At 41.5% G+C, this 72,089-nt stretch overlaps 1 pseudogene; it reads right to left on the reverse strand.

The window, feature by feature from the left end:
* Window positions 1-14,065: 14,065 nt before the first annotated feature.
* On the reverse strand, window positions 14,066-39,005 carry LOC124849803 (annotated as a pseudogene).
* Window positions 39,006-72,089: the final 33,084 nt, after the last annotated feature.

Here is a 72,089-nt window from a genome sequence, read left to right on the forward strand (position 1 = left end):
CCTCCCACTCCATCTGTTGTATCGTCCAGAGGATGTCAGTGTTGCAACCGCCTACACGGCGCACCAATACCTGACAGATCTGCACGACCACCTTCGGGTTACATTCGCCTGGGCCCAAGAGAACCTGGAGGCCAGTGTCAAAGGATCCAAGGCCTACTATGGCAGGAAAGCGTCCAATCGTGAGTACCAAGTTGGGGACAAGGTCTTCTACTTCAGATTCGCCACACCAGTAGGAATTTCCAAGAAATTCTTCCCCCGCTGGTCAGGTCCATTTGAAGTAGTGGGACAAACTCTCTTCGGTAGCCTGCCGGATTTGGACCTCCAAACCCACCCAGACACCGGCCTACAAATGGGTCCACGCAAACCAGATTAAGGCGTTTGTACCCTTCTCTCCGCCTGAGAGGTCAGCAACCCCTAACACTAGTTACCCCCGGTCACCTAGTAACCAAACTCTGGTCTAATTACAGATGAGACCCCTTTGGATCTTCGGCATCCTCCTGAGCCTTCGTATCACCCTGTCCCTGGATATGGTCGAGTCCGGCCCACCGTCAGATATCGTCCTACAAGGAATACCCGGACTTTTGATTACACATTGTGACCTGTAGACCCCAAGAATCTATGTACGACTGGATCCCTGGGCCGTATATCGCAGACACCTTCGCCGGCCCCCACAGTTAACTGAGGGTAGGCCAAGCGGAACACGAACACAGGACACCGTGGAACATGCCAGACAAACAACCATCCATACTCTCGAGCAGTTGAAAGTTTCTGGTCACTGAGGAAGACCTCAGTGGAAAGAAGCGTCCGAAACGGTTCTTGGGTGGCTTGCTCGTCGCGGCATCCGCCATTGGGTCCCTGTTCTCCATTGACTTCTCAGCAGCCAACTCCGTGAGCATCAAAATGCTCCAAAGACACATGGGTAAACTCGATGAGGAGATGCCAGAAATCCAAAGGAGCATTCAAACCCAACAAAAGTATTTACAGGGGATGGGTAAAACCCTTCAGGGGACCATAGTTGCTGTAAACTTACATTCAGCTCTCCTCAATAACACTTTGCATGCGCTAGGAACTTTGTCTCAAATAGTCAAGGATGATATAACATACGTGCAAATAGTTAGATATCTGATGCAGGATCTCCTCGGGGAACTCAGTTCCTCAGTTAACAGCCTGAGCAGCGGACAGATTCAAGCATACCTGGTTTCCTTAGAACTGGTGGAGCAAATCCTAAGGTCTGCTACTACCACAGTTGTACAAATTCCCCAAGTCCACTTTGCATATAGTCTTGGCAGTGCAATCCCGATTTCGGTAGACCCTCAGAACCTAGAAATAGGATTCATTCTCAACCTACCAATAATAGAGAGACAAAACATATATAGATTAAAATCTGTATTGAATGTTGGCTTTTGGAAAGGAAACACATGTACACCTCAAAACTCCACCCTCACTTGCATATCATAACGACCACCCCTCACTCTACCTCATTCCCAATTTAAGTATTTGCACCAAAAATAAAGACATCCACTGGGTTTGCCCCAGTAACCCCTTCGTAAGTGATCAAGTGTCAACAATTACCTCTGCGGCTTCAGAGCCGACTCGCAACAAAGGTGCCAAGGTAATATGTCCATCAAAGATGATGAGACGGGGACTAAGGTAGACCGGATGGGAAATCGATGGCTTGTTAACACACCAGCCACCGATATTTTAGTGTCTTACGACCGCCATGGCACAGCCGCAAATGTGACCCTTCCAAACTAAACAGTGTTCCTAACGGCCCCTCAGGAAGCCACTTTGCATATTGATGACGTTGTCCTCCATCATCTCGGCCCCGACAGATACGACTCAGAGATTGAGATTATGGACGCATTTCAGGGTCACAACCTCACTATTGATGACACCCTTCAGCAGCTTCTAGTTGAAGGGATGAAATTGGTTAAGTTCAGCCACAAACCAACTGGACTCACAACCACATTCACTAGTCGCCTAGTCAAATCGTCGTCGTACCAGGAACACCCCGTAAGTCTGGTTGCCCTTGGGCTCCTCCTTAGTGGCTGGGTAATCACGGTAATTATCGCACATTTCATGTACCAATACATTGAAACACTGCAGACAAGGCTGGATAACCTCTGCCTCATTCAGCCACGTTTCACACACCAGTCTGCGTCCATTCCACTGGCTAGCTCTGACCCCCTCCAACAGCAAAGCCACTAACATTAACACCTTTATCCTCTTTTCCCTCCGTCTCTCTTCTTTTGTTTCATGTGTTGTCAAGAGTGACCAAACACGATATGGTGAAGGTTAGTGTGGACCATGATTTTGTGTGAAATTTTGAATGTATAACAAGGTAGCTAGAAATCATCTGCCCAGATGTGCCTCAGGTAGCTACCCAGATGCTAATGCCCATGTGTATTCATGAACTGAACTGTATGGACTGTCAAACCTTTTGTCTGGTTTTCAAGGATATATGGACTGTGTAAACCAGATAACGCTTCGACAAGAGAACTGTTCGGCCCTTGGTTGCCCTAAAGACTGCGACCAGCATCTCACTCTTCAGAGCAAATGGGGGATTGTTGCGCCTCACCATACAGACTCTGACCAGAGAAAGCCTCTTCTCTGACAAAGCACAGAACATTGTCCGAAATCAGAGGCAAAGACTGCATTACCCATAATGCCCGGCACAGCCGGACTACCGTAAACCCCCAGCTCACCGGTGGGCAGGGTCCTCTAAGGCCAACCCACGCACCATATAAACGAAGAACGGACTTTCATTCAGCCCTTTCGAACCATGAGAAGACTGTTAGTAGTCGGACCATTGTAGACAGAAGGACCCGTAACTTCTTTGCAGAGTTACCACTTGCACGGTAAATTTGGCCTTAAAGGATCTCCACTCACTGGCCGAGCTGAAATCCTCACTTTGTGTATCACCAAGAATACACACAAGAACCCCGGTATACCGGTTGAAGCCCGCTGAGACCCACCCGGTCTTTCTTCACCCGATGCCTGCAGAAGCGAGACAAAGGAACCCCCTCGTGGCTCATTGATCGTCGACTGACAGCCCCGCCGTTAACGACTGTGCGCACAGTCCCGGCCATCGTCTCTCACCGCAGCCCGCCACACGCGCCCAAGGAGGATGACTTTTTCTTCACACTCAAACTCTTCCCCATGAATCACAGTAAGAGGCATCTTAGATCTGGGCAGATATTTGTTTGATTTTTAAGTGTGTGTTTATTGTTGCTTGTGATTTAAGGACCGTCGATGCCTTTTTGCTGCTACACCGCAGGTATTACTGTTTAGTGTTTTTGTACTTCTTTTTGTTACCTCGCAGTGTTCATTTTATTGTTGTCTGAGGCGATCAGACTTGGTGAGTGTTGCTCCGCTGTCCTGGTTGAATTCAGAACGCCATCTGTTGATTGGGAACTCAGAGACGCAGCATCCCCTCTTTTTCTCTCTGATATTAACACACACACTCTCAGGGCCGTAGATATTTGGGCACTCGGTCCTTTCAGGTTGGAATTCAAACCTCCCTCCTGAAACGACCCCTTTGTAAACACACGTATTTGATTCTTTTCTTTTTTTTTCGCCCAAGAACGTCCGCCATCATCATAGCGCGACGTCACCGATGCGGTCACGTCCGCCATTTTGTGTCTAGCCCCTCATGTCATAACGTCAGAGAGCACGCACATAGTCTATTTACGCACATATCTACCTCCACAGATCCACTAGAAGCAGATTGTTGTTATTTGTGTTGATTGTTTGTGTAGTAGCATATAATAGAGGTTTATTATCATAAGTTCGTTGGTTGTAAATTGATTTCACTGTTGTTAATAAATTCTGTTATACTTTTAAGAGAAGTTTCTTAGTGTTGTTTGCAAGTATATTGTGACGAAGGCTTGTTGACAGTCAGTGCTTGAATTCACCGACTTTCCCTGTTCAGTCTGAAATATCATTATCATAAATATTGCTATTTCAGGTGAAAACCCTTTCGAGACTGAGATCACAGGTTTGGATAATTAGTCCCTGTTCACAGGGTGGTGCCCCGATTACTGATTTCAGTAATTATTTTATGAATATTAATATTTATCATTGATAATTATGAATAACTTGCTAATTGCCAAAACTGCTCCTATCAATGCACAACACTGCTTAATCCATCTTTTATGACATATGCACATATTTAATAATGCAAACAACCGGGAAACATCACTGATAGACGTTTCACTGATTTATGGGTTTAATAAAATTCATACTCACCAAATAATTACACAGATGGGGATAGATGAAGCAAACAATGGATCCCAGCTCCACATGTACTGGTGAATTTTCTCTTCCCAGAATGCAATAAATACTGTATGACACTGTTCTGTAAGTTACTATGCAGTAAAGTGCTGTAAAAACACATTAATATAGTGTTATTTTACAGGTTGTCATTTGTATTAACAGAAAATCAATTTTATTCTGTTTCCTTCAAAAGATAAAAAGTATTTTTTCTTTTCTCCAGGAGCCTCAGACTTTTTCCTGAGTTGGCTGCATGTGTTTTCCATTGGAATAATTAGCTAATAAGAATGATTCTTGTTCTGTAGTTTTGATTGGCTTGGTCTGTATGAGAAAATGTCTAACTGTTACATGTGTTTAACACTCATTAATATAATCTATAATCACAAGTCTATTTGCTCCCTGGGAAACTAATGATAATTATAGTCCAACTGTCCAGTTAAATCAAATCTCTTATGTGGCATTCAATGGTATGCTTTTTAATGATATAACACATAATTATCCACATTAACATTCAAGGAAGACAATTTACCCACATTTCATTTGATGGGGGTCGGTAAAGGACTTGGATAATGAATAAGCGGGAACTGGCCCCAAAATGTTGAGAACTACTGGTCTTGAGGAGCTAATCACAAACATTTTTAAATTAATAATCCGTTTCAGCACATTTTATGTAAGTTATTTTTACTGAGGTGGGTGCACATATAGGTAAGGTAATCGCAGTTTACTCAAGTGACTCAAGATAACAAATCTACCCATATCCACCAGCCATATTCATTCTTTAGAGTATTTCAGATGAATTGTATATAGTGACCCCCTTATTCATAGACGTACAGTCCTTGTACGGAAAATTAGAGGTAATAATATGTTGCATTACGCAGTATCGATTAGATATTTAGGAACTATAGCATGTAACAGTTTTGTGTACCAAAAACAGTCTCCAGTAATTGATTGGTCATGTTTAGATGTTTGATCTGTCCACAGGTGGATTAACACTGAAGTTCTGGCTTGTAGTTGCTTGTTTTCTTGTCTGTGTCTGCAAACTTTTCTTACTTATTCACAGTCATTTTAGTAAGTTAACCTGTTCCCTATGAAATAATGGAATAGGTATTGCTCAAATAACAGACCATCAATTATCTGTTACACACATCCAAATTGTTCCTGCAAAGCTATTTGGTTAAGTTACATTGTAATACTTAAATATTAATAAATATCATTCAGCTTTTGTCTTTAGGGGATATTGAGCCACATAACCACACGCCCAAACACACATGCAGACACACAAGAAAATGCCACAACACCATGGGATCAATAGCCTTCTCTCTATTAGCTGCTTAATTAAGCCTCTGACTGATTACATTTCAGATCAATAGAGGATTTGGTAGAAAAAGACCCCTTGCCTCAATTAACATGGAAATGATCAATAATCATAAACTGGTCCCCGAATGATAAATTAAGGGAATATGTGTGTGGTGGGGTGCATGCTAGGTAATTTAGCTAAAGTATTTTAGTCGGGGGAGGTTGTTTGTGGAGCAATGGGAATGCAGGAATGACAAAATCCCCGATTTTGTCATTCGGCGTTAACCTGAAACAAAGTAAGGACCTAGCTTGGAAGTAGGTAAGAGGCTAAGCCACTAATGCAGCATTAGCCTCGCAGATGAAAGGAAGTATCTCTGCTTTCACATATACACACAAATGCATAAGACAAGGCATGTTCACACAGCACACACACGTTACGCAGTTGGTATGCCGCTTCTCATTAAGAAATATGAAAAGCTTGCATGATCTCATTGGGGAATTCCATTAGTACACAGGACTAAAACACATTAAAAGCTAGCAGAGTGAAGCCTGGTGGGTGGGGAGTAAGGCGACGACTTATACCTGTGCAACGATGCTATTATATGAATGAAGAGCAGAAGTAATCAAGACCAGTAAAATTAGTCTTATACTTTGATTGAAATACAATTCTGCTTATTAAAGAACAGGTAAGCCACTTATATATGTGTAATCACCTGCAACAAAGAACCAATGTTTTCTTGTCCACATAAACTAGTTAAATTTAGTTACATGAGGTGGACCCGACCTCCGTGTAAGTTGCCATGTTTTCTACGTCACGTTAAATTCGGTTGTTGCACATAAGGCTCCAGAATACGTCACATTCACGTAGAATTTTCAGCGCTGTCGGAAACCGGAAATTGAATTAACTGTGCGCCACCATAGTGTCCCCTGTCGGGTGCTCAATTGGTTGCGGTTTGCAACTATAACACCAGATGCCACCAGAAATTTACAAAAATTACACACTGGGGCTTTAAGTTTGCCAATTTTTATTCCGCATTAGGATGAAACTTTTAGCAACACGAATTGCAGCTTTCATATATTTTTTCTTTTTTTTGGTGGTTTGATTTGACAAAATGAGTAATAAGTGGGCTTTTTTTTTCCCCCACAAGCATTTCATTCCTAGAGTATGGAACAATAAAATATTAATAACTTTCATAATGCTCTTCCAGCTTCTCTAATTTCAGTTAATTAGTTGTGTTTTTGCTGCTTTCCAAGCTTAATGCACTGTTCAGAATAATAGAAGGCAGGCACATTAAAAATAGTGAACTATAAAATAGATAATTATTTCCATTTTTTATGATCGGATATGCAATCTGGGCTAATGTTCTTCTAATCGGAAAAATATGCCCATGTTATGCCAAATGTACGGAACAGGATATGGCCCAAGCCTACATTTCAATATTTTAATAACTTCATTGACTGCCTTCCAGGACAGTTTTCCATATAGATGTGCCCAGTGCTGTATCAGAACCTCCTCCGGTCTGACAATTGGAGAATTATCCTTTTTCTCTCAGATAGTATTGGCATCCATCTTTAAAAATCCTATTAACTCACCATTAATTCATGCCATGTTGCTTCTTATAAAGCAGACTAAAGTGACTGTGGTTTTCTCCCATGAGAGACCTGCACTGATGAGAGCCATAATAGTGAGTTGCCTAACCCACTGATCTCAAGGAGCTGCTCTGTCTGCTCTCTGCAGGCCCGGACTGTAATGGAACAATTGTTACAGAGTGAAGATTTTTGAAATGAGAACAAAAGTCCAAATTACAGTTCAATTGCTGTCAGAACTAAGCACGTGGACACATGTTTGACGTTGCACTTGTGTCTGCGTGTTAGCCTTAGTGACTGCTATAATCCAAACCAGTGAGAGGCACAGTAGAAATGCCAGATTTTAAAAGCAGTTGTTTTATACGCGTCTCTCAAGTGGAACTGCCGCAGGCAATAATAGGACAAAAAGCAGTGCTGTCATCATTTTATTCCCAAACTCCCGGATCCTTTGCCCTAAACTGTTCACTGTTAACCTCTTTTATTTAACAACCGCCATGACAGAACAAAGGACAAAACAAGACGGAAAACAATTGATGAAAGGTGTGTGTGTTTGTGTATAGATGGCAGAACAATAAGGAAGAGCAGGCAGGCAGAGAAGCTCAGACTGGGAGAATAGGACACAAGAGTCAATTAGGAAAGGATTGTAATCAGTGTGAGAAGACAAATGAGGATACCATACATGTTTTATTTAAAAAAAACGAAAACACAATGTATTTCACTTTGGCGGGTTCCAGATATGACAGTTCAAAGAGAAGCTCCTACCTAAAACATTTGTTCTAATGGTTTTATCACTTAAGAAGAATTGTTTGTGCGACATTGGGAGCAAGGTGCTTAAGGCCTGAACTCCATTATGGCGAGAAAACTAAAAAACTGGAGAGACTTTGGCTCATTCATCTCTACTGGGAAGAGGTGGATGGAAAATTGAATCATAATTCATTAGCAAGTGAGGCTTTGAGCATTTCCTTAATATAAGTAAGAAAATAATGTGGCCTCAGATGAGCTGTCTGCTCCTGAAAATGACATGGGTGTGAGGTATTCACACTTCACTGCAACGCTCGTTGCTTGTCGACATTACACAAGACTTATCCTTTAAGATCCACACGTTAATTACAGAGCGATTGAAGGTTCTTGCTTAATATTTCATGTTTCTTCGTCCGAATATTACATGAATGTTCTCCCACCACGCAAATAAATCAACGTATGACTGAACATACTTAATTGTTTTATGGTTTTGCATCACAAAAGAAGCTTTTCAAGGGATATGATTTGAATTGTTTTTTGGATTGTTAACATGCATTGGTCCAAACTGAAGTCGCACTGTCAAAATTCTTCACACAGTCAGTAAAACAGAAGTCTGAGTGAACCAAACTGTGGACCATTTTCACACAAAATGCATTCAATGACAAGATTCTCCAAAATCCATGAACTCTGTTCCTCATTCATCCTCCTCCAACTGCAAAACACAACATATTTGCGGCACATTTTTCAAATGCTAACACACTCTTTTCAAAACTGTTAAAAACACATTCAAAACAAAATGATGGCAGATTCCATGCATTCAACCTTTTATTTAGCAAAAGTAAATTAGTGAAAATAAATTAAGGGTATTGACGCAATTTCTGATTCATTCTTCTTACATAAACTTTAGTAGAGTCATGAAGTAAAGGATTTATGTGAAAAATCAGTTCATCATATAGGTGTTGCTCCCTGTTGTGAGTGTTTTTTTTTAAGTCAGTGTGATGGTGACTGACAGTGTTTGATTTCTGAGTGAGAATTGTTGTCAGTGTTCTGGTCAAACAAGCTTATTTTGAGACATATACGTAGTGTTGTGGTGATTTGAGTGAGTTTTGGAGGTGAGATAAATTGTTTGGTCCAGATGCATGTTGGTTATGCAGACTGTATGAAGAGTTTTGAAAAAGTGGCTCCAGTACAGAACAATGCTTGTTAGCAATTGAAGAAAAAAATGTAAACTTTGCCAAACTATATAAATATTTATATGAACATTAAGGTCAGTTGTTCACATGACTATCATTTATAGTTGCTTTGCAGATCAAAATAGTTTGCATTCATTGCTATTGAATCATAATTCTCTCGGCTAAAACCCATGCTTTGAGCATGACTGTAAATCCATCAGAGAAATCATATATTATTTCTTTGTTTCTTTTGATTTAACACAAATCTATTTGTTTTATACAGTCAAACATTTTATGATTTTATTTGAGTTGTATTTTTCCATGTCCTATGTCACTGACATAGACTTGCTATGGGAAAAGTTAAGGGTTAGTGGCTTAAAAACTGTAAAAGAGGTTAGAGACTGAGCTTACTGCAGTGTTGCCTATTGATTTTACCTGACCATGTGAGCAGCTGGAGCTGCAGCAGGGGCTGTGACACTGAGCTCATGGGGAAAGTTAAGTTACTATACACCCTTAATGCCTGAATGCCACAATTTACATTAAATATTTTAATCCTTCATGCAGTCATAACTCAGTCAACTCAGGTTTGCACTCCTGGAGGACAACATTATCAACATTTAAAGGGCCCACATTATGCCCCTTTTTCCACAAGTTTAATTGGTTTTCAGGTGTCTGAACTAAATGTCTTTGACATTCTTTGTCAAAATACCTCAAGGATCAAGCAACACAGCGTGAGACAACTGTCGATTTCAGTGCCTTTCCTGCTCACTCCTCACCCCTCCCTTCTTGCTTCGCCTCGCTCCTCCCCAGGTCTGCTATGCAACTACGACGTTGCGCTGCCATCACAACAGTTGCAAGTATCGTGGAAAAAACATGGCTGCAGGTGCCAGTGAAAACACAGGTCTGCAGCCATATATGTTCACACCAGAGTCTGACCCGGAGCATGAAGACTCTCCCGAACAAGTCCGACAACCAAAGCTGCAACAGGACGTTACTGAATGGTTAGCAATGAACTTTATCACGGTTCTTTTTGTTTGTACGCCGGTGATGCTCATCGATGTGCATGCCCCCACCTCTCTCCCCCTGTTGCTCTGCCACCCCTCCCCCACAGAGAGACACGGAGAGAGGCACACACACACACAACGCTCTCCCTTCCAGATGGGAGAAACGGCACTCCTATAACACTGGTTTAGTGGCCCAGGAAACTCAGATGATTGCATGAAGTGTGAGATAATAGTTATCTCAGTGTTCTGTTTTCTCCTCCCATGTTTTGTGTTCTAATGGTTGTTAAAATGTACATTTTCAAAGCTGTATGTTTTGTCGTTATTTTACTTGAAGTGAGAAGAGAACATTATTACAGTACTTGTTATTAATAATTCCTCCAGTTCAATATGAAAACTTACAATTAACATTGTTAAAATGTAATTTGTATTACAGGGCTTTTTCTTTATTGCATTTGACACTCAGTTGTTGATAATCAGGCACCCAGCATACTTCAATATGGCACTAAATCATACACAAGTTAGACATTATGAGGTTGCGGACTTTTGCTTCAGGAGAATTTCTATAACTGGACCTCCTTGAATTTTAATAGAACAGCACTGATGTTGTTGATGATAATCTTCCAGCCTAGTTTAAAAATGATGTACCTATGAACACCAATTAGGTTATGAAATCTTGCATTTGGTGACTTGTGCTCTTATTTGCATCTGCAATGTTGTCACGTATTCATTCTTTCTTGGCACAGGTGTACATTTGGGAATTGTGCAACAATGCCTACAGAGGAGGAGAATGTCTGGTGCAGGAAGATACCCCAGGTAAAAGTAAATGCTTGTTGTAAATTAAAATTGTGCAGTCATTTTTCTCTGTAATTAAATACTTACCTTTAAAATGTACTAGGTTACAAGAAGACTAGAACAGCTCCAGCAGAACATCCCAACTTGCATGGTGGATCATCCTGGCCTTGAACCTGTGTGTTCGAATGTGTTCTCACTACAGAATACATTCAACGTATCTAGAGCGGACTATAGCCATTTACATCTAAGGTGTAGCAGAAAGGAAGTTATGCAGGAAGTACGTTCTACCTGGACAGGAAATGAAGGTTAGGAAGGAGGGGTAAGGGAGATGATAAATCAGGCACACCTGTGAGCGAAAAAAGGCAGGAAAAGTCTAAACAAAGAAACAATGGAGGAGGACAGACTGAAAGAGGAGTGAGAGTACCGAAAGGAGACATTAGCAGTTTATAGCTTTGAAACAAATAAAGAGTAAAAGATAAGAAAACAGATGAATCATAGTTAACCGAACTGTGACGGCGACTAACACCCGGCCATAAAGGGACCTTGCTGAACTTAAAAGTGGGTTGTGAAGATAAACCCTCGCAACTTCTGTGGACCTGCTGGAACAGTGGTGGAAGAAAAGAAAGCGAAGCTAAGTCGAGTCTCCGTTCCTTGGACCCCCCCCAAACAATTAAACATTCCTCCCTTTTCACACACACCTTCATAATTCCATGAACTGAAAACACACACACACACACACACAATTTGAGGTCCTTATTTACCTTTGTTATTTGTTAAAGTTAAGAGACATTGATTTGGACTCTGAATTTAATTTGTATTATTAATGTGTTGGAAAATCTTAGTGATTTACCTCTTTGATTATATTGTTATCTAGTTGAATATACTGTATTTGGTGAATCTTCTTTGATGTTTTGACTTATGTTTTGTAGGTAAAATATTTAAAATAGTGACAGGGAAATAACTTCTTATTTCTCCTGTCTGGCGCTCAACGAGCAATTTGGTAATTTATAGTTTACCTACGCTACAAAGGGCAATAGAGCAGTACGTTGTTTCTATACAAAAACTGCCTGATAGTGTAATACATTTATGAAGTAAAATAATTAATAATAAATACATTAAAAAAGACGTGACTGTTCACTCTTTTACATTGCTTACTGGTCATATTTCAGCTTTGGCCCTTGACATGTAAAATATCAAACACTGAAAGCACAAACCTTTATAGCAGAATACTGTTTTATTATAGAAAAAAGATAAATGTCACAAAACATTCACAAATGTACAATATAAACAAACAACATTTTGTTGTCAAAATAAACTTTGACTAAATATGTCCAGCTGTTATAGATACCTGGCCTACAAAAGTTTTGTATGGTGGGTTTGGGGCTTTTTGGGCCGGAGAATCCTTGTAGTACTGCCTGCCTGTGTGGTGCTTCAGATACGCACAAAGTTCCCCGACGCAGAGGGAAGATACGTGCTGTTCAGACCTGTGCTTGGTTAAACCTCGACACAAAGCTGGCCACCATGTCCTGCTTCTCTGGTCTGTCAAACTGGGATGACAGATCTGGTGGGATTGGGATCCTCAGCACCTCATCCACAAATATATATATGTGTGATAGAGTTCAATAAGACACTGACCCTGCTGCATTGTTGCACATTTCTTTTTCTTTTCAATCAGGTTTACTCATTATAAAGGTGTTTTTAAAGCGAACTGCTACTTTTTAATTATTTTATTTTTTTTCACTCAATGTTTAATTGCTGTTTGCACATTATTTATTTAATTTGACAAATTATTCAATAAAAGTTTTTAAAACTTACGGAAGGTTGCTGCAATTTTCCCTGGTTTTGCTGTGACTTCTCCCTTCTTGGCCTTTGGGAAGAACATCCTAAATAAGCCTCACCAGCTGATGTTCTTGCTTGGGGACACCCAGCATACTCGTTGAAGTGCAGGGCTGTCAAGTAGAGTCTTGGGAGGAGAAATAACACTTTAGAAATATGATCAACAGTGCATTTGTATAAATGTGTTGAGACAATGGCGCCTTATTTACCTGCATAACATTCCAAGAAAGGGGAAGACCACATTCTTAAGTGTAAAGCGCATAATTACACTGTGAAATGACTCCAGTGATGAGGTCTGATGGTGTGGACTCATTTTTCAGAATCCTCTTATTTGTCATGCCTTTTCCAGTTTGCAGAAGGCAGGGGTTCCTGGAAAAAAAAGCCAAATAATAAATAAATCTTTACAAAAAAGTAAAAAAGAAACTACGTGCTCTAGATTTCATGGGGAAAGTTGTTGATGAACGTGCTGTCAACCATTTTCTCCTGTCCCTTGAAGTGTGTTGTGGATGTAAACACTGGGGGAAGACAGGGTCTCCATGTGTGTGGATGTCCTGCACATGATTGAGGAGGGAGGTCCACTTTGCCACTCTCTCTGGCCCTGATGAAGACGAGACTGCTGTCCAGTAGAGGTGATTTTTTATACTGCAAAAAGCCACTTCTTCAGTTTCTCATAGTCCTTGTTCTGGGAGATCTTAACAAGTTTCTTTGATAGTCCTAACAAAATGAAAATCATTGAAATTCATACAGTACATATGTAATTTAACCCATGGTCGATTTAGCTCTAACTTCTACAATCATAACCACATGCTTTCACTGTACTGCCAAATTTATATTTTCAATTTAAATTTGGTCAAAAATGTCAGGAAAACAATAGTCTGTGTTAAACTTGTGGAACACATCATTGATTATGATAATGGATCAAAATATTGTTTGGACAAAGCCTTCTAAAAAATATTGTCTCTACACTGGTGTCATCAATCCATATAGACTGTTCACATCAACAGATAAAACAGATGCAAAATGTTCCTGATGCATTTTCCCTCTGACACACAACAGACAGTAAAAAATACCTTTCTCCATGTGCCACACATCATAGTAGTGGGTGATGTTGGACTCCCTCAGGAATTTCTGGATCTGAGGGTGACGGTCTGTGACAATGCTGTCCATTGTCACACCACGCGGCTCCAAGAGAGCAAGGCTCCTCTTCAGACCCTCCTTCTCCATATGATAACTTCCACCAGCTTCATTGCTCTGATTATAAAAGTAAATGGATAGATAACCTACAATATTTAGTAACATTAATGTAATTTCTGTTTTACCATTTCCTAGACATAGTGTAGTTCAATTCAATACATATCTTCTCACTCACTTGAACCAGCTGCGATCAATGATGGTGTTGCTCTTCAGGTCCATCATGGAGTAAGACCCAAACTTGGCTGACCTTCAAAAATAAAAGTGGAATTATACATCATTGAATATTCAATTTTATTTATATAGTGCCTATTCATAATAGAAGTTGTCTCAAGACACCTTACAGACAGCAGGTGTAGACCAAACAATTTCTAATAACAATAATAATAACAGTACTTGCAGTGGGGGTCCCGCAGACACATACACAGACTTTGCAGCTCCGCTCCAGAAGCACCAGTAGGAGCGAGAGCCCTGAGGTCACCACCAAGGATGACATTCTGCTGCTCACTAAGCTGCTCCAGCATGCCATCCTGTGCTTTCTTCCATTTGTGCATGATCACAGGTTCTATGTAATTCCGGGCATGTCTTCTGAAGGTGTCATATTGAAACATCTTCAGCTGCATTGCCCGGAAGATCTGAGGTCAGAAGAAGATCCAGTATGAGAACTTTGCTATTCTCTTTTTTCTGTAATCCCTGGGGGTATAAATTTTCCTCTCAAAATTCTAAATAACTTTAAGCAACATGATATGCTATGGTCTATTACTTTATATATGATTGAGTCCTTATCCCCTACCTTTTCAAGCTTAAAGAAGGATACCCCAGTGGCTTACACGGCAGCAGAAAGTTGGAGGTTGCCAGCTGTACTTACATTCCAGACACTTCTGTTCTATGGTGAGGAATGTGCCCACTCTTCTCGTACGCACATCTGAAACCCACTTACCATAAGGGCATATATGAAACAACTCCAGTAGGCAGCTTTCATAGACAATATAAGTTGACGTCTTATGAACTGGGCCGGTGGATTCCCTTTGTTGTGCACGAGCACAATGGGTATAGGACAACTTCGGCCTACATGTTATCTCAGAAGCCTGACCTCATGGTCTTCTGAAGAAAGGGAACGCCAAGACCCCTGGTCCCCCGCGGCGACCTGCGGAGACCCCGCATCTCCCACCTGAAGGCGTGGTTTGGACATAGCCCAACTCGCATCCCTCATTGGCAGAGACCCGCACGGCACCGCGAGGGGTCGCACGACGTCACAGACTCTATAAAACATTTTGATGCCCACCGTTCATCACTCTCCAGAAAAGAAACCCACTGTGATCAGGTGGGTTCCTCTGACCTACAAAGGAGGCAACCACTTCTAAATTTAGACTTTGTCCACCGCGACGATCACTCTAGAACCCAGAAGTGACCGTGCATGCAGCTGAACCAGGCCCCAGGATTCCCGACTTCGCCGGACGAATCGGAATCCGTTTATTTTTTTTCCTTTTCCTTGTGCGCGTTTGGAAACGCACACCGCGCTGGTACCGAGACAAGAGCCGCCAAGACGGAACACTCTGTCTATTGATTCCTGCAGAAGGAAAGATCTGAACCCACAGTCTTTCAACCGAATCGACTGCCGGTCCGATCCGAAACCCGGAGGACCGCGCACCCTGCCGCCAGTCGCTAGGAAGCGCCGCGGCTCCCGCCTCGTGCATCGCCTTATCCGAGGACGGACCACACACGCTTGTTCCCCGCAAGGAGTACAGTAATATGCTTTAGCTCTGGGCAGAACGTAGATTGTTTATGTGTGTTTCAGTAAGTTAACTTACTGTGTATTGTTGTGAAGTTTGTACCGGACCTCCATGTCCCATATATTGCTGCTATAATAACCGCGTTATTATCAGTGTTGCTTGACTGTGATTTGTGTCCGACCACGTCGGACTATTGTGTGTTGCTCTGCCATCGTGTCTGGACACAGCACGCTTCGTCTGTTTAAAGACCAGAGACGCGCCGGCTCACAAGCTGAGCCGCTGCGCCCCTGCGTCCCAGACCAGGTGCTGGACCTCAGTCATCATCGCACGAGCCTTACTGCTGCTTTCGCTTTCCCTTTGCTTTCCTACTAACAAACATTTACACACACTCGTGGGTGCTGGAGAGATTCTGGTCCGAAGTTAACTTCGTCCCGATCTCTCCTTCGTTAGAGTCACATGTTTAAAGGTAGCCGCCGTTTAACTTGAGGTCTCACGCCCCACCTTTCTTTGGCGCCACGTTACTTCCCAGGTCACGTCCGCCATCTTGTTCCTCCTCCCCCTTTCACGGGCACACGCCTGTGCACACACTCGCTCACACACGCACACACACACACACACGCTAACACACACACACACGGACACACACTCGCTTGTTGTTATCTTTTCATATGATGAGCATATGATATATGATTGGTAGCTTAGCTTATAATAGATATTTATTGATAAAAAGTAGTATTGATTGTAAATTGATATTGCTAAAATTAATAAATGCTGTTATACTTTAAAGAGAAGTTGTTTTGTGTTATTTGCATGTACATTGTGATAGTAGCTGGTTGACAGAGTCAGTGCTCAAATTCACACCTTCAGTTCACTCCATAAATGTTCATATCTACCAGATATGAACATTTTGAGTGAACACCTTTAATTCTTGAGACTGAATTAACGATTTGGTTATTGGTCCCGGTTTCCGGGTGGTGCCCCGTTGCTATTAACATTGATTAATAAGCTCTATTGATTTTCATAATTCATGATTATCTTTGATAATTATAAATTATTGCTGATAACCAAATTAGCCCAAACCGATGCAACACCTTCTATTCAAACAATAAATATTGGAAACAAACAAATACATAATTCAGTAAAGCTAATGCTAGAATAATTGGAGGAATCTTAAAATGTCATACGTAGAGTCTTTTGGATCAGGAATTTTCATGGATGAGCTGCCCTCTAAAGGATTGTCCTCCTCCTCCTCCAATTCCAAGCGTGGTCTCTTACATGTCATAAATGGTTGCGACATGGAGTAAAGGCAAGCAAATGTCATGACAAAGATAAATGCTTTGACTGATGTAACACAACTGTTGATATTCATGTGAGCACATCAGTAAGAAAGCCACGCAAACACTGTTGAATGAAAGAAAGGCAGACTGGAGTGCCGACAGCAAAACTACACAAAATGGTTGTGCTAACTGGGGCTAAAGCTAGTATCCAAACTCATCGTTCACGTTTTGCCGAGCCCTCGCCTTCTTCAACCGGTCACGATATAAATAACAACCGGCTGCACACACACAGCGACAGTAGTGATCATACATATTCATGTCTGACGAAGCGCAGCCCGCTGGAGGAGACGCCTCCCAAGCCCACTAAAGCCGGCAATAATGACACATGTATAGTTTACCTGAGCATTAGCGGCTAAACGAACAAGGCACGAACACTACAACACAGGGCACAGAGCACGCACGGTTTTAAAAACTTAATTTCTCACCTCTGTAGCTTCACCACGGATTGGTAGGAATTGTTCCATCTTTCAAAAAAGTATTTCTGTCAGTCTGGCATTGTACTGAGCCAGGTTGGAAAAACAGTCCCACAAAGAGTGTTTGGCGCAAACTCGCAGGTTTTTGCCGACTGTGGCTGGAACGTTTCCATCAAATATGAAGTAAGTCCACTTAGCTCTTGTGTCCTCTGAGGCTGGGAGGCATAATGCTAGCGTTCCATCTGTCGCTTGCCGAGAATTAAAAGCGCTCTGGAGTCGCGGAGTTCAAGGATGGAGTTTCTCAGGTTTGGGGCGTGGTTACCACAGGAGCAGCTTCATGTTTTGTAATAGGACTCCAGGGTTGTGAATGGCTCGTTCAGAGCCTGTCTGAAGGGTTTAGCCAATCCACTAAATAATGACTTAGTGTTCTTTTTCCACGTTTTGTGGGCCGGCAGGCACCCCAGATACCCAAATATATGTGCAAAAAGGCTGAAAAAGTGATTTTAGCATAATATGTCACCTTTAAACAAAAACATCCTTAAGTCTTCTTAGAAACCATTTAAAATTACTTGAAAATCATCATATATTTTGTGATCCAGTGATAGTTTGCTGTCCATCCATGGGTATACTGAGAATGAGAAGTGCTAATAGCAATTTGCCGTACTTTTAACGGTCCATTTTTTCCAAAATTTAACCAAATATAGGCCCAAAAAATGACTTGAGTTTTAGCACATAGCTAAATAACTGAGTTGTCTCATATTTGTGAGCCCACAGTCTCACACCTTTACATAAACCAGTGGTATCAAATTATGCATAAGGAAACCTAAATCTAATGAAATCTCTCTGCATGTGCTTCCAGCAGGTTAGGGTACAGCTAATGCGCACACTTTTTTTTGACACCTGATTGAACATAAGCTTTACAGTTTTTCTCAATCGATTTGACACATTTACTGAAAAAAACGTACAATTGTCAAAACTCAAAGTACAATCCTCACACCACGTGGTTCATTCAGCACACCACTCTATTTGACCTGCAAATTGATTACTCAATCAAAATAATTAACTCATTTTTCATATGTAAATAAATCCATCAATGAATAAATCTTTGTTATCAAAACAAAAGGTTAATTTATCATTGCCTAGACCAAGACAGTCAAAATGCAAAGACATCTTGTCAAATGACAGTGCACTCTGAAAGTGTGATAGTTACCCACTGTAATATTGTCCAATTGCTAACAATGTATATTTAGGCAGCTGAATAATATTGATGTCAGCCATGGCACACACTATACTTTCAACAAAACATTTATTTCTCACATACCAGCTAACTGCAAATATATAAAGAAAGCTTGTACAGAAAAAAAGATACACAGCAGCAAAATTATTAGGAACTACTGTATAATATGTGCAAGAAAAAAGAAAATATGCTGAAAATGTTTCAACCTCATGGGTCATCCAATCTCTCCTCTCTGTCATGCCACGTCATTTCATCCACATCACACCTGATATCCTCCATTGCAATGCAACGAGGGAAACATCTTTTGGCATGACGCAGTCACACCCCCCTACAACAATCTGCTGTGATATCCTCACAAACAGCATCCATTGCACAAAATTGCAGTAAGGACATATATCTTTCATCTCCGTGTAGAAAAGCACTCCTCAATGGGATTTAGGAATGGGGAGATTGTGGGAGAAATCATCAAATATGTGGAATGGCAACAAACCATTCCCCCACTGTATTTGAACGATGGAAACTTACGTAAATTTGAGTTGCCTTCTATTGTGGCCAGCATAACGCACACCTGTGCAATAATCATGCTGTTTAATCAGCATCTTGATATGCCACACCTGTGAGGTGGATGGATTATCTCGGCAAAGGAGAAGTGCTCACTAACACAGATTTAGATAGATTTGTGAACAATATTTGAGAGAAATAAGCCTTGTGTACATAGAAAAAGTCTTAGATCTTTGAGTTCAGCTCATGAAAAATGGGGGCAAAAACAGAAGTGTTGCGTTTATAATTTTGTTTAGTGTATTTTGATCTGCAAGGCTAACTCAGTGCATTTTGTGCCAAAGCAAATATAAATGACTATAGTCATGTGAACAACTGACCTAATGTTCACATGAATAGTCATATAGTTTGACAAAGTTTTATAGTCATTCTACGATTATGCCAAAGCGATTGAGAAAAACTGTAAAGAATTCAGCCATCTATAATGCTGACCTCTTTGCGAACCCTGCAGGGTGTCAGCTCATAAATACACAGCTTAGAGCCACACAGCATAATATGCCTCCAGCAAAAGAGGCACATCCACTTCACCAGCCTTGCACAGCACATATTGAGCCATCCACTCAGTCCATTCACTGTGGGTGAAGTGGCAGCTCATATCTCACAGGGTCTCTGATATTGTTCGAGAAGCGGCGTCACAATTGAGCAATGATTTATTACTGTAAACATTGTTTATTTTCTGTATCTGCCCACTAATTACTCACCTTGCAGCTGCCGACTTTGGTTAAAAGGGACAACTCTGGAGTGTGCACAGTGGCTGCAAACTAGTCTGCCCTGTATTCACAGTAGAACTCAATGAGTCTAAACAATACCTCTCTGTTTAGGAAAATAACCTGCTATTTTCTGACAGAGAAAACTCTTTCTTTTAATGAATAGTTTTGTGTGGCCGTTTTTTAAAACAGTTTGCTTTATTCATTATAGCAAGCATCTATTATTCAAGCTTTTCTATGATGTTTGTATTATTACCTATGTGGCCCATTACTCTGACAGGGAATGTATAACATCAGAGCAATGGAAATGCAAACAATTATAAAGCTTTTGCAGAGTCAAATTAATCCTTATAAAATACTTTGTTTAGGTTGGTTACACTTTCCTCTGCTCCTCTCCAGGGCTGGCTGTATTACAAGGATATATAACACTCGCAATATGTAGGAATTGTTTAAGATACAATATTTAATTAGTATTAGTCCAGAATTATTCTCTTGGGTTTTCCAAAAGTTGCTGTGGCACAGAAGAGTCTGTATGGAAAACAAAATATCTTAAACTAGTATTTTATACTGTCATATATTTAAGGCTCATCGATTTTACCTCCCTTAAATATTATGTTTCCCAAGGAGTCAATTTTCACAATACAGAAGTTCTTGTGATGAAGAGAACTCAGTGTTACTTATGCACTGCAATATAAAGTGGAGAGAACAATAAATGATTAGATTACACTGCATTGGATTTTTTTTTAAAACAGCTTTTCCAATCAGATGTTTTGATTTGTGAAACAGGCACAGGTTTGAGGATTCACAAGATAATTATGTATTGACTTAAAAGATAATGATTCATCCTCAAATAACTTTTTTGTGCTACATGAATATGCTCCCTGCTCTTATGATTAAGGGAGCTTGGAACATTGCCCATGTACACACAACAAAGACAAGAGACAGTGCAGTTACATTGAAGCCATGTCAGTGGAATTAGTCAGTGAATGCAATGAATTCCAATAACATTTTGTATGGAAGCCATTTAATTAAAATGATAATGGAAATGCAAAAATAAAAATGTTATTCCACGATAGCATTATAATTTTCCACAAAAATGTCTTTGAAAATGCAATAATCCAATTTAAATTTTCACATCCTTGTATGGGCATTATGACTATATTAAAATTATTATGCCATTTAAGGTACATCTCCAAATATGAATTATGAATGTTTGTGAAAAAAAACACGAAAGTGTTCCATATTATGAATATATTGAATTTAAGTCTTATATTGAATACTATGTTATTCAAACTTCAAGACCACATTTTCTCTATCTCTAAATCCCTTCCTTTTTGACACCCATCCTATCTTTTTACTTTTAATTTTTTAACTACGTGAAACTAATGTTTTCTCCCTGTTGTAGTCCACCATGGCATTGGCAGGGGTGTTTTATCAACACCTGTCCCTACACCTACTTTAGATATAAAGACCATCTGCCCATCAACGAATTAACCGAAGAGGAGCGAGCCAACAAATCATTTCATAACAATATGAAAATTTAAATGAAAACTACATTTGACTTTTCATTTTCAAACACTTAACCTGCTCTTCAGTGGACAATATTCAAATGTAAATACAATATAAACAATGCAGCCTAATTTTCCATTTAAGCAAGCAATATGTAGGTCACAATTAAAATGCATGTCTAACCATTTGAAAAATAAATTGCAAACTACATTTGACTTTTCATTTTTAAAGACTGAACCTTCACTTCAGTGGACAATATTTAAATGCAAGAGGTGAAACAGCGCCCCCAGTCATTGCATTTGAATATACATGTTAATACGCTTGTCACGATTATGCAGGAAGCAGGACCCAAATGCAGAGAACGCAAGGTAAACTCTATTTTAATTATCCAAAACAGAAAGAGACATACAGTCTTTTAAGTAGAAATAACAAAATCAATCACAAGCGATCAAACTGTAAACCAAACCAGAGTACCAAGGGACAGGAGACATCAGGAGCAGGCTGGAGCAATATCAACAACAGGGAAAACAGCAGACGATCCAACACAGACAAAGGGAAGCACAGAGACTAAATACACAAGAGGGCAAACAGAACCCAGGTAAGACACATTAGGAACAGGTGCAGACAATCACAGGGGCAGGAGACAGGGAAAAAAAGACAGGAAGTGAAGCAACACAAGGAAAGGGACTTCAAAATAAAACAGGAAAACAAACAAAACCTGAACTACGAGCAGGAACTGGATGTGACAGTACCCCCCTCTTAAAGGCCGAATTCCAGATGGCCAAACAAAATAAAGAAGCTACACTGAGCAGGGTGGGTGGGGGGTACCTGGAGGAGGGATCCGGAAAAAAAGTCTCTGGGGGGTTCCAGCAGGCGTAGGAGCAGGCAGGAGAGGCCGAGCAGGCAGGTGTAGCAGCTCTGGGGGACGGCCCGGAGGACGGGCAGGCAGGCGTAGCAGCTCTGGGGGACGGCCAGGAGGACGGGCAGGCAGGCGTAGCAGTTCTGGGGGAAGGCCCGGAGGGCGGGCATGACAGTTCTTGGGGAAGGCGTGGAGGCCTCGCAGGCAGGCATAACAGTTCTAGGAACGGACCACCGACGAGGAACGTGTCGATCGGCTCACCGACTGGCGACGTGGAGCAGGCATCTGCCGGACCACCGACGGGGAACGTGTCGATCGGCCCACCGATAGGCGACGAGGAACAGGCGTCGGCCGGATCACAGACGAGGAACGTGTTGATTGGCCTACCGACTGGAGACGAGGAGGGGGGATTGGCTGGACCACCGACGAGGAACGTGTCGATCGGCCCACCGACTGGCGAGGAGGAGGAATCGGCCGGACCACCGACGAGGAACGTGTCGGTGGTCGCATTAGCAGTGGTTAATATTCTTAAAAGACTCATTGGACTTGTTGTGCTATGCAATGGCTACATACATACCTAATTGGCTAACGTGCATTCATTGCCCAATGTTTATGAATCTACATGCAACCATAGCATAACAGTTTAGCGCACTCAACACAAGCAATTAGATCACTGATATAAATAACCAGTAGTAATGGGAACAAACTGATCATTTTATTTTGGAAGTGACCAAATTGTAACTTCAGTAATACTCACCACCATGTCCCTGTCCCAACCACTTACTTAAAGGGATTTCCCAGCTTGGAATCAATAAAGTATCCATCTATCTATCTATCTATCTATCTATCCATTCATCCATCCATCATCCATCCATCCATCTATTTTTCTATGTTTCTGTTGTCAAAAAGTGTGGTAAACAAATCTATAACCCTGGTGACTGATTTGGTTAGTCAGCCCAGACGGGCTTGTGTAACATCCCATTACCACCACTGTAGAAGGGAGTAGTCCAAAAATAGACATCCATAACAAAGTCACACACAGGCGCTGGAACAAACATGTATTAATTTAGAATGAAAGCATAAAATAATTAAGAACAGATTTCGTTTGTGTGTTGGCGTGAGACAAAAAAAACGCGTAGAGAATGCATCCGTCGATATCCGTGCCGTAGCGGTAAGGGGAGCAGTAGACGATTCTCTCAAACAGACATCTGTGTGCGCGTATTTGTTAGTGTGTGCCTCGGCATATGAGCATAATTATGCATGTGTCTAGACATGCATAATTATGTGTTTCATTCTGAAACAAATTGTTCTGATTGACAGCACTTACAAAAAATATCAAACAGAGACCTGACTCTAGAGGCAGGACACACAAGACCTGTTCTCTGTCCTTGGAGAAAGAAAGAAAGAAACACACACACACACATTGGACTGGTTTACAGTACCTAAAGGATATTAGCGTAATGAACAGCCACTTTGGTGGTTAGCAATTCAATCCAGTGTTTGCAGTTTGGGAATTTTAGGTACATCCCCAAGTATGATTTATGAATGTATGTAAACGAAACACAAAAGTGTGCCATATTATGAATATATTGAATTTAAGTCATATATTGAATACCATGTTATTCAAACGGCAAGACCACATTTTCTTTATCTCTAAATTACTTCCTTTTTGACTCCCATCCTATTTTTTAACTTTTAATTTTTTAACTATGTGACACTAATGTGTTCTCCCTGTTGTAGGCCACCATGGCATTGACAGGGATGTGCTTTCAACACCTTTCCCTACACCTACTTTAGATATAAAGACCATCTGCCCATCAACTCTAATTAACTGAATAGAAGCGAGCCAGATAGCAGCAAAACAAATCCCAAATCATGCTGCAGTGCGGTTGCGTGTCCCTAAATATGAATACAAGTCAGCACTGCAGAGCGATTGAACAGCGCATCTGATGTCTGTAACTCACCAAGGGGTATGCGTGTGCAGTAGGAAGATTTTTCCATGCGGTCAGGTACTTCTTCCTCTAGGACCACTTCAGAGAACTAACATCTCTGAAGCAACATGTAAACGGCTTTATTGTCTTTCCAATATATTTGTGCAATTCCTACAGAAGAATTGTCTCTCCGCTCTAGCCATGCCACATCACATTATCCATGGAGATCGAAACCCCGGCTCCTCCTGCTTTGGATAAATTCCGTATCATTGCCTTCTCTTTCACCTTGGCACTGGAGCCTGGATTGGTAAAGGCTACATGGAAACATCCACTTATTTTTCTCTCGGAGGGGGAAAATAAAAAAAAAAATTGCACTTGGGGCTGGAAAACAACATGTTTGCTATGTGTGGGATTGCCACATACGCAATGCACTGTCTTAATGTAACTGTCAAGGTCGGGAAGGGGACAGGGTTGGCTTTTCAGCAACTCTCAGCTATAACAGAGTTAAATAATCCATAAAGTTCCATTAATTGCTGCTGACTGCAACAGTGAGATGTAATTTAAGTGCTGTTAGAAGTACAATAAAAGATAGCAGAGCATACTGAGTTACACTTGGACCCTCATCCCATCGGCCATTGCATAGAGAATTTGTGATACCGTGTGATTCATCAGACCAAGTCCATTGTACAGATAATGCTTTTTATTACAGGACCCTTACTTCTCTTCTGTGATCACAGGTGACATTATTTGTTATTACTTGACCTGAATGATACTAACTTCATCCAACATTATACTCTATGAACACATGACTAGTCTAACTCTAACTTTAACTCTCTGCTCTTGAAAATGTACAAACTCCTGCTTAAATTTTCCTTAACCAGAATAACAGTTTTTTATTCTTAAAATTGACATAATGTATCAGCCGATTTATCGGCATCAGATAATTATCAGAATCTGCATTGGCCCCCAAATATCCATATCACTCCAGGTCTATAATCGTTAAGAAGGAAAAAAATTGCTTTGTCCTGTTTTTTGCCCTGGACACAGCTTTAGCATGATACCATATTTATTGCATCATGTGCATATCTAATACTTACAGAGTTGCTGCTTTCAACCGAGTCAACTGGAAATTCAGGGGGACATAAGTTGCCAGAATCAGCACATTCTGGAAATGAAAAGCCTGTCTTTGTTTGTGTGAAATTGAAGGTCCATTGTACAAAAAAAATATGTATTTTGAGCAGTTAATCTGCAGCTGTTAAAGAGAATTGCAAATATTGTGTGCAAGAACAGAAAGCTAGACGGGCACAACAACTGCATCTAAGTTGCTGAATATCCCAAATGCCTCAGGATCACATTTGAATGGCTCTAAGTTTGTGGAGCCCTTTACTCACTTCACTTAGGGCCAATCATTCTTTAAATGTATGCATTTGCTGAAATGTAAAAAACTTTGAATAAAAGCATCTGCCAAGTCACACATGTAATTAATTTAACCATAATAATCACTGTGGTATTTATCAAAATGTCAAACTCAGTGCCTTGTGGCCAATAAGAATGCGTACAGAAAATAAAATGGGGCTTGGCTTTTTAAATTCCATGCACACCAGTCTGATTCAGTTTTCATAGCATTAGAGATGGGGCTTGAAAGGACAACTTTCAGTGAGGGACTTACACCTCACAAGAATGGAGGTTGTTAAACGGCCACCAACTGCATCTGCCGGATCTTATGCACAAAGTTTTTGTTCTGTGTTTCTAATGGTGGCAAGAAGTGAACATGCACAGTTTTCTTGTGCACACCAGAAATAAATGGTTGTGTACAGTTCAGATATAAACCCTTCTTTAACCCTCCTTCAACCTTGCTGTCACAGGAAACCAATTATGACTGATGCTGCTTTTGCATCTCTGCTGTTTGTGTGTTAAGGTTCACTAGCGTGTGTACAATGGTTTGGCGTTATGTAGTATGCACGGCAGCCTTCATTTTTTCTACACACATGAAATCACTTCAACTCCGTATTTTTGGTGTTTGATATTTCTGTGTTCACAAAAATGTGTTAAGACTGGGGAGCATGTGTTTCCCAAGAGACTTCCACAGGCCCTAATTGCAATAGCATGGTCCTCGCTGTGGTTACCATCGGTTAAAATCTGTCAGAGCCCGCGTTTGCATTAGGTTATGTTGACATCAAACCACATACGCTCTACGGCAAGTTGAAGCTCACCGTATCTGATTCAACAGCAATTCACAACCACTAAGACAATCTCACTAAAGACCTGACTATGGCTCATTTGTTGTTTGATCCGTATTTAAAGATTCATGTTTTTACCTGCATGTGAAGACATTCTCAACACGCGGAATGCATCTCGATCAATATTCCTCTCTAAGGGTGAAACTGCTTCCACTTCTGTAACTTAAACTGCTGCAGCACACTACTCTGCCACCCTGCTCTCTGCCTTGGATGATCAAAGATGAGGATGGGATTTAGATATGGTTACAGCTCTCTTTTCAAAGCGACCCGGTGCATACAAAAAGATGCATCAGAGACGAACAATCCAAAAAGCATTGTTTCTCCTCTCCAGAATGCAGAGGAATCTTGTTCACCTCTGACCACAACCACAGAGTAGATTTGTAAATCACTGAATTTTTCTTTCGAAATTAGAAATGAGATTTCAAGTCTGTGTTTAGTTGGTCTGATATTCAACAATGTTAACTAACCTGCAGTCATTTTCTTCACTTAATTTTTTGACACATTGCTACTGTCTTTGCCTGCAACACCAGTGGGATAGCTTGACACCGAGAGCAGTAAAGTGTAATCCTGTATGTGCGCCAGAGTCCTGGCCCGGGATTCTGGTACACATACAGTAAAGTTATGTAACGGATAAAAAATATTTTCAGAAAAACAGACAGGGGCATAAATGAAGTAAATGCAACAAAAGTGGGTTTTTTTCTGAAGATGATTTTGCAGCAGACTGTGAGTTTAATCTGCAGTGAGGAGTCCTGTCACTGGCCTTATGTTAACAGGTCGGGTCCAGAATTGACCTGGCAATAATTGCAGGCAATGGGTCTGTTCGGGTTGGGAGCCTTGTGGGTGCAGGTTTGCAAGAATGGACCCGTGCAGGACACTGATGCTGTGCATCCTCGTGCGCATGCAAAATGCAGACGGCATGGGGACCCACTCATAAAAACATCGACAGTGCTTCTAATGGTCACAAACTCAACAGGGTACCTTTAAATAGATCCTGTACGCCTCTCTTATTTTTGACTTTTGTTCCATTTTCAGGGTTAAACTTCAACAAACAACAAACAGACAATTGATAAAGATTAAATATTTGTGATATTAAAATGACTAGCCCAAAATGTGTATATGACAAGGCAGTTGCAGACGGCGTACAATACAGTTCTGCGTGGTGAATAGCAATTCTGTGCATTCTATGGATTTTCAATTAAACTTTAAGCTTTATTTAGAGTAAGTTTTAAATTGTTAAATGTGATCTAGCAGAAATTGATTGCAAACATAATTCACATAATGTCATCTATATTGTTGGCCATGGACATAAATACAATATATGTTGTTGTTATATTTTGTATGTATTTTATGTCTGTAGGACAACCCCAAAAATGTCCTGTACAGTACAAAAGGGTCCAAAATGTGAAAATAATACAAGGGTTAATCAATTTCAATTCAATTCAATTCAATTTTATTTGTATAGCGCCATATCACAACATACATTGTCTCAAGGCACTTTACATAGTGAGCTCAATATTACAATATTACAGGGAAAACCCAACAAATCCCACAATGAGCAAAGCACTTGGCGACGGTGGAGAGAAAAAACTCCCTTTTAACAGGAAGAAATCTCTGACAGAACCAGACTCAGTTGTGGGCGGTCATCTGTCTCGACCGGTTGGGGTGAGGAGAGAGAGGAGGAAGAGAGGAGAGGTGGGCAGAAAGAGGGTGGGAGGCGAGACAGTAGGAGAGAAGAGAGAGAGAGGACAGTTGTACAACCGCCGCTGTAATCTCTACCAGACTGATACTTATAATTAAAAAATACAATTATGTTGTTGTTATTATTAGTGATGATATTAATATTAATATTAATAATTACAATAATAATGACGGGTTTGGGTCCTGCAGCTCTGGGGTCAGAGATACACTAGGAGAGATAGAAAACACAAACAGGGTTAGTGACATGTACTGTAAACATATCGGGGGATGGGGGGGTAGTATAACAGTTGCTTTAATTTCTACCAGACTGATACTTATAATTAGTGAAAACTGATACTTATAAATACAATGATGTTATTAATAATAATAATGATAGTAATAATAATAATTACGGGTTTGGATCCTGCAGCTCTGGGGTCAGATCTACTAGGGGAGAGAGAAAACAGAGTTAGTGACATGTAATGTAGATACATGGGGGCAGAGAGAGAGAGAGAGAGAGAGAGATTGAAAAAGGTGGGAGAAGGAGAGAGATATAAAGAGAGAGAAAGAGGGAGAAGGAGAGAACGGGAGAGGGAGAAAGATGCTCATGATATAAGTTCCCCCAGCAGTCTAGGCCTATAACAGCATAATAAAGAAATGGTTTATTAAACACCTGAGCAGTTCTAACTATAAGCTTTATCAAAAAGGAAGGTTTTAAGTTTAACTTTAAATGTAGACAGGGTATCTGCATCCCTGATACAAACTGGGAGCTGGTTCCAGAGGAGAGGAGCCTGGTGGCTGAGGGCTCTGCCTCCCATTCTACTTTACAGACTCTGGGAACCACAAGTAATCCTGCATTTACAGAGCGAAGTGATTTATTGGGATAATATGAAACTAGGAGCTCTGTAAGATATGATGGAGCTTGATTATTAAGGGCTTTGTAGGTTAGGAGCAGTATTTTGAATTCTATTCTGAATTTTACAGGAAGCCAATGCAGAGATTCTAACACTAGAGAAATATGATCTCTTTTTCTAGTTCCTGTCAGAACTCGTGCTGCGGCATTTTAGATTAGCTGGAGGCTTTTCACAGACTTATTTGGGCATCCTAGCAGCAATGAATTACAGTAGTCCAGTCTAGAAGTAACAAAAGAATGGACTAGTTTTTCAGCATCCTTTTGAGAGAGGATGTTTCTAATGTTCTTGATATTGCGCAGGTGAAAGAAGGCCGTCCTAGAGACTCGTTTTATGTGTGAGTCAAAGGACATGTCCTGGTCAAAGGTAACTCCAAGGTGTCTCACAGTAGAGCTGGAGGCCAAGGTAATGCCATCCAAAGTAACTATATGATCAGATAATGTTTCTCTGAGGTGTTTAGGGCCGAGTATAATGACCTCAGTTTTTTCTGAATTTAGAAGTAAAAAATGATAAGTCATCCAGGCCTTTATGTCTTTAAGACAATCCAGAAGTTTGTCTACCTGATTAGTTTCATCTGGCTTTATAGATAAATACAGCTGGGTATCATCAGCGTAGAAATGGAAATTGATGTGGCGTTTTCTTATAATATTGCCTAAAGGAAGCATCTATAGAGTGAAAAGTATCGGTCCCAGTACAGAACCTTGTGGTACTCCATGTCTCACTTTTGTATGAATGGAAGATTTGTTATTAACATTAACAAACTGAAATCTATCAGATAAGTAGGACTTAAACCATTCTAGTGCTGTTCCTTTAATCCCAATGTGTTCTAGTCTCTGTAACAGAATTTTGTGATCGATGGTATCAAATGCAGCACTAAGATCTAAAAGGACGAGAATAGAAACATATCCACTGTCTGAGGCCATGAGAAGGTCGTTGGTAACCTTCAGTAGTGCTGTTTCTGTACTATGATGTTTTCTAAAACCTGACTGAAAGTCTTCAAGCAGACTATTCCTGTGTAAATAGTCACATAACTGGTTAGCAACAGTTTTTTCAAGGATTTTAGAGATAAAGGGGAGGTTTGATATGGGTCTATAGTTAGCTAAGATATCTGGGTCCAGAGTCGGTTTTTTGAGCAGGGGTTTAACTACTGCCACCTTAAAGGCTTTTGGTACATAGCCTGTCAATATAGATTAATTGATCTGATCTAATATGGAATTATTAATTAAAGGTAATACATCCTTAAATAGCCTTGATGGAATAGGATCTAAAAGACAGGTTGATGACTTGGATGAAGTGACAAGTGAAGTCAGCTCAGCCAGATCTATAGGGGAGAAGCATTCTAAATATAAATTAGGCGATACTATTGGTTCAGAACCTACTGTACTGGACAGTGTGTCTGTGCCATTAGTGGGAAGAAGCTGGTAAATTTTTTCTCTGATGGTAATAATCTTATTAGTAAAGAAACTCATGAAATCATTGCTACTTAGAGTTGGAGGAATAGACTGTTCAGTAGAGCTTTTACTCTCTGTCAGCCTGGCTACAGTGCTGAAGTGGAACCTGGGGTTGTTTTTATTTTCCTCTATTAGTGAAGAAAAATAATTCTCAGATGGCCATTTTAACACATAATGCTCAAACTTTAGAGGTTCAAAAGTCACACATGGCGTCAAATACAATAATCATATTTCATATTTTGTGGAAAATCCTTTGCAATCAATGACACAAACATTAGCAGACATGTTGTATCTTTCCTGGTGATGTTCTTCCAGTCCTTCCATGCAACTTCCTTCAGCCCCTCAGCTTGTTGTGAGTCAAATGCTATTGTGCCTGTTCTAGCAGCTGTTCAACAAGCCAAAGTCACAAAAGAACCACCACTATATTTGACAGATGAGGTGGTGGCTTTGGGTCATACGTTGTTTCCTCTTCCCAGAGTAGATTTTTAAAATTAGTCTATTAACTTTTTCCCAGAACTCTACCCGTTTCTCTCTGTGTGTTTTGTGAACTGCAGTCTAGACTTTCTGTTTGTCGTGTTTACCAGGGGTTTGGATCTCAGCAGTGAATCTTCTGCCTTTACAAGACTTGTCTCTTGAATGTTGACAGGAAAACCTGTTTGCCTACTTCCTGAGGACTTTAAAGACTGAAGTTAGTTTATTCACGTTCAAACAGTCAAGTACTGTACATGTAATGTGGAAATGAGCACAGAAGCACAAAAACATATACATATAGGTTGCACCATTGGTTACCTAACTGTGTTGATCATGCTCAGCCCTTTGAGTAAAAACAGCATATTTGGTAGATGACAGAGCAAATTAGGTCATCTTCTCTTGTCTTGTACTTGGACATGCGGAACTTGCTGTTTGTTAAGACACAGATAAGTAATAGTGGTGCCTCAGTTTCTTCTTGCCCAGTCATAATGATTAGACAATGGTTTTAGAGCTACGTTACATGTCATTGGAGGAACATGCATACTGTAAGATATGGAAATTTCCATTTGGGTGGCTGTGGCTCTGTTTAAAGGACAAATCTAACACACAGATCTTTTCTACTGTATATTGATACAAACATGGCCAAATTCAAGCTGAGACTGAGGCTTGGTGTACCTTATTTTATTTAAAATTGAGTGTGCTGTAACACAGAGCTTGAAGAACTACAAAAAAAAGTGTAACTTCACATGCTTCCAAACAGAAAGTTTTCCCATGAATGAACAAGCTCAACAACCCTATTGTTTTGTTGGAGCTGTCCATGATATACAAAGCAGCAATGGCTCTTTTTGACGCAGGCTAATTCTCATGGTGAAGGACACTTGGCAATTCTCTACCATGGGCATGCCCCGGGCAATATAATGTGTATGCCAGTAGGCAACAACTCCCCCAGCTGCCCCTGAGGTTCTGCCCACCCCAGGGACAGGCTGCATCAAATGGCCCCATTTGAACAGATGGAAGGAAATGGGCAAGTGGATAATGCTTGCACTGCAATTTTAACAAATGCATGAGTCATTGCTATGAAAGGAAATTGCAAAGAAAGGGGGAAATAGGAACAGAGAAGAGTAAAGAGGGAAACGAGAACGCACGTCAGTGAGATAGTCAGAAGAGCAGTGTGGTCAGATGTGTCATCTGTCCCCACATTTTTTGGCTGTCTGTTTTTGGCATGTATCGAGGCGTGGGTGCTGATCATGACCGGATGGGCACTCAAACGGAGCATCATTCCAAGGATGTAGAGGCCTCTCGTCCAATCTCTTCCCCTCGCCCACCAATGTTCTTTCATCCGTGATAATTCTGAATTGTCTCCTAACCAAAAAGCGTGCAGCTCATTTTTCAACGCCGCTGTCCTTTTACCTCAAAGTTTCAAGGGAACCCTCTCAAGCTTGTTCCATATTAGATGACACTCTTAATCCAGTTTGGGTGGAAGTACGTCTCTTCGCTTCACAAGATCTCCTTCTGTTAATAGTGTGTGTGTGTGTGTGTGTGTGTGTGTGTGTGTGTGTGTGCTTACAAGCAGGACAGCATTTTCATGTGCAAATTTGTGTGGGCGAGGGCAGATGTGTGGGTGTGTCATGTCTTTGCAGTGATTAGCTTTAGCTGCTGGGCCTCTCAGGACTTGTGCTACGCAGTGTTCTGCTTGCCAAGCACGGTTAAGACGCTCAAACTCCCAGCACTGTGCCACGGTGGTAAAAAAATTGTTTTTCTCTGCTGACTAGTTGTGAAAGGGGAGCAAACACACACTGGTATAGTTCAACAGCAGTCAAGGTATATCGCCTTAGGGTGTAGGTTTCTCCGTGCAGGGCAAAACCAAACTTTTTCCCAAGGTCAGTTTGGGATGATTTACAGAAAGTGGATGAGATCAAAATGGAAAAATCAGCTAGATCAAGATAGAAGACCTTATATACCATAAATGTTGATACTGACATATTGACAATGAAGCCTCCAGTTCCATTTTCTTTAGGGCATAAAAGACATATTGTAGCCAAAAAGTACAAAAGTATAGAAATAATAACAGTCTGGATCATTTGACAATGTTTCACTCATAGAGGTTTGTCTACAGGGGAAAAATAAGGAAGATAGTGCTTGGGAATGTTACACCCTGACTAAATTGATTTTGGTTTGGGCTGAAGGTGTTATCAAAGCTTTTAATCCTCAGAGGAAAGGATAAATCTAATCAGACTGTTTTTCTGTTGGGATTAGTGGCTGCGAGCTGCTCCTTTCCCTCCTCTTTCTCTTAGCCGGCTGGCTCATGTACAGGTTTTCTCCTTTTCTCTCACTGCAGTGCATTTGCCTCCTTTGATCTCCTTTATTTAAAATGTAGTTCTTTTGACTGTTTTGCCTTGCTCACAAAATGATATTGGAGTGTCTCTTCATCTTGGTTTGATATAATTATGTTTGCTGACTTCATTTTAATTTTTAATCTCTGAATTGCCTTGAGATTCTTTTCATATTTAAACCGTGTCTGCTTTTATCCCATGTCGGCTCATCCTTTGTTCTTGCCCTGTCTCACCCTGTCCACCCACTTTCTTGGTCTGAGTATAGATAATTCATCCATTATCCAATGCAGTTTTCCCATTTTTCCATTACACCTGCTCTTATGTATCTTATTATGCACCCTCTGTACTCCTGGTTTCTAACCGTCTCTAGAAAGAGCTTGTGTAGTCTGTATGGCCACTGATCATTTAGATGTAATGTCTTTCTAACAAGCTGGGAAAAAGCTCTTTATGGAGCCAGATAATAAGATCATGGTGTCCAAGTCACTAAGGGGAACCCATAATCTATCATTTTAAAAGGCTAGATGCTGTGGATGCTGCCATGGCTTGACAGGAGTCTGCAACAGATGGTTAATAAAGAGCCATGGAAGTGGCCACATGTAACTTCAAGAGATGTTTCTCAACATGAGAACATGAGCTGAAATAGAATGAGACCATAAAAGGGATTTCTCTTTGTCTCCCTGGCTGTGAAATGTGCAAAGACTGGCATAATTTAGTTGTGTACATCTCTCCAGCTCACACTGATTTTATAGGCCAGTGATGCAATGAGCATGCATCTTTAAGCAGCAATAATGATATGACCTGACCTTCTGCCCTGTTGCAACTATGCAACTATCATACTGCGTGGCAACCATAGTTGCCACACAGTATGATGCAGTTTAATAGGATTATTCAACCCAATGTGCTGATATAAAATAAACACTTTCCTTGTAATCACAGAATGCCTGGAAATTCCAATTATCTTTAATTTACTCACACGTGGAAGATGTAATGACAGATGGTGCTTCTCCACTTTTTCAAATCAGGTTGTTTTGTTGTAAAACATGCAAAATCTACAAAAACTAAATAAGATTTAAAACAGACCACTGATTAAAAAACAACAACAAACAAACAAAAGAGTTCGGGTAACCACACTCTGTCTTCATTGTTATATTATATACTTTCTACGGCATACAGAACATCCACTCTGTGGCTAAAACTGCTGAAGTTAATGAGGCCAGGCTTTCCTAATACATTCTTTCTCTGTGGAGGCCTAAAATAAATATTGTAAACATTGTCAGGACAGGCAGTGTGAAAGTATCATATTAATAACACCTGCTCCTCAGTAGTATAATGTAGGGGCAACAAAGACACATATGAACAGTAACCTGACCACGTTAAATTCATAATCATCCTATCCTGAGTAAAGTTAAAACCAGGACAACATATAACAGGCGCTAGTGTGCAAAGGTATAGGTAAATGTAACTGACAGATGATGTTGATGACACAGGAGAGAAAGTTAATGAATTAACAATTGTGATTAAGTATTATCAAACAATTACGTTTGTCATAAAATTTTCAAATGTCCAGAGACAGCTTCAAGTCCAATCTTCACATATACGCCATATGCAGTACATTTCATATGTCTTGCCCATTTTGGTCACAGAAGAACATTAAATAAAACATACATAGTAGCTCTGCCAAATGGTTATAGGCAGAGCAATAAAACATATCTACATCAAGTTTGTCTGTTGCTGACAGAAAGTTTGTTCATATGAATACCTGTTCACTGGGGGTTGAGCAGTTTTCAGATCATTGGTTCTGAAAAGATTTGTTTACACCATGATTACAACCATCTGAGGTTTTCAATCGTCTCTGCACTGTCAAAGAATAAAGAATGATAAAATTGGATTAGTAGTGTTAACTATTTTCTGCTTTGATGTTTTTTTTATTTTTTATGAAGCTTCAAAGAAAACTTTTCATGCTGAGTAATGAAGCAGTGACATGTCAATTACGGTGAAGCATTGTGCTGTTATGATCATGTAGTCAAAAAAAAAACATCTCACAAATCATATTTATCAGGCAAGATAGTGCCAAAGCTTTCCATTCCTGTCCCTCCATCACCCCTTTAGTGTGGCATAATCCAGAAAATCACTTGAGCGGATTATTATGCAATCCAATTATGGTTCATAATTTGAGCCTAGAAAGAGTTTCTTTGCCTCTGTGCTGTCTGACACCGAGCTGGTTTAGTTATCTAAGCTGCGTGTTGATTTGGATGTATATGTGATTGTACAAAACTAGAGTAGGGGGGATGGAAAAATCCCTCAAATAGTTTATGTTTCAAAGATTCCACCTGATGGGATTTGAATGATAATCATAGTCATTTACAAAAAAATGTCCATACAGTACAAGATATTGTCTCCATGTGTAATCCTCACAATTCAATATGAAATACCTGTCTAGTTTAAAATTATACTATGACACACCTTTTTTAAACCTTTGTTACAGATAATAAGTAGTTAGATGGTTGACATCATCTATTCATTACTTATACCATAGATCTATCTATCCCACTTGATATTGGGCAATGGGCGGGGTACACCCTGGATAGGTCACCAGTCCATCACAAAGTCGACAAACAACCATTTGGAGTATGGTAAAATTAAAGTTAACATTTCACAAAATGTCCTTTCTTGCTAAGATTTAGATCAAAGGATCAACACCACACTGATATGTTTCCATTAAATATGAAACTTCTACCTGCAGACTATTAACTTATCTTAGCATAAAGACTGGAGGCAGGGAAACAGTTAACTTAAAGTTTTTATGTAGATTTTTATCTGCATATTTCTACAATCATCAAAAAAACATTTTACGTAATTTAAGATCGTGGTAGATTAAATATTTGTCGTCAATTCCGTCAGATTATCAGGCTAAAATAGCAATGAAAATTAAACCTCACATTATGCACTTAAGACTCCCAGAGCAGGCTGGTATTCTTGACCGCATCAAAAAGCTTTGTCTCCATCACAGACACAACATACCAATCGCCTCTAAAACCCTTCACTTCAACACACACAGGCAGGAGATAAAAACACGTCTGCATATCTGGACACATGTTCAGTCATCTTCTTCTTATTTAGTTAAAAAAAAAAACATGTCAAAATCCATCCATGTTTTCTTGTCTATTAAAGATTTATACTACATGATGCAGTCATGCTAACACTGCAGCAAGCGTTTTTGAAGTCTCAAAGTGAATAACCCAACCTCTTATTTTCCTCAGAGGCTTTCTCACAAGTCAGATTTGGCATATACATTTTTTCTGCTGTACTATCTCAGGGCTTAATTAGTAACAGAAATATTGAAACTTTGCAACGTGCATCCACCACTATGGCAGCCAATGCAGCCTGAAATAAGTGCAGAATGTTTTTTTGTTCACTTGCTGTATATCAAGAGCAGGGACTCCCAGGAGATCTCGGCCTCTCTGAGACTCGGAGTGCCCCCACTGGCCTTTGATGGATTCCCAGCAGAGAGGTCTTTGCCTCATGTCATCTTCATTACTCCACTTCGGAAAACACCAGGAAACGAAACTACATGTTTCAGGGGAAATTTGTCAAACATGTCAACAATGAATATCTAAGGCAGCATATCTTGTGAAGAATTAGGCCATTTGTCTTGCTTGCAAGCAGCTTATAATGACAACTAGTTATGTTTCCACATTTTATTGTTAGGCGCCGAGTCAGGTGATGTGGGTGGCTGTGGCTCAGGAGGTAGAGAGGGTTGTCCATGAATCAGATGGTTGGTGGTTTGATCCCAATCAATCCCAGCTGACAATGGGAGACAGGCTGAGTACACCCTGGACAGGTTGCCAACGATATACAACAATTCACTCTCACATTCACGCGTATGGTCTATTTAGAGTCTCCAATTAACGTAACCCCAATCTTCATGTGTTTGGACTGTGGGAGGAAGGCGGAGAGAACCCACGGATACACGGGGAGAACATGCACAGTCCACACAGAAAAGAAACGCAGAAATGCAAACCAAGAACCTTCTTGCTGTAAGGCGACAGCGCTAACCACTAAACCACCGTGCAGCCCTTTTTTAAACCAAACAATTATATTTTTTTCTACCTAACCAAACTCTAACTATTCCACAACTTTAACCTGTTTCCTATTGTTACCATGATGACAGACATGTAGAATGTCTGGCTCTGAATGTGCCCATGGGTTGTCGTTACCATGACTTACTATATATTTGAGTTTTAAGTTTAAAGATTCTTTTCACTAAATACTTAGTGTGGATTTAGAATGTGTTATGCTAAACAGAAAATGAGAAGCTATTGGGAGCCCCATTGAGAGGAGAATAGATCATAGCAAGTAAACCCAACCCCCCACACACTTGTAGCATCCAGCACTTCCAATTAAATTGTTTTGAAGTTCAGGGCTTCTGCTTTGTTTTTGTGTGCTTGTTGTTTTTATCTGGAGATATGACATGGAATTTGGTATCATTAGTGCCGTATCTGTATAGCGACTGCTCGTTCCCTTCATCTCCCTATATCAGTCTTGGTTTCCCTGGTCTTTTCCTCCCTCTCACTATTTTGCTTTCATCTCAGATCAGTGGAACAAAGTCATACTTTTCAACCTCATCTACCACTTTTAGTTTTGACTCTTTCCACACAAAAAACCTGCCGTGTAAGTTAAACTGTTGGTGTCAAATCTGCCACTACATTGCACCCCCATAGTGCTGTCTTCCTCCACTCTCTTTTTATGCATCATCTTTTCATCATGCATGTCTTCCCACTTCCTCAGGCACTCCTGTTTTCATCCACTCTTCCCACACTCAGCTGGCACTTTACTGTTTTCCTCTCAACCCCTTTCTGCATCCCTTCATCTCCTGCTACTCCATGACTCTGAGAGCGGGAACTCATTACTGGAACATCTGACAGAGGACCAGAGTTGCCATCTCCCCAGGTAGGAGTGACACAACTGGCATGACCCCCAACCTACCAGAGAGCAGATCAAAGCAGGAAGCAGAGGGGAGGGGGCACCCCTTCCACTAGAGATTGGCCATCATTAGACACACAGGATGAGGGATGTGTGATAGCTTGTGTGTTGCAGAAAAAATAAATTAAGTCAAAACATTTTTTTTCTCTGGTACAGTGATGGGTGTGAAGGAATAGGCAGTTATTGGTGTTTCTCTTTTAGTGGGACTTAAAGATGTTACTTACTGAAATCAGTAATCGGGGCACCCCCCTGTGAACAAGGACTAATTATCCAAACCTGTGATCTCAGTCTCAAAAGGGTGTTCACCTGAAATAGCAATATTTATGATATTGATATTTCAGACTGAACAGGGAAAGTCGGTGAATTCAAGCACTGACTCTGTCAACAAGCCTTCATCACAATATACATACAAACAACACTAGGAAACTTCTCTTTAAAGTATACAGAATTTATTAACAACAGTGAAATGTTGCGAGAAACCACTGCGAGGTAACCTAAAAGAAGTACAAACACACTAAACAGTAATACCTGCGGTGTAGCAGCAAAAGGGGATTCGGCGGACCTTAAATCACAAGAAACAATGAACACACACTTAAAAATCAAACTAACATCTGCCCAGATCTAACATGCCTCTTACTGTCATTCCTGGGGAAGAGTTCGAGTGTGAAGAAAAAGTCGTCCTCCTTGGGCGTGCGTGGCGAGCTGCAGTGACTGATACATTCAAAATTTCACACAAAATCATGGTCCACACTTACCTTCACCATATCGTGTTTGGTCACTCTTGACAACACATGAAACAAAAAAAAGAAGAGAAAGGGGGGAAAAAGAGGAGAAAGGTGTTAAGGTTAGTGGCTTTGCTCTCGGAGAGGATCAGAACTGGCCAGTGGAATGGACGCAGACTGGTGTGTGAAACGGGGCTGAATGAGGCGGAGGTTATCCAGCCTTGTCTGCAGCGTTTGAATGTATTTGTACATGACGTGTGCGATAATTACCGTGATGACCCAGCCACTAAGGAGGAGCCCAAGGGGAACCAGACTTACGGGGTGTTCCTGGTATGACGACGATTTGACTAGGCGACTAGTGAATGTGGTTGTGAGTCCAGCTGGTTTGAGGCTGAACTTAACCAATTTCGTCCCTTCAATTAGAAGCTGCTGCTGAAGGGTGTCATCAAGAGTGAGGTTGTGACCTTGAAATGCATCCATAATCTCAATCTCCCAGTCGTATCTGTTGGGGCCGAGGTGATGGAGGACAATGTTGTCGATATGCAAAGGAGCAGAAAATGGCGAAGGTATTTGGGCGGAGACTTTGTGTAATGGCGAATCATACACGTGTGTCTAACAAAGGGGGTCGTTTTAGGAGGGAGGCTTGAATTCCAACCCGAAAGAACCACGCGCCTTAATATCTACGGCCCTGTGAGTTACGTTAGTATCAGAGAGAAAAGAGGAGAAAACCTTCAAAGGGAGCAACAGAGATCACGAACCTCGACTGAATCTCATGCATATCTGTTATTACGAAGGGACGCGCCCCCGCGTCTCCCAATCAACAGATGGCGTTCTGATTTCAACCAGGACGGCAGAGCAACACTCAGAAAGTCTGATCGCGTCAGACATCAATAAAAAGAACACTGGGAGGTAGTAGAATAGAATATCAGAAACGCTAAACAGTAATATCTGCGTTGTAGCAGCAAAAAGGGACTCAGCGGTCCTTAAATCACAAACAACACTTAAAATCAATCTGCCCAGAGCTAAGATGCCTCTCACTGTGATTCCTGGGGAATAGTTTGAGTGTGAAGAAAAAGTCATCCTCCTTAGGCGCGCGTCGCAGGCTGCAGAGAGGGACGATGGCCGGGACTGTGCTCACAGTCGTTCACGGCGGGGCTGTTGTCCGGGCGTCGGAGGAACAGCAGTTGATGATCGTTGAGACCATAGACTGTATATAAACATGGACGTGGCATCCGTGACGTCACCCATTGGTTTCTGCTGGCCGGTTTTGAAGCCCAAAGTGGGCGGTTCTGCAGCGGCTCAGCCGTCGCCATCTTGCCAGGGCTAGACTCCTCCTTTACCCGGCTAATCCAAATATGGACATAGAGGTGGGCTGAATGCAGACCGGTCGCTGAAACGTGCCCACCTACGTTGAAGCTTCCCAGTTACGTGAGCTCTGGTACCAGTCGTCCCAGCCAACGTTACATGTGGTAAGAAACACTGGAACTATAAAACAACATTTGTAATAAATATTTGTTACTTAAAAGAAAGTCTTAAAAATTACTTTTTTTATTATTTGTATCATTGGTAGTTTGCACCACTATATTTTGATTCTATTCAATTCAATTCAATTCAATTTTATTTGTATAGCGCCATATCACAACATACATTGTCTCAAGGCACTTTACATAGTGAGGTCAATATTACAATATTACAGGGAAAACCCAACAAATCCCACAATGAGCAAAGCACTTGGCGACGGTGGAGAGAAAAAACTCCCTTTTAACAGGAAGAAATCTCTGGCAGAACCAGACTCAGTTGTGGGCGGTCATCTGTCTCGACCGGTTGGGGTGAGGAGAGAGAGGAGGAAGAGAGGAGAGGTGGGCAGAAAGAGGGTGGGAGGAGAGACAGTAGGAGAGAAGAGAGAGAGAGGACAGTTGTACAACCGCCGCTGTAATCTCTACCAGACTGATACTTATAATTACAAAATACAATTATGTTGTTGTTATTATTAGTGATGATATTAATATTAATATCAATAATAACAATAATAATGACCGGTTTGGGTCCTGCAGCTCTGGGGTCAGAGGTACACTAGGAGAGATAGAAAACACAAACAGGGTTAGTGACATGTACTGTAAACATATCGGGGGATGGGGGGGTAGTATAACAGTTGCTTTAATTTCTACCAGACTGATACTTATAATTAGTGAAAACTGATACTTATAAATACAATGATGTTATTAATAATAATAATGATAGTAATAATAATAATTACGGGTTTGGATCCTGCAGCTCTGGGGTCAGATCTACTAGGGGAGAGAGAAAACAGAGTTAGTGACATGTAATGTAGATACATGGGGGCAGAGAGAGAGAGAGAGAGAGAGATTGAAAAAAGTGGGAGAAGGAGAGATATAAAGAGAGAGAAAGAGGGAGAAGGAGAGAACGGGAGAGGGAGAAAGATGCTCATGATATAAGTTCCCCCAGCAGTCTAGGCCTATAACAGCATAATAAAGAAATAGTTTATTAAACACCTGAGCAGTTCTAACTATAAGCTTTATCAAAAAGGAAGGTTTTAAGTTTAACTTTAAATGTAGACAGGGTATCTGCATCCCTGACACAAACTGGGAGCTGGTTCCAGAGGAGAGGAGCCTGGTGGCTGAAGGCTCTGCCTCCCATTCTACTTTTACAGACTCTGGGAACCACAAGTAATCCTGCATTTACAGAGCGAAGTGATCTATTGGGATAATATGAAACTAGGAGCTCTGTAAGATATGATGGAGCTTGATTATTAAGGGCTTTGTAGGTTAGGAGCAGTATTTTGAATTCTATTCTGAATTTTACAGGAAGCCAATGCAGAGATTCTAACACTGGAGAAATATGATCTCTTTTTCTAGTTCCTGTCAGAACTCGTGCTGCGGCATTTTGGATTAGCTGGAGGCTTTTCACAGACTTATTGGGGCATCCTAGCAGCAATGAATTACAGTAGTCCAGTCTAGAAGTAACAAAAGAATGGACTAGTTTTTGAGCATCCTTTTGAGAGAGGATGTTTCTAATGTTCTTGATATTGCGAAGGTGAAAGAAGGCTGTCCTAGAGACTCGTTTTATGTGTGAGTCAAAGGACATGTCCTGGTCAAAGGTAACTCCAAGGTTTCTCACAGTAGAGCTGGAGGCCAAGGTAATGCCATCCAAAGTAACTATATGATCAGATAATGTTTCTCTGAGGTGTTTAGGGCCGAGTATAATGACCTCAGTTTTTTCTGAATTTAGAAGTAAAAAATGATAAGTCATCCAGGCCTTTATGTCTTTAAGACAATCCTGAAGTTTGTCTACCTGATTAGTTTCATCTGGCTTTATAGATAAATACAGCTGGGTATCATCAGCGTAGAAATGGAAATTGATGTGGCGTTTTCTTATAATATTGCCTAAAGGAAGCATATATAGACTGAAAAGTATCGGTCCCAGTACAGAACCTTGTGGTACTCCATGTCTCACTTTTGTATGAATGGAAGATTTGTTATTAACGTTAACAAACTGAAATCTATCAGATAAGTAGGACTTAAACCATTCTAGTGCTGTTCCTTTAATCCCAATGTGTTCTAGTCTCTGTAACAGAATTTTGTGATCGATGGTATCAAATTCTAATAGATTAAAACAATGAAACATTAACTTAACAGAAGTTACATATGATGGTTAGTGTTCTTGGGATACAGTAAATGTTCTATTAACACTAAACACTAGTCTTAGTTATTATTGTCGTTTACTTATTTATTTTGGCCTTAAGGGACATAAACATACACCAAACAAGAAAACAGAAAAACTATAATTCCCCACACCACTGTTGTAAACAGTGCACAGATCAAGTTTTCACATTGACAGAAGTCCGTGGTAGTCCTCCTTACCTGTACTGCTATAGACATTACTGTACCAGATTATCCCTTTGAATATGACTGTAAGAAAGGCACTTTTATATTTGTTACAAGATGTTTATTACTTCTAGCACATTGGTTGTTGTTCAGTTCACCTGTGATGCTTCCACTAGCTGCACAAAACAAACCAGTACCAGTCGGGGCTGCTTGACTTTACAGTTGTATAGTCTGTCTAAAAATAAAGTATTAGAGACTGTCATCTATATTCTGAGAAGTAGCTCTTTAGTTCCATTTCATCCTACAGATGTGACATAACAGTGTTGTCAACATAAAAATGTGAGCTACACTCTTTAGTAGACTTCACATTTTTCATTATCTGAAGCATTTATCACACTCATTTATAAATTTTCATCCTACAGTCACAATGTGGACGTGGTGATGAGTTTGTCCATCGAGGTGTCCAGAGAGCTGCAGACCTTGGCGTGCTGTGTTTGGCTGGTGGACTGGGGTGGAAAAGCCTTCTTCCACTCTGTTTCCACTCCATGAGGAAGAGCAGCAGCTGACGCCCTCATCATCCACTGTGGTAACGACAACCTGAGGGAGATCAGTAGCATCAGGCTGGTCAACATGAAGACCACCTGCAGCAGACTCACCTCCAGCACCATGTGAAGGGGACCTGTAACTGCTTCAGTTGGCAGTGTCACTGCTATTGAATTTGGCCTTCAGGACACACTTTGTTAAGCCTAAACACATCCCTGATTTTCGTGGACAATGTTGAGTTTATTTTTATGTTCGTCATGGTTGATAAAAAATACCAAGTATAGCTACAACATTTATTACCTCTGCTCTTCCCAACCCCTACAGTCCCACACTGTATCCCCTTCTCCTCCCACCTCCCTGCAGCTCTGGGCTCATTCTGACCTCAGCTGTTACTGCTTGCACAGGCCCAGTCTGTATATTAATATGTTCGATAATTGACAAATAACTCCTACACTACAGATAAAACCTTAAGCAATAACAGGTTTGGGTGATTTAAATATATGTTAAAAGAAGAGCCGAGTGATTCATTTGTCTTCTTTGGTGTTGGAGAGAGAACATGGTCAGCACAGTGGAGTCCTTCAGGCAGGTCCTTCCCTAACAACACTGACAAGACACAAATAAAAAATAGTAAGACAAGTTTGTAAATAAAGAGGTTTGTGTGCTTGTGTTCTGTAGATATTCAAATGTATTTGAATCTAGTTTTAGATTTAACAGTGTTCTACGAACACAGTGAATGTACAGTACAGAATGTATAGAATATTTAATTGTTATCAAAGCATATGGGCACCGTAGGATCATGTTCTGTTCTCATGTTTCACTTGGGGAAATTGTGACCATTAAGTTATCCACAAACCATATGTGGACCTGGGGTCAGTGCTGAAGTGATGAGTCCGTTCAGTTCTGCCTCATGTTGAGCTTCCACTGGTCCAGTCTGTCTGGATCATCTGGAGGAAAACTACACAGAAAAACCACGTCACATGTTAATTAATTAATTATCTATCATGTCGGTTTTAGTAAAAAATATCAATCAAACTTCTTGTGTTCTTCTGTTTCATTATCAGTTACCATACATGCGCAACCAAAAACACTCCGCATCCTCTACGTTCACGGTATCTTCTGAAACAGTGCTGATATGTGACATGAACACTTTCCAACCACACGCAGATGCCTGTTAACCGGCTCATGTCGGTGTCGTGTCGTGTTGATCATGCTTGCCTCGTCAGCAGAGCCGGAGTCTCGCTCGAGGCTAACCCCAGGCTAGCTGGCTGATGAGCGCTTTAGCGAGCTAAGCTAACGAGCCAGCTACCGAGCGCAGACACCGACACCCGCTAATTACTGCAAACACAGAACAACACTATCTTTTAACTTACCAAAAGAACAGTAGCGCAGGCTTCCTGGACTTCTCTGTTGGGACGACTGACCGCAGCGCAGGCATATTATTCATCCGGTAGTAGCTTGAAAAGTTCTCCGCAAGGCTCCGACGCCGGGGTCGAGAAGTCCCGTTCACTGACCGGGGTTTAGCTCAGGTGACACCTAGCACTGCCAGCAGCTAGCTGCCACCGAGCGACCAGCAAACAGCGGCTTCACCTGACACTCAAGTTTCCCATCCCTAATTATGCAGAATTTCAAACCTTAATATAATATGCATGTTCTCCCCGTGTTTGCGTGGGTTCTCTCCGGGTTCTCCGGCTTCCTCCCACAGTCCAAAGACATGCAGAATGGGGTTAGGTTCATTGGAGACTCTAAATTGACCGTAGGTGTGAATGTGAGAGTGAATGGTTGTCCGTCTCTGTATGTGGCCCTGTGATAGGCTGGCGCCCTTTCCAGGGTGTACCCCGCCTCTCGCCCAATGTTAGCTAGGATTGGCTCCAGCGACCCCCCGCGACCCTTAAATGGATAAAGCGGTAGACGATGAATGAATGAATGAATATAATATAAATGGGCGAGTTATTAAACCCCCCCCCCCCAGTTGTCACGAAGGGGGGGTTTAGCCATTGGGACCAAAACCATTTTTTGTACCAGGCTGTAAACATGTTTAATTCTGCTGTCAAGTTGGGCATTTTGACATGGGGCTCTATGGGGATTTGTTCGTTTCTGGAGCCAGCCTCAAGCGGGCATCTAGTGAACTGCAGTTTATAGCACTTCCGCATAGGGGTTTTTGTGTGTATCCTTAGTGATACACAAAGTGAGGATTTCAGCTCGGCCAGCGAGTGGAGATTCTTTAAGGCCAAATTACTGTGCACGTGGTAACTTCTGCTAAGAATGGGAAATGGAGTCTCTGTCTCTGATTTCAGACAAAGTTCTGTTATTTGTCAGAGAAGAGGCTTTCTCTGGTCAGAGTCTGTATGGTGAGGCGCAACATGAGAAAATGACGACAGTTACCAAAGAAGACGTCCCAACATGGCTAAAAGGACGTGGACACTGTTTAAACACAGCGTCCGAGGAATATTTAAAGACACGTGGCGCCAGAGAAAAGTGGGGCGTGTGACCTCAATTTAAACGTTAACTTCGGACCAGAATCTCTCCAGCACCCACGGGTATGTGTAAATGTTTGTTAGTAAGAAAGCACAGGAAAAGCGATCAAAGCAGCAGTAAGGCTCATGCGATGATGACTGAGAAAAGACAAGAAGCAGAGTAGTAGCGTGCGCTGCAAACTGTGTCAAAAGCATTTGTGGCAATTGCAGCAGTATACAACGCAGTTGTACAGCAGCAGTTGTATAATGTTCTACAGTATATTTGTCTTGTTCTACTTCTCAGAAAATAAATAATACTTAAAACAAAATTAAGTTTGGTTAAATGTTATATCTTACAACCTTTAAGCTAAACAGAAATAGTGATTTGTCTTGTATTGTGATTTATCGATATCGATCAATATGAAAAAAATTATTGAGATAAGATTTTTATCCATATAGCCCAGGCCTACCTTTATTAAAGTCTAATAATTTATATTGTCTATGTTAAAATATTGTTGAAGTTATTTGTGTGTGTGTCTGTGTGTGTGTGTGTGTATATATATATATGTAATGGGAGTGGCTATAGGCCCCTTCACTGGGGCTGGTTGAGATGATTGTGAGGTTAGAAATGTTTGTTGGAAAGAGGGACAGGGCGATTCTCGGCTGCTGGGCGCTGCTACACTTGTAAGACTGCTCTTGACCATCAATTTATTACCTGTTGGTAGGAAGTGTGTATGTTTATGTCATCTATGGACACAATTAAAAAGAAAGAAAACAGAGCTCTGGAAAAGAAACTCTGCTTGTGTGACACTGCTAATTTCTTCACCACACTCTACACCTCAATCCTGCTGGTTTTCATCCTGTTCGTAAGGGATCACCACCATCAATACCTTACAATCACGTAGGTTAGAAATGAGGTGGTGTTTCCCTAATCTAGATGATTCTCACCTTGCATGAACAAAATTTACTTACATATAAAAAAGCCCTCCAAAATGCTGCAAATTTATATTATTCTACGCTAATAGAGAAACATGGGCAGGTTGATAGAGTAAAAATACTACAGAACAGTCCATCCCTCCAGCTATTAGTAGTAATGATTTAATTAACTTACTAGTAAGATTATTACCATCAGAAAAAAAAACAGCTAGCTAATAGCACAGAAACACTGTCCAACACAGTAGCCTCAGTAGCCTCTTTGACACCATTGATCACGATTCTATTACAGAGACTAGAACACATTATTGGGAACAGCACTAAAATGGTTTAAGTCAAACTTCATCAGATATATTTCAGTTTGTTAATGTTAACAACAACTCTTCCATTCATACAAAAGTTAGACCTGGAGTTCCACAAGGTTCTGTGCTGGGACATATACTTTTCAATCTATATATGCTTCCCTTACGTGAAATTATCAGAAACCACCACACACATTCCCATTGTTATGCAGATGATACCCAGCTGTATTTATGTATATGCATTTGTTACTTCTAGACTGGACTACTGTAATTCATTAATGTTAGGATGTCCCAATAAATTTGTCAAAAACTCTTTTAATTCAAAGCATCGCCACACAAGTTCTGACAGGAAATAGAAGAAGAAATCATATTTAAGAAAATATTTTAATAATCATGCTCCACCATATCTTACATAGATCATTGTTTCATATTATCCTAATAAATCTGTTGTGCACAAGCACCGTGGGTATATGAGAACCCCGAATGCCACATGGTCTGCTGAAGAAACAAAGAAGAACAAAGAAAGGAAGCCAAGATCCCTGGACCCCCGCAGTGACTGTGGCGACCCCACGTCTCCCACCTGGGGGTGTGATTTGGACACAACCCAACTCGCATCCCTCATTGGCAGAGACCCGCACGGCACCTAGAGGGGTCTTGTGACGTCACAGACTCTATAAAACAATGCGATGCCCACCGCTCATCGCTCTCCAGGAAAGAAACCCGCTTTGATCAGGTGGGTTCCTCTGTCCTACAAAGGAGGTAACCATTTCTTACTTAGACTTCGTCCACCACGACGATTACTCTAGAAACCTGAAGAAGTGACCGTGCACGCAGCTGAACCAGGCCCCAGGATCCCTGAATTTGCTGGACGCCCTTTTTTTCCCTCTTCCTTGTGCGCGTTTGGAAACGTACATAGCACCGGTACCGAGACAAGAACCGTTGAGACGGAACACTCTGTCGATTGATCCCTGCAGAAGGAAAGATCTGAACCCACAGTCTTTCAACCGAGTCGACCACCGGTCGATCCAAACCCGGAGGACCACGCACCGCCGGCAGTCGCTAGGAAGCACTGCGGCTCCCACCTTGCGCATCCGAGGACGGACCCAACACGCTCATGTTTACTTAACCATCTTTTAGTTATGCTGCTATAGGTCTAGACTGCTGGGGGAACTCCCATCATGAGCATCTCTCTCTCTGCCCCCAACAATGTCGTTGTATCTATAAGTGTCAGAAATATGTATGTAATCATAAGAATTTGTCTGATAGAGCCGTAAGCAACGGTTGTACAATTGTTGCCTCTCCCCCTCTTTCTGCCCACCTCTCTCCCCCATTCTCTCCTCTCACCCCAACTGGTCAAAACCGGTTCAGCCCACAACTGAGTCCGGTTCTGTTTGAGATTTCTTCCTGTTAGAAACAAGTTTTTTCTTCTAAACAGTCGCTTGCACAAGTGCTTCTTCATTGTGGGAGCTGTGTTCTGTGAGGTCTCAACCTTACAATGTCAAGTGCCTTGAGATAATGTATGTTCTCATTTGGTGCAATACAAATAAAACGGAATTGAATTGATTTAAATGCTACTACTTTCTCTGTCTTTAAATGATAATGATGTGGCTATTTCTGTGGCATGTAAAGCCAAAGTTAACAGAAGTTGTGTGTTATGACGTGTTAATGTGTCTGTGTGATAGGGAGAGTTGAGAATGTGTCCTTTCTATTGGAAAACAGGTAGATGTTCAGTGAAAGATTTCATGTTTCATATTTTATCCACAATGAGATGTGGCTCTGTATTATTGATAGACGATTGCTCACTGCTGCTCTCTTCCTTTTGGACGAGTTTAAGTTACAGAGGTTGACTCATAATGGAAAGGAAAAGGAGACACTTTGGTCGAAAGGATGTAGAATTAAAATGCATCATCCAATCATCGTTAGAAATGTACACTGACAAAATTATGAACGCAACACTTTTGTTTTTGCCCCCATTTTTCATGAGCTGAACTCAAAGATCTAAGACTTTTTCTATGTACACAAAAGGCTTATTTCTCTCAAATATTGTTCACAAATCTGTCTAAATCTGTGTTAGTGAGCAGTTCTCCTTTGCCGACATAATCCATCCACCTCACAGGTGTGGCATATCAAGATGCTGATTAGACAGCATGATTATTGCACAGGTGTGCCTTAGGCTGGCCACAATAAAAGGCCACTCTAAAATGTGCAGTTTTATCACACAGCACAATGCCACAGATGTCGCAAGTTTTGAGGGAGCGTGCAATTGGCATGCTGACTTCAGGAATGTCCACCAGAGCTGTTGCCCGTGAATTGAATGTTCATTTCTTTACCATAAGCCGTCTCCAAAGGCGTTTCAGAGAATTTGGCAGTACATCCAACCAGCCTCACAACCTCAAACCACGTGTAACCACACCAGCCCAGGACCTCCATATCCAGCATCTTCACCTCCATGATCGTCTGAGACCAGCCACCCGGACAGCTGCTGCAACCATCGGTTTCATAACCAAAGAATTTCTGCACAAACTGTCAGATACCGTCTCAGGGAAGCTCATCTGCATGCTTGTCGTCCTCATCAGGGTCTCGACCTGACTGCAGTTCGTCGTCGTAACCGACACATTCGATGGCGTCTGGCACTTTGGAGAGGTGTTCTCTTCACGGGATGCCGGTTTTCACTGTACAGGGCAGATGGGAGACAGCATGTATGGCGTTGTGTGGGTGAGCGGTTTGCTGATGTCAACGTTGTGGATCGAGTGGCCCATGGTGGTTGTGGGGTTATGGTATGGGCAGGCGTATGTTATGGACAAAGAACACAGGTGCATTTTATTGATGCATTTTGAATGCACAGAGATACCGTGACGAGATCCTTAAGTCCATTGTTGTGCCATTCATCCACGACCATCACCTCATGTTGCAGCATGATAATGCACGGCCCCATGTTGCAAGGATCTGTACACAATTCCTGGAAGCTGAAAACACCCCAGTTCTTGCATGGCCAGCATACTAACCGGTCATGTCACCCATTGAGCCATCTTCAGAAGATGCCGCCAGTCTGTTCGCCGACTCGTCTTCCACGGGCGCTGTGTTTAAAGTTTGTTACAGCCCTGTTTTTATGCATCTATCTGGATGTGTCTGCCCTAATGTGCTACGATCGTCAAGCTCTGTTTAACATCCGCGACCTAGATCTCCCTGAGGGTCGGGCAGTTAGACCTGAAACAGGAGATTGGACCAAACCTCCCCCTCCCGTGCTGTCAGGTATCCCAGCTTACCTGCGCTGCACGCCCGCGCCCCCTCCTCGCAAGAAGCGCTCCAGGAGATGAGGAAGGAGACGAGGTCTGCTGGTGAAACTTAAGATCCAACTGCCCTCAAATCGAGCTGCTGCTCAGCGTCTAGTGCAACGGCTCCATCCTGTTGTCTCTGTCTCGCCTGTTACTCCTGCTGAAGGCTTCCTCGACCATGAAGCTGCTAAACTGCCTCGTCCACCATTGTTTCCAGCCCCTCAAGCTGTCCCGTCAGCGTTGACCGGACCGCGTCGTACTCAAGTCCCAACTCGATGGCGTTCCCTGTGTAGTTGCAGCCGTGGTGTTGACCACTCTAGCTTACCACTCCAGCTGGCGTGGGTTAGCTGGGTAAGTCTCCTTAAAGACTTTTTTATCTCCAGGGAGCTGGACTTTCTGTTTCTGTGTGAGACCTGGGTCTCTACCGGCGAAAACACGCCGTTCTCTGAACTCCTTCCACCAGACTGTAACTTTTTTAATTCCCCCCGAGTGACTGGGAGGGGTGGAGGTGTCGCCTCTGTTTACAAGTTGTTATTTCACTGTCGGCAGATTCCACACGCTGGTTTTGCTAGCTTTGAACTGCAACTGATTGAAATAATTCTGTCTTTCCCCGTCTTGTGTGCATTGGTGTACTGCCAACCTAAATTCAACAAACACTTCATCCATGACTTTGCTGATTTTTTGTCTGGGCTTATGGTAAAACACGATCACATAACAATATGTGGTGATTTTAATATCCATGTTTGTTGTGAGTCACAGCCCCAGGACTTTTTGAACCTCCTTGACTCATTCAATCTTAAGCAAGCTGTCACCGGCCCAACGCATGAAAAGGGTCACACACTAGATCTCGTGTTATCCTATGGTGTTTCTGTCTCTGTAAATGAAATCTGTGCCATGTCTTTCACTGATCACTCCCCAATTTTGTTCACTGTCAGTCCCATGCTCAGGTAGTACCCCTAGTGTCTCCAAATGGGTCTCGCGCATGCTTAACTCCTCGACTGCTGGGCAATTTTCAGCCGCTTTCAATTACTCCGCCTTGTGTAGGCTGTCACTGGGCTTTAGCTCTGAGTATACTGCTAATGAGCTTCTTTCTATGTTCTCATCAGCTTGCATTGGCATTCTGGATTCTGTTGCCCCTTTCAACCCCAAACGCACTAAAGCACAGTCAACACCATGGCTCAACAATGCAACGTGCGGGCTGAGCGCAAGTGACAGAAGGACCGCCTTCACGTGTCCCTCCAAATCCTCCGAAGTTGCTTGGCGTATTACCACCGAGCCGTTAAAACCGCCAAATCAGAGTACATTTCCTCCCTGGTCTCCAGAAACAGTCACAAACCCCAGGTTCTTTTCAATACACTAAATTCTCTCATAAATCCCCTTAATGAATCCCCTGTTGTGCCCTCACCCGCCCTCTGTGAAAGCTTTCAAAAATTCTTCATCGAAAAGATTGCAGCACTCAGGCCTTCTGATACCTCTGCCACCCCACTCCGCCCCTCCCCCAGACAGCTGTCCTTGAGCAGTTTGAGCCCATTACCCTATCCTCCCTCTTTGATGCAGTCAGACATCTGTAGTCCTCCAACTGCCCCTCTGACTGTCTACCCTCCCGCCTTCTCAAGGATGCTACAGTTTTCGACACGGTTGCCCCCTTCCTTCTACTGTTGATGAACATCATCTTCTCCTCTGGTTGCGTCCCGGCTGCCTTCAAGCATGCCGTGGTGCAGCCACTACTAAAGAAGCCAAACCTTGACCCCTCTATCCTCTCAAACTTCAGGCCTATCTCCAAACTACCCTTCCTGTCTAAAGTCCTTGAGCGAGAAGTTTATGTCCAGCTGAAATCCTTTTTAACAACAATGTTTATGAGAAATTCCAGCCCACACCACAGAGACTGCTCTCCTGAGAGTGCTTAATGACCTGCTCCTAGCCGCTGACTCAGGTAGCCCTGTGATCCTGGTGCTTTTAGATCTTACAGCAGCCTTTGACACGGTGGATCACAGGATCCTGCTCAAGCATCACGTAGGTATCAAAGGCACAGCCCTGACGTTCTTTCAGTTCTACCTGGCCGACAGGAGCTTCTCTGTCCAGTTTGGAGATTCCATCTCTTCTGTTGCCCCCCTCACCTGCGGGGTCCCTCAAGGCTCTATACTAGGTCCCATCCTATTTCTGTTGTACATCTTACCCCTAGGGGAAATCCTGGTCAAACACAACATCTCCTTCCACTGCTTTGCCGACGACGTCCAGCTGTATCTCCCCCTAAGGGTTGATGGGCAGGCTCCACTCCATCCATTGCTTGACTGTCTGGCTGACATCAAGGCAGGGATGGGTGCAAACTTCCTCAACCTCAATGAGAGCAAGACAGAGATCATTGTTTTTGGCAAAACATCTCCGGCCTTCTCCACCGATGCCCTGCCCCTCTCGCCTCTAACATCAGGCCTTCTGTCAGAAATCTTGGCATGATTTTTGACAGTGCCTTCAAGCTCAAGCAGCAGGTCAGTGCAGTAGTTAGAAAAGCTTTTTCCACCTGAGAACCCTAGCTAAGATCAAAGCCTACCTGCCCCAGAGTGATCTAGAGAGAGTCATCCATGCCTTCATAACATCTCAACTGGACTACTGCAACGCTCTATACACCGGCATTGATCAATCACAGCTCCGCCGCCTGCAGTTGGTTCAGAACTCAGCCGCCCGACTCCTCACCTGTACAAAAAAGCACACATCACCCCGGTCCTCGCATCGCTCCACTGGCTCCCCATCCGCTACCGTATTGATTTTAAACTTCTACTGACTGTTTACAAATCCCCCCATGATCTGGCCCCCACGTACCTGTCTGATCTTCTCCACCACCACATCCCCTCCAGAGCACTACGGTCAGCTGACCAACTGTTGTTGGAAGTGCCCAGGTCCAGGCTAAAAAACCAGGGGGGACTTGACTTGACATGAGCATGTTTGGGATGCTCTGGATCGGCATATACGGCAGCGTGTTCCAGGGCCTGCCAATATCCAGCAACTTCGCACAGCCATTGAAGAGGAGTGGACCAACATTCCACAGGCCACAATCATCAACCTGATCAACTCTATGCGAAGGAAATGTGTTGCACTGTGTGAGGCAAATGGTGGTCACACCAGATACTGACTGGTTTTCGGACCCCCGCCCCCGGACCCCACCAATACAATAAAACTGCATATTTTAGAGTGGCCTTTTATTGTGGCCAGCCTAAGGCACACCTGTGTAATAATCATGCTGTCTAATCAGCATCTTAATATGCCACACCTGTGAGGTGGATCGATTATGTCGGCAAAGGAGAACTGCTCACTAACACAGATTTAGACAGATTTGTGAACAATATTTAAGAGAAATAAGCCTTTTGTGTACATAGAAAAAGTCTTAGATCTTTGAGTTTAGCGCATGAAAAATGGGGGCAAAAACAAAAGTGTTGCGTTTATAATTTTGTCCAGAGTATTCTGACATTACATGCAAACAAATAATATCTAATAAAACTTGCCGGTAATAAATGGCACTTACAATCACTTTGTCTGCTTTCCCATCAGTTACAGAAGAAAAAAAGCAGATTTTATTTTATTGTCATTAATATATTAACAATAGGATGCAGAAATAATACGGTTAACATCTTTGATAATGCTTTGTCCTTTGATTAGACACGTTTAGGCAATAACTGAAGGTTTTAAACTATAATAATTACCATAATATACTGTATTACAAGCACTAATTAAACAATCTAAATTCAATAAAATATGAAATAGCCCCCAGGTCACCCTGTTGCCATGAATATTAACTCACTGACTTCCTTAATGGAAATAATATGTAGTCCATGAATAATACCTATTAAAGAGTTTTTTGTTTACTATTGGTGTGTTGATTAAATATTAACCTCTTATCTCTTGGAAAGGATGTGACAAAAAAATGTTTTTCTGTTGAAGGATAGGTGTCAGCTTTGGTCCAGTGTTCAAAGAAAGCCAATGTCTTGTGTTTCTGATGTCAATGCTTTTTCAGATGTCGGAGGTGTCAGCATATTGCCTACAGGATTAATTTCTCTGTATATTTATATATATACACATTATCTTGTGACCCCTGTGGATGTTTAGGACCTCCAGGTTGAGAATCACTGAAACCCTGTCATGTCTGCTGCTGGCTCTTCAGTTATTACATTACATTACATTCATCTAGCAAACAATTTTTTCCAAAGCTACTTACAATAAGTGCAATCAACCATGACGATATTACCCAAAAGTGCAAGGATCAATAGAGTACATAAACATTTGTCAAATAGGCAAAAACAGCTTCAAGTGCTCATTTTTGAATAATTTAATAAAAAATCATTATTAGGTTATGTTTTATTTTGAAATGTCACTTCACTCCCTGTTGTATGTTTCATGTTTACTCACCTCTCGGGTGCGGTCGATTTGTCCTTCCTATCTACTATTCCTTGACCTCAATGGAAAACATCATGAGGTCAAGAAAAGGTATACAGGAAGACTGATAGGACTTAAGACAGGCCGACAGCGCTGCTCAGAGAATCCGACTCCACTTTCACTATACTACGTCTTTATGCGACAGCAGATGTCATCGACGTGCGTCTGCCGTGGTTAAACTACACATTCTGAAGATGGACTACAAAAAATGCAGCGGAAGTCTGTATTACCATCGTGTGACATCAGATGTAAATGCTTCATATGTAACGGTAATTTACATGATGACGTGTGTCACTTGTGGGTCCTATTCGTACTCTTCTACTTCTACTTCAGAATTGACGTTCATGCGTGTCACGTCAGGTTAAATATTGCTGCAGCAATGAATTGTGGGGCGTCTATTTCTCCGTTCCTTTCGCTTAGGAAGTTCCAGTCCTCTATGGTAAAGGAGATAGGAAAGAAAGCATTGGAGCACTTTCCTATGCATTTAAATAATCCAAACAGCTCTTATCATGGCTGTCGATGAAATAGTACTGGGTCACTTCAAGATTTAGTAAACTTCCTAAGCCAATTTGACAATTCAATCATACCCTGCCTCTAATTTCAGGTCTCCACTTCCTGCCACTTTGCGTTTCCCCCTCCTGTGATTGTCTGCCCCGCAGTGTGTGTGTGTGTTTCACCTGGTGCAATCAACTCATCATCCTTTGTATTTAGTCTGTGTGCTCCCCTGTCTTGTTGCCAGCTCATCTTCGTATTTCGTTACAAGTGTTCCAGCATTCTTTCCTTGTGTAGTTTCCTGTTTCTTTGATCCGTGCCTGTGAGTTCTGACCTAGTCTTTTGCATCAGCCCTTTTGGATTTTGTCTGACTACATGAGTAATGACCTGCCTTTTGTAATTAAAAGTCTATTTTGAACTCCAATGTTTTTAGTTGTGCAATTGAGTCCACGCCTTGCAGGGCCGGAGTGAGTAATCGGGAGATTCCGGCGGATTCGCGGTAGGCCACTTCACTTTCACTTCACTTTTGGGCTGGTCGAAAAAAAAAACAACTGACACCGTTAGCTCACTTGTCTTAAAGTTCACTGCGCAGCCTCTGCCTGACAGCGCAGCAACCTCTGCATGACAACTCCCTCAGATGGGTTGTACCATGAGTTCCCCCTCCTCCCAGATAGAGTTGGTTGGGTCCATAAAGCTTCTCAGGTACCGACTGCTCCACGGTCTCGACGAGTGTCAGCGAGGGTGGTCGATAGAAAGAGGCCGGTAGGGGCTGAAGAGGCCAGGTTCAAGAGAAAAGGGCCATTGGAGGAGGGCGCTGCCAAATGTGCCAAACTCACAGAAATGTTTTGGAGAGGACAGACCCAAGTGGCAGCTGGTAAAGAGAGATATAGGCCTAATGATGAGCAGTGTAATTATTAGGCTTACAGTTTAGGCTTAAATATTATTGTATTATATTTGTATCACCCATAGTGAATCACATAATTTGCTAATATTATGCAAATATTGATAAAAAAAACAACAACCTTTTTATACAACAACCTTTTTATACGGTAAAATTACCTCTTCATGATTTGTCTTGGCCAGTCCCCTGCTGAAAATGAGGAAGAGGAGCCAGAGGCCATGACTGCAGAAGGGACTGGTAGAGAGGATAACAGAGCAAACAATATCAATTAAAGTTATTTCATGTAAGATCAGATAACACACATAGAGCAGGAGTGGTGTGCGATTCTAAATGATATCCAGATATTCAGAATGGTGTCAACATTAGGCTATAGATTTAGAGTTACGCTGGACAGAATTCATTGTGCCGCATAAATGCATTACAATTAAATGATCAAGTTGTTTAATCAAGAGTTCCTATCTGCGGTCATGACATAACAGTGTCTATGCCCTTCTGCATTTTTAATGCCATGCAATACAGGGGAGTCAGATGCTGAGAGAAGAGATAAAGAGACAGTATCCAGTGAGACAACAGCAGCCCAGCAGAAGATCCCAGAGGTACAGACAGATGCTGGTGTACACGAGGAGACCGATCATTTAGATTATTTTGCTCATCCTCAATCACAGGATTCAGACACGTTTTCCATTACCATCCTCAGCAATCCACAAAACACCCCCTGCTAGCTAAAGTTTTTCCCTGCAAGCATGACACCAACCGCAAGTGGTGATGGAAGGCATCATAGATGTGATAAAAGTCATAGGCAAATGTGGACTTAGTTACAGAGGGGGTCGAGCAGAGGCTGCTTATACTAAAGAAAATACTGCAGTCAATCATGGCAACTTTTTAGAGTTGGTCATACTTTTGAGCCGGTATGATCTGTGCCTTCAACAGCACATTAGCAGTTGAATTGAGCAAAGCAAGAAGCTTCACAACACTGGTGCAAAAGGTAGGGGTTCTCTTGTGACTGTACTTTCAAAGGACATTGTTGGTAAAGTTGTGGATGTTCTCAGCCAGGTGATTGCAGATGAGGTTAGAGAGGCAGGAATGTTTTCAGTTCAAATTGATACAACCAAAGATGTCTCATCAAAGGACAAGTGAGCTATCATTGTCAGATATGTCACAAATGCCATTCACGAGCGTTTGGTCGCTGTGTTGGACTGTGAAAAATCCACAGGCAAGTATTTCACAGAGCTGCTGAAACACACATTAGACAAACTCAGCATTGACATTGGCATGTGTGGGCAACTCCACCGATGTTGCAGCAAATATGCAGGGACAGTAAAAAGGGTTCTCTCCATTTCTCTCTGCCTTGAGACAATGTATGTTGTGATTTGGCACTATACAAATAAAATTGAATTGAATACATTTGTTAGAACATATTATAAATAAAAAAAATTCACGGAAGTAAGACCTGAACTGTTGCTTAGTGTATTCAATTTCCACCACATCATAGAAAAAGTGGGCCGGTCTTGGGCCTGAAACTCCCGGGCTGAAAAGTGGCCCCACTCCGGCCCTGACGCCTTGAGACCCAAGGTGCTCATTCTTTTTAAACTGATAATTCAACATAAATTTAAACTCAAACCCAAATCCTTTGTAATATATATTTTCAATTCTTATCATATAACTTGGAATAATCAGCTTCTTAAGTCCAGGTTATGGAACTATGAATTGTAATAGTGTAACTAACCAAATGATTCTCCACTTATTTAGATAAAGAATTATCATATGAATACACATTTTTTAACAACCACACTCACAACACAGCTTCTTTCATGAGATCATATTCTTAATGAAAAAGATTTATAGTAACACATTCTGACCAGTCACCATTACATAAGGTCAAAAGGAGGAAGATGCCCCAAGTTTTAATGAAAGAATTTTGAAATATAGTCTTCTTGCTTTCTTTGCCTACCACCGTCGGTTAAACCTAACACATTCAAGCTATTTTAATTTTGTGATCATAAAAAACAACAGAGAACAGGAATATTTCCAATTGCAGATAACCAGAAATTTCAGTAAACAAGTGTGTGCGTGCGTGCGTGCGAGCTGTTAGAATCTCAGTAACAAATCTCATGTGGTCACAGTCAGAAATCAATACGGTCTACTGAGGGTGTAGTTATACTTTTAATATCTTTCGCCAGTGATTTGTGTGCGGTATTGACGTTGAGGAAAAACACACACGGCACAGACAGCTTATATGTAATGTTACCTGCCAGATTATTCATTTTCCTTTTCTTGTTTAACTGAGGACTCTAAAATGTGACAGTTTTGGGTGTCTTTACAGTATTTGATATACAGGATGCTATCATCTGGCTGTGATTGTACAGTAGAAACAGCAGCAGCTAAGACACTGGGAGAAAGGAAGGGGGAGTCCTGGAGCCAGAGTTTGTCTCTGCTCATGAACGGTGTGAGAGGGAACAGGAGGCTGCATTTCATTTCCTTTCGCAGACGTTCTCCGTTCCAACTCAAAACTCCTCGGCAGCTGTCATCGTCTCGTTTGTATTCATGAATTCAATCTGAATGTTTTAGAGATTTTCAGTCAAAACAGAGGTAAGGCTTTCATGCCGGAAACCTATCCATTCTGATAAAAGTCTGCTCTATTTGCTTATTTGGCTCAAAGCTCATGTTGTCAAAAAAAGACATACAGCTGACACGATTGCATGTGACTTTTCATATCCTTGTTTTAAATGAGTGCTTTGGGGGTGGGTGGCGGGGGGTTCCCAGGGTTCAGTTAGGACATACACTCATTTAGGTGAGTTCTCACCCAAAAACAAACTCAATGAAACTTGACCCTAAAGGGTCACAAAGTAAAAATACAGCAAACAAAAAAAAACAAAGGAGGACCGAAACGAAACAACCACGCCAACATGTTTTAGCGGTGGTGGTCTCAGTCAATAGGACCCAGAAGGGGCAAGTTTGTGGTGGGAAAGTGATATGACATCAATACGACCCAGCTAAACATAACAATTTCCGACATGGGGCATTTTCACACCTGAAAGTTTCATGTCTTTGATCCGGTTAATTTTGGTTTCACATCGCAATTTAGGGAGCACACTTACGTACGTCATGTCATCATCACTGCTTGACATTGATTTGTAGATGGCCATGCTTTTAATGTTAGCGTGTTGTCGATTCGGCAGGTAGTAGTCTTTCTGGTTGACGGAGAAAATTTAATGAATGGTTCATTATGTTAATTTCATTCCCTGTCATATCATTATGGTTTGACCACCAGCATCACCAACCTCAGGCTCAGTACTCGACAATATTTCAAATGCGCAAAACATGTGCAAACATGTGCATCATACATTATATTGTTGGAGGGCAAGACTGCAAGCAATCCTGCGAGAATAGCACTTATATATACACATTGGACCTCATGTTCCCGCATTCACCATTTTTTTGGTATTTTACGATTTCTTTCAAATACGCACAGATTTGACAAGTGGTTGAGACTTGTCGTAGGAGCCACGTAAATTGCTCTGCTGTTAATCAAACCAAGTTTTAGCATTTATGAGTCGTTTTTTCATCACTTTGACGCAATTATGCATATTTAAATAGTAAACAGAATATATATATACTGTTTAATTAAGCAATTCAAATTATAATTTAATTCTACATGTATGGTTTAACGGGTCGGAAGGGTACCCAAATGCAGCACACTTAGGCAGGCAGACAGTCGGTAATGAGTTTTATTAACGGACAGTTCAAGGCAAAAACCGTGGAACAAACTTGCTTCGTGGGAGAGCACGGAGTCCCCGGGGCGGACACGCCGTGGGAGCCGGCAGGGGACGGTACCACAGGCGGGGAAGCAGGCAGAGTCCGTTGTTGGGGGCGGAAGGCTGGGTCGATCAACGGGGCAGAGACAGAGCAGACAGGTCGGGGAGCAGGCAGGATCCGTCGTCAGGGGCCGAACGCTGGGTCGATCACCGGGGCTTAGACAGAGCAGACAGGCGGGGTCGATACCGGGGAATCCGTCCGGGAAATGCTGGTGAGACCAGTACAGATGACATAGAACAATCTGGCGATGAGTACATGGTGGAGAGAAGTATATATACCGGACTGATGAGTGCTCTGCTGCAGCTGCGGTGAACAGGTGAGTGGAGTTGAGCTGATGAGGAGGGCGTGGCCGCCAGGAGGGGGGAGGTGCAGGAGAGCAGGCAGGAATTGAGAAGGAGGGGGAGGTGCACTGAGAGGGGAGATCATGACATATGGAAAGTGTTAAGTGTTGCGCAATGACCAGGGCAGGGCACATCTTTGGCAGTTAGCAGCATGTTGCGCACAGGCGCACGGAGTTGTTGGCTTCAATGTCAGTTGTTTATTGTCACCATGCAAACTATTTTCACATCATCTACCTACAATTCATTCAAATAAGCTTGTGACATCTATAGTCAACCTGCAGACGAGACAGGATCATCAAAACCGTCATATGTGCACTCGTGCTGGTGCTGTGGTAAAGCCACAGTTGGTGATGTGAGGGCAGGTGGATGAGCCTTATCACAACTGTGAGCTGCTTTACACGCCGGAGTAGAAATGTTAAATAATTATAACAAGCTGCATATTGTATGATGTTGCAATGAATGAAGGTGCACTACTGATCCAGCACCAGCTAAAACATGTGCAAATCGGCGGTTATGGCACATAATTCTTTTCATCATATCAATGAAGGAGACCTCAGCCAGATCTCCCTGCAGTCATCAATCACCTCGATGTGGCGAGTGGTTTTTTATAAGCCTTTTTCATATCGATGCATTTCCTCTTTATTTCAGTGACAGACTTTCATTTATGGATCTGTGGAAACAGAACTTCAATCTCGGATCTCGTAAACTTGTTCTTTTTACTCTTTAACGCTGTTTTCATGAATGAACTCTTCCTGACATGAGGCAGGAAGTGAAACCTTATATAGTATTTTCGGGGCGTTGATTATGCTAATTTGCGATCAAAGCATGCTCGCTCAAATTCGCACAGGTGACATTCATCCTGTTTATGCACGTAATTTACACATTTTTCTGATGATAGAAGTGTTTGATGAATCCAACGAGGCTTGTTCGTACGAACTCACGGTACAAACACATGTAGGAGACATTTAGGATTAGAATACAAGCATGTTCTTGCATGAGGCCCATTGTTTCCTCCTCCGCCAATGTGATACCATGGCTCATTCTGTTTCTCTTCCTCTACGCTATTTAATGCTGTCTCGACTTCCTGCTTGGTCCAAAAGACTGAACTATCCTAAAAAGGGTTTTCACACTGAAAACAAACCAAATAATAGTTTTGTTTGATGTGGACCGAGACCACCTCTTTTAGTCAGACTAAATCTTGGTCAAGTTATTTTGGTCAACCCAAAAGTCCAAAGGTCTGGACCATTCAAGCTCGGTGTGAAAATGCCCTTAGTGCTGCACGTGTCATGGTCCTTTAGGACCAAGACATTTTTTTGAATTTTTTTGTGAAGACTGAACTCTTTGTTTCTAGTGGACCTTTGTTAAGACTCTCAATTGTTTTGTTTCTTGGTGGACTTTATTGGTTATTATTTATTTATCTGTGTCTTGGTTTATGTAAAAGTTCTACTTTCTTGTGATCCCTTGTGTTTTGTGCATCTTCAGTTTTGTATTACTGGTTTTATTTTATAAAAAAAAAAAGCACTGAAGTCACCTCAGTGCTTTTTTGTCTATGTTCCTGTGTTGAAGTTTTAGGATCTGCTTAGTTTGGGAATTTGTTTATTTTTCCCCTTATAAGACTGGAGGTCTGTATTTGTTTCCTTTTATTAAATTCCTTTTCCCCCTGAACTGCATTTTGGACCCTGCTCTACCAAACCGTAACAGCACAAATGATGCAATGGTACTCAAGAGCATGTTCACCTACAGTACCACTGCTATGCTTTCTGACATCATCTCTTGTGGTTCACAGTATATTGTATGCCTCTACGCAGGACTCTAGTACCCTGTATCACCATGCTGCATTCACCTCACACAACACAGCACCGGACAGTTTGTTTAAGTGCGTCAAGCTGAGAGGCTTTTACAAAAGGCTTCTCAAAATCTAGCTGCCAGCAGCCCAAAGCAGGCGCATGCATTATTCATGTTCATTTACACAAACCCCTATCTCCTCATCATGGGTTCATCACACTTTCACAAGAAACCATAGCACACTGTATAGAAATACATCAGTATAGCATATTTAATATAAGATGGATATAACCCCATAAATGGATAATTTCAACTTGGTGACTGCTTGGTAGTTGGCAAGTATTGTGTACTGTAGTAGATAAAACAAGTTGCTTTTGACTCTCTCCCTGCCACAAGCTAATGATGAGCAAAATGTGCATCAAGTACTGACTAGCCGCTGGCTAACCAGCCACAGGCTGTTCTTCTGCATCGGAAATGCACCATTTCCTGTGCATTCATTAAATGTTCCTGTGGGCGGGAAGTGCAGTTACAAAAATACAAATACGCTGAATTGTTGCCAAAAAATACCAGTGACAAGAAAAGCCTGCTTCTTTTTGTGAACTAATCTCAAGGATAAACACCTTAAAGGGGCTATATATATCATTACATATTCATATATGTAACATTTGCAGTAACAGCTGTTTATTTACCCGGGTCTAGAAGAAACGTTGTGACTGCAGCATCAAACTACAGAGCTGTTTTCTTTCATGTCTTTCACTTTGTTTCTTTTTCGACAAATGTGATGTCTTGCCCTTTGGCAGTGTGATTTCTTCATCCTGTCATGCAGGTCAAAGTAGGTAGATAGTAGGGACCATAAGACCATATTACGCCAGTTCTAGCCTCCCTTTATTGTCTACCGGTCCACCACAGGATCAATTTTAAAGTAGTTTTATCTCTGTATAAAGCCTTAAGCGGACAGACTCCATCTTAAACCCCAGACATTTTAAACCTATACACCGCTGACCTGGGCCTCCTTGCTGCCCCTCGCACCAAACTTAAACTCAGTGGTGACCGCGCCTTCACCGACATAGCACCTCAATTGTGGAACAGATCCGCCTTCTCTGTTGACTCCTTCACTCTACATTACTGCTTATTTATTGTGTTTGTTCTTCTTCTTATAGATGTTGTTTTTTTGTACAGCACTTTGGTGAGCTTTAGCTGGTTTTAAATGTGCTTCATAAAAAAAAGAAACTTGGTCATAACAGTTATTTCTAGTGCTGTCAATATTAACAAGTTAATCTTTGTGTAAATTTAAAAATATTTAACGCGTTAAAAAATTAAACGCAATTAACGCAGCTGTGTTGTGTTTACTTCCCTTGCCAGCTGACCTATGTGATTACGTGTGACACAAAACCGTTAGCCATTAGCCATCCTGGCTAAAGATGGATACGGACAAGGAAGGAGTTTAATACCTCGGGCACACTACATGATTTTCAAAGACGGAAGTATTATTGCTCATACTACACAACGTAGAGAAATAACTTGACACTACTCACACTCAACTGTTGCAGTGAAGACACACAACTCAACAGGAACAAGCCCCACATATAGTCCGCGCTTTGATTTTTTTTAGAAACACGCAGAGAATATGGGTGAAGAGTGTTGTTGTGGTTTCCAGGTCGACACACTCACTGCCTGTCACATCACAGCTCACACAGGTGATGGTTCCCGGACGTGTCTAGATATTTAGCTGATAGACATCTGGACACACATTTTTTAGATAATTTTAGTTAATTTTTTAATGTTTTAAAATAAAATACTTATATATAGCACCTTTAAATCCTCTGGATTAAGTATTGTGTCTGAGTCTATGTGTGACTGTATATGTGAAGATTACAGCACTATGCTACGGCTGTCAAAATAATGCGTTTAATGTCAAAATGGAGAGAGTTGATCCACTTCAGAAACTGACTCTTTTTAATTACTCTATGCATGGTGTGTGTGTGCATGTGCACAAGCTCAACTAGCAGTGATGTGTGAGGTATTTAGAGGAGAAAAAAAACCCAGCATCGGTAATGTATTACTTCTAACAGCCGTGTTCAGCTCAGAGGAAAGAAGCCAGTTACATAAATCTGGAGATTAAAAAAAATTAAATGGCAGATTGAATATCTTTGGGAAATGGCGCGATAACCTTTCCTTTGAAGCAAAAAAGTCCTCAATCCTGTTGCACAGCATGTCACCAGAGTCATGGCGCTGAATTTAATGGATGTTTTGCTCCACTCAAATTGATATCCTTCCCTTAATTTGTTTGATCATCAGCAGCAACACAGTCAACAACTACAAAGCTACAACTTTACCCCTGTTGAAGATGATATCTACATCTACTTATACTTTTTGTGTGAGAGAGAGGTTGTTGAAAAATCCACAGGAAACCCCACTCCAAGAGAGGTCACTTTATATGTTTGTGTGCACATTCACACACAGCAACATCTAGCTTGTCACCCCCCTCTTCTGTATTTAACAGGGGAAATCAGAGATCCGAACGACTGCTGTCTTCCTCCGCCTCTCTCCACCTTCCTCTCAGCCAGTGGCACAAATTCCACCCTCCAGTCTCACTGGGGCAGATAAAACCGTAAATGGAGATTTGATGAAATCTCAGGGATTGTCGTGTGGCTTGATCACTTGGGCTCCCCTCACATGGGGGTGGTCCCACTTTTTCATCAGTGCAATGAGAGAGGGAGCACACTCACCAATTGCAGGGCTTCAGGAGAAGTGAGGGAACTGGGGAAAATGAGGAAGAAGACGGAAGAGGAAAATAAACACAAGAAAAGTAAAAGCAGCACGTTTCTAAAGTTCACATGTAACATCCAGAGACACACGCACCGACACACATGTTTGCTCTTGTACTGTTGCAATCAATGGTCCTGCCAACAACCAGACCCTGTGGTACTGATTGTTGAAATGAATATTTAATTAGCACAAGTTAAATTAGAGCACTGACAGGAGGCGGTGCTGCTGTGGATCATTGAAGCTCGGGTAATTGGAATCTTTCAGAGCAGTTGGAATCACACAGCTGTTGTGTGTGTGTGCATTTGCATGGACTTAGTGCATTTGTGTGTTTGTGCGTTCAGTCTCTAGCATTACTAAATCAACAATCTGGAGGCCATGTGTACTGCTGGAGTAATTGTTAGAACGTACAATTAAAGAAAACTAATGAGTCAATAAACAAAGTTTACTTTTGAAATTAATTTAATGAAATTGACTAACGATCTACTTCTGATTTGGTGCATTTTCATTCGTGCCACAGCTTTTCAAAGGCGAGACAAAACAAAGACCGACTCGCCAATCATTTTGTGAAAAACACTTAAATGATAAAAATAAAGTTGTATTGATTGCGTTGAATTTCTTTTCTTTTGTTATGTCTTTAATTTGTGTAGTTATTTCTCTTGATTAAATGTCTACATTGGATTTCTCTACACTGCTCTGAATTCAAACAGTAAAAGAAAACATCATCATGTTGATCTATTATTGGGGCTGCATGGTATGATGAAACTGTTTAGTTCCAACACTTCGAGGCCTTTATTGAGGTGTTGCCACTGCCTGTGAAGACGTGTTGCCACTGTCCATGGTGCTGAAACGCACAGCTCATTAGACACATATCACACCAGAGCTGTTTTATTTGAGTCATAATTTTCACAGGTAACATTCTCGATAGTTACAGTATCCTTGCTACTGATTTAAAAAAAAAGTAGAGTCAGACAGAAGATTCAATTTTTAATATCAACATGCAAAAATTGCCACGCTTCGTAGTATCGAATGGGTGTGGTTATGTGCCTAGTCTACTACATGTACACTACATACTTTAAGTCATTTTACCATGAAATAAAAGTAAGATACTGGAAACAGAGATATCAGCATTTTACTGTTATTTTATAGTGCATCAACTGGTAATTTACTGTAACAGTATAATTACTAGATATTGCATTACAGTTTGTACTGCATGTGTATTTACTAAGAGTATTCAAATCTGCTACCTGTCCTTTTAATTTCTGTAAATCCCCACCAAAAAAGAGAATACATAATGAATTAAATATTACTGTAGTGTATTACAAGTCCTCAATCATTAGCACAGCTGAACTTGATATATTCATACTAATAGTATTACTACCATATTTGGAGAAAACTTTCTACAATAAAATCATTAATGAGTGACCGTACTCTCATTTTGACTTATTTTTCCTCAGATGCTAAATTTAAATGGCATTAAGGACAGTGTAACAGAATCGTCTTTTTGAATGTGTAAAAAAACAAACTATCTATGGGTACTTTCTTAGTACATAGATTGTATTACCATCTAGTTTCCTCATAGGTTTTCATGTACTTAAAAATACCACTTTCCCACCAAAATTAGTGTGTAGACCCGTTTTTTTTAAATGCGAGTCAACCCGCTAAAAATTGGCAATTGGTCACTTTCGAACTACAAGCAGACCAGGATCTGATTATCGCTAGCAGGAAAACAGTGTAGTGATAGGTGATGGTCATAGGTGGCGTTAAAGAGCGGTGCGCGCCATAAAACAAAGAAGAAGAACAGTGTAGTAAACACCAGAAAGCAGCCAGCATGGAAGTCAGTGAGACGGTGGACAATGTTACCTTATATCTTTTACTTTTCAGTGAGATTGGGCTTTTGCACATCCATCCATGTAAAGTTCATGGCCACAGTGAGAAGTGAGAGATCGCCCGATGCGGCCGTGTATGTCATGAGGCCGTGTATGTCTGCCGAAGGATTGAAATAAAGTGCCCCGTTCTATACCTCATCGATGATCTGGATTCTGTTTGTTGTTACCACCAACGAGCCCAAGCTAGGCTAAGCGAGCTAGGTACATGGGAGAGCAGTTCGGAGCCTGCGAGCTGGTGAGGTAACGGAGGAGACAAGCCTTCATTGTCTCCGTCATCGCGCAAATTAGCACGTTCACCCAGCTGTGACATTCACATCAATGCCGATCGGGGGTGAAGCCGATTAAACGTTTTCAAACTGAAGAAAATGCCAGGTGTTAGCGGATTTAAACAGGTTTTTGGCCAGTGCAAAAGGGGCTTAAGTAATAACTTAGTGCTGTAGTGCTTCACAAAATGGAGGACCTGATCATTTGGTCCTTTGTTCCAAAGACAAAGGAACAGACTGGAAATCTCTGATGCCCAGAATGCTTCACTTATCACACCTTGGTGTGAACTCTCCTCCAAGCTCCAGCTGCCATTGGTCACTGTGTGCCCCAGACCCCAGGGGGTCATCAGGCCCATAAAACCCCAGCGCACCCATCTTTTTACTCTCTTCCTGCCTCTAACTTCAAGGAGACAACACTCGCCTCTCCAACCTCTCAACGGAGAGGAAAGACCTCTCTTTCTCCTCTGGGAGAAACCACTGCTCTTGGACCCTGACCTCCATGCAGGCCTGCAGAAGCAGACTGCTGCAACTTCCACAGGCAGCGACGCGAGAGCCTGCCAAAGGACCAACCAAGGCTGAAAAGTCTGGTTTTACAGAGTTAGTGTTGAGCATCTAACTCTATGGAGGACACAAAAAGGACACTGAAACCACACAGCACGACTGCTGCGTCTTTCTGGACACACAAACAGCATCCAAAAAGGACTATTCTTCTTCTTTTCCATGGACTTGGTAACGTAACTTGGGCATACAGCATAGCATAATGCAACACGGCTAAGCATAGGAATGTTTAACCTTAAACGTTTACTGTATTGATCTGAGTCAATGTGTTCACTTAATTTTGTTGTTATAACTATCAATAAATTATTTGGATGTTAGGACCCTGTGACTAACCCTCTCTTAACCTGAAACCCTTTTGTCCTGCAACAAATGGCATTAGCAAAGAAGCACAGCATGTGGCCGAGCCGACACCTCTGATGCCGCCATTTTGTAGTTTCTTTGTTCACCGCCATCTTGTTTGTAGTACTTCTTAGATCTTTGACCTTTACAGCCACACACACACAATCTCAGATTTGTATATATTTCTTTTGTTAGATTAGATATTGTTGTTTCAACTTGTCTTTTAAATAAATGTTATTAAATATGCAGTCTGGTCTATTTAATGTTGCATAAGTGTGAGTATTGCCAACCTCTGACCGGTAGAACTCCAAATCCTTCAACCTCTGCTAACTACCAAGGTGGTGATTCTGGTGGTAATTATAAATTTATTTATGAATCAGAATTCCAAATTGATAGTTAGCATATTGTAAATGAGACTAAATCAATTGATTGGCTATCATTTCCCTTCCTTTGAAGGGTGGTGCCCCGAGGAACTTTGATATTAATCAAAGTTATTATTTAATATTAACATTTTTAATATTAATATTTTATTATTTTGATAGCCATAACTGATCAATTATATTGCTTAGACAAATGGTACTTTCACCAATGTCCAGACACGACAGTACTTACTATCCTTTCCGTATGGGTACTTTCTTAATACATAGATTGTAATACCATCTTGTTTCCTAGTACTTTTCCATGTACTTACTAGGTGTACTGGCCTCATAGAATGCCTCATTCCATCTTCCAGCAAGCTTAACACGTCAATGCAAAGAATGCCATTCATTCTTTTCCGCAAAACCTGTCTCAAGAGCAACTTTATCTTCATAGGTCAGGTTAGTCAAATATTGTACTAATGAGAAAGTTTCACCCTGAGGCATGATAGTTGGTGTAATTACTAATGATGCTGTGATTGTGTTATGCTGTGTCTTTATTACTGTTATGATAAAATGTCCCAGAAAATAAATGTATCCCTGACTCATAGGCGCCCAATACGTACTTGCTGGTGTCTTCATCTTGTGGGCTTTTGAGTGTCAAGATTAAGGGGTTACAGCTGTCCTTGCGTAAGATTGGGCGTACCCTTTTATTAAGGTCAGTCCAAGATCCACACTTTGTTTCATAGTCACCTGCGTTACGTGTCCCCATTTCACAAATATAAACGACTGACCCTGTATGTTCTTTCTGAGCTTCTTTACAGCGTACCACGTTACACAGGTCGAACTGTATGCTACTATCCTTTCCTTCAGTGAACTGGATAGTCAGTGGTTGAAATGAGGATGTCAGCGGTTTTTTATTTCTAGTGTGGTTCTTTGCGGTCTGCATTTCATACCAAAACAAGGGAAGGACGATTAGGAGTACTATTATTAACAAACAGCAAACTGTCCCCCGCATCCCACACAGACCTGGGTGTTTTAATGAATGCCATGGTTTAGGTCTATCCATGGTGTCTCACAAACAAATAAGACTAACAGGAAAAGGATGATAATCAATAGAAAGACTATACCGTGGACTACTGCTCTCTTCTTCTGATTTTCTTTGTCTGTCATCTATTTCACTGTTCCTCTTCTATTTTAGGCTCACCCTATGCTCCCTTTCAGCTGTTGATTGCTTCACTGAGTTTGAGACGAACTCCCTCTTATTGAGAGAATCCCCCTTTGTAATCAGACTTTGCCTCTGTGGAGCGGTGGTGAGTAACTAATCTGTCCCTTGAATTTCTCTAAGCCCTTGTATTAGTTTACAATGTGACAGATGTATCCAAGATGTTCTTTCAGCTATTTTTACTGCTGTGGGTGTGGTGAGCAAGACCTGGTAAGGACCGTCCCACCTTGGGCTTGACCAATTCTTTTTCTTGATGGCTTTGATCAGTACCCAATCTCCTGGAGTCACCTTTTCCAGTGTCGTTTCAGTCTTTTCCTCGGTTGTTCCTGGAAGAGAGTTGGCAGAAAACACTTTTCTATTTGTTAGCATCTTCCTCATGTAATCTGCTAAAGTCTGATCTGCTTCTTCATCTATTCTGTGAAATGGTTTCAGTTGAGGTAAGAGGTAAGTTGATATCCAGCTTCTGCTAAAATTAGTCATACCTAAGAATGACATCATTTGCTTCTTTGTTTTTGGTTTTGGGGCCTGTAAAATTGCTGTTTTTCTTCCTTCATCTAGGTGCTTTCCCTCCTGTGAGAGATTGTAACCTAGATATTTAATAGTTGTCTGCCACAACTGTAACTTATCCTTGCTTACTCTATGTCCCTGTTCAGCGAGAAACTTAAGGAGAGCTATGGTGTCCGTTTTACAATCTTCCTCTGTTGGAGATGCCAGCAAGATATCATCTACATATAGCAATAATTGACTCCCTTGTGGTGGAATGAATTTAGCTAAATTTGCTGACATAGCCTGGGAAAATATTGTTGGTGACTCACAATAGCCCTGTGGGATTCTCGTAAAAGTATACTTTTTCATTTTATAAGTGAATGCAAACTTGACTATCTGGATGAACTGGTATCGAAAAGAATGAGTTGCTAATATCTACTACAGATAAGTATTTACATTTTGGACTCAGATCATTGAGGAGAGTATTTGGATCTGGAACAGTGGGAGCACGTGGGATTACTGCTTTATTTAAAGCTTGTAAATCTTGGACCATCCTCCATCCTGATGATGGGGGTGTCTTCTTTACCGGAAATAGAGAAGTGTTACATGGTGAGTCTGGACATTCAATTATAACTCCTGCTTTTAAAAGATCTTTAATAATTGGTTCTATCCCTGCTTCAGCTTCTGGTTTCAGTGGATATTGCCGTTGGTTTGGTCTAAATGTCGTTTTTGCCGCCATTGAGACTGGTTCTACTCCTTTAATTAACCCTACATCAGATTTCCCTTTTGACCATAAGTATGATGGAACTTCTTGTAGTTCTTTCTCCTGGTCCTCTGTCAGGGTCATTATTTGTCATTGCTCCACAGCCGTATCGCTTTCTAGGTGGACTGTAGTGCATACTCGCAATAACCAGTTCAAAGGACTGGAATGGAGTCCCGTAGACGGGCTCCATCTGAACCCAGCACCGTTATCCCGCCAATCTGATGCTGCCTCTGCTCTTGTGATAATGTATCCAATATCTTCCCATCTGATACCCTTATCTTTTGCTAATGAGAAATGAGGCACGGTGTCCCAGCTTTTGTACAGCGGCCGTAATTTTGGGCTGAGTGTGCAACTAGCCCCGCAATTCCCACTCTTGTCCCAATATAGGTCTTTAAGATGGACGGAACTTTGTTTGATCTTCAGGAATCTTTCTTCATACTCTGTGTCTGGCCCTGTAGTATGTTTGTAGTACATAGTGCAATGTAAGTCTTCAGGTTTCATTATGTCTGCCTGTGGTGACACTACTTGCTCAGCCTTTTGCAGTAGGGCTGAGGTTACAGATCCTGGCCCTGAGGTTATCAAATCTGTACTGCACCAATAATGAACTGGTGTTTCATCTTGGATGACTAGACAGGAAGTCATTCTGAGTGCTTTAAGTCCTTTCGCTGTTGGCACTGTAGCTATGCCTAAGCTTTGCATCATATCTCTTCCTAACAGATTACATGGACAAACGTAGGACAATACTACTTGACAGGGACTGTTTTTACCTGTTTCTGGATCTGTAATTTTTTATTGGCTCCGACAAAGGTTCTCTATGAACTCGTCCATTAGCTGATTTTACACAAATAGTGGTTGTTGAAATTTGCACTTGAGGTACATCTTCTGGGTTGATGACAGTTCTGGATGCACCTGAATCACAGAGAAATTTAATTTGCTTGCCCTGTACTGTCAGCGTAACTTCTGTTTTTTCCTCTTCCCATAGTAGCACTTCTAGTGTGCTCAACTCTAACACTTCAATTTCTTTATCTTCTTTCTTCTCCTTATCCCTGTCTGACCCTCTTTCTTCGCCTAGTCATGCTCGTTCCTGTCTTATGTCCTGATAGGTCTGATAGCTGGACGTTCTCTTTTTAGGACAATCTTGTGCCCAATGTCCCTCTTGTCCACACTCCCAACATCCAGTGCCGTGACCTCTACCTCTACCTCGTCCTCGACCTCTTCCTCTGCCCCTTCCCTTATAACCGCCTCTTCCACTATTTAACACCAATATTGTCGCGCCATCTTCTTTTAAGATGAGTGCTTGATGATGATGATGTACTTTTTTGGCCTTCCTTTTATCTTTAAAGTGTTGTTCTGCGTGTCTGGCGTATTCC

The sequence above is a fragment of the Scophthalmus maximus genome, chromosome 22 (assembly GCF_022379125.1).
Source record: "Scophthalmus maximus strain ysfricsl-2021 chromosome 22, ASM2237912v1, whole genome shotgun sequence".
NCBI classification, from domain to species: Eukaryota; Metazoa; Chordata; class Actinopteri; order Pleuronectiformes; family Scophthalmidae; genus Scophthalmus; species Scophthalmus maximus.